Source organism: Aegilops tauschii, chromosome 3 (genome assembly GCF_002575655.3).
Source record: "Aegilops tauschii subsp. strangulata cultivar AL8/78 chromosome 3, Aet v6.0, whole genome shotgun sequence".
NCBI classification, from domain to species: Eukaryota; Viridiplantae; Streptophyta; class Magnoliopsida; order Poales; family Poaceae; genus Aegilops; species Aegilops tauschii.
The window spans coordinates 583,787,639-583,859,026 of NC_053037.3; the positions used below are offsets into that span (position 1 = coordinate 583,787,639).

The 71,388-nt window shown below is 44.7% G+C and overlaps 4 protein-coding genes and 2 long non-coding RNA genes across 6 annotated transcripts in view; 1 reads left to right on the forward strand and 5 right to left on the reverse strand.

Annotated features, from left to right (window-relative positions):
* LOC109741700 (uncharacterized) overlaps positions 1-3,870 on the reverse strand; it is a 9,556-nt gene extending 5,686 nt beyond the window's left edge. Inside the window, exon 1 of the mRNA XM_045233877.1 lies at positions 3,161-3,870. Coding sequence (XP_045089812.1) covers positions 3,161-3,466 — 306 coding nt within the window. The 5' untranslated portion in view covers positions 3,467-3,870. The remainder of the gene's footprint in view (positions 1-3,160) is intronic.
* Positions 3,871-10,212: 6,342 nt separating this feature from the next.
* On the forward strand, positions 10,213-14,504 carry LOC109741695 (uncharacterized). Its single transcript, XM_040402869.2, has 5 exons — positions 10,213-10,538; positions 10,776-10,847; positions 11,271-11,290; positions 12,973-13,782; positions 14,207-14,504. Exons 1-4 carry the CDS (start codon positions 10,213-10,215, stop codon positions 13,734-13,736), a joined length of 1,182 nt encoding a protein of 393 aa, XP_040258803.1. The 3' UTR covers positions 13,737-13,782; positions 14,207-14,504.
* A 12,872-nt stretch (positions 14,505-27,376) lies between these two features.
* On the reverse strand, positions 27,377-30,376 carry LOC120962023 (uncharacterized). Its single transcript, XR_005752756.2, has 4 exons — positions 30,130-30,376; positions 29,331-29,994; positions 29,022-29,172; positions 27,377-28,940 (listed from the first exon to the last, which is right to left on the reverse strand). It is a non-coding gene; the product is annotated as an uncharacterized lncRNA (long non-coding RNA).
* Positions 30,377-41,620: 11,244 nt separating this feature from the next.
* On the reverse strand, positions 41,621-54,218 carry LOC109741696 (putative disease resistance RPP13-like protein 1). The gene is made up of 3 exons (XM_040402871.2): positions 53,870-54,218; positions 49,416-50,582; positions 41,621-44,442 (listed from the first exon to the last, which is right to left on the reverse strand). Exons 1-3 carry the CDS (start codon positions 54,161-54,163, stop codon positions 42,556-42,558), a joined length of 3,348 nt encoding a protein of 1,115 aa, XP_040258805.2. The 5' UTR covers positions 54,164-54,218; the 3' UTR covers positions 41,621-42,555.
* A 3,972-nt stretch (positions 54,219-58,190) lies between these two features.
* LOC109741702 (uncharacterized) lies at positions 58,191-60,068 on the reverse strand. The gene is made up of 3 exons (XR_006671156.1): positions 59,989-60,068; positions 58,818-59,856; positions 58,191-58,729 (listed from the first exon to the last, which is right to left on the reverse strand). It is a non-coding gene; the product is annotated as an uncharacterized lncRNA (long non-coding RNA).
* Positions 60,069-60,172: 104 nt separating this feature from the next.
* The window catches only part of LOC109741697 (uncharacterized), an 11,371-nt gene continuing 155 nt past the window's right edge, over positions 60,173-71,388 (reverse strand). The window contains exons 1-5 of the mRNA XM_073511196.1: positions 71,206-71,388; positions 65,577-66,740; positions 62,533-63,279; positions 61,662-62,454; positions 60,173-61,580 (exon numbers count right to left, since the gene is read on the reverse strand). The exon at positions 71,206-71,388 is cut by the window's right edge and continues 155 nt beyond it. Coding sequence (XP_073367297.1) covers positions 60,310-61,580; positions 61,662-62,454; positions 62,533-63,279; positions 65,577-66,740; positions 71,206-71,388 — 4,158 coding nt within the window. The 3' untranslated portion in view covers positions 60,173-60,309. The remainder of the gene's footprint in view (positions 61,581-61,661; positions 62,455-62,532; positions 63,280-65,576; positions 66,741-71,205) is intronic.

Sequence of the window (71,388 nt, forward strand, 5' to 3'; positions counted from 1 at the left end):
TGAAGTGGTTCCAAAATTTCATCATGAAATGACATTCATTGAAGTCGTGGCAAAAAAAAAATCAGCACTTCAAAATGCTTAAGTAAATAACACTTTTGAAGCATCAATTTTATTTTCCTTCTGCCACAACTTCCATGAATGTCATTCTTTGAAGAAATTGTGTGACCACTAAAAACATTTGTCAATGTTTGCTCCAGGACAAGGTCGGAATCTTTTAATTTTTTCGAATTTTACTGTTCACTCGAGAGTTCAGAAACTCTGATCTAGGGGTGGGGGGAGGCAATAATTACGCGCACGCTCCCTTCCAACATCTTTTGAGTTCATTAACTTTTTAGAAAAATTCATTTACATTTTTAAAATTATGAATACTGTCAAAATTCATATTTTTTTCCCAAATTCATGACCATTTCTAAAATTCAATTTTATTTTCCAAATTCATGATTTTTATTGCAAATTCATTAATATTTTGAAAAATTATAAAATCGTTTCAGATTTGTGAAAACTGTAAAATTCTTGAACGTTTTAGTAAATTTTGGAATAAATTTTTTCTTTTTTAAAAATTAAAAACAGTCGGAAGCCAGCAATAGTATAAACATAAGTAAGCAGTATCAGAGGTGAGAAAGAAAAATAAGTGAGGCCTCGTCCGACCGAGTTCCAACATTGGGACTTGGACAACGTTGTTCCAACATTAAAGTCGTTGAATATGTCTCAAAAAAAATTTTGAAAGTCGTTGAATGGTAGCACCCGACGTCTATTGGTTCGGCCGCCCCTATGTCTCGTCTTCAGCGAGAGTGGTAAGAACCCTCGCTAAAGGGGAGACCAAGTTGGGCCGGGCCAGGAGCGCGGGAGGTGGCAACCTCCTGTTTTATGTTTTTTACGTTTTCTGTTTGGTTATGTTGCTTTATTATTTAATTTTTTTTATACTTTAAAATACTCTAAATATATCTTAGAAAAAAACACTATAATTTGAAAGAAAATAAAAAAGCATTTGAAAAATGTTAAATTTATATAAAAAGGTTTATCACACTTACAAAATTTGAATAAAAAATGTTTGTAAAATATTTATCTGTATTAAAAAATGTTAATCAAGCATTTGAATTTTTTTAACCAAGTACTTAAATTTTTTTGATAAAGAATTCGAAATATCTTAAATGTAGAAAAAAGGTTGACCATGTATTAAAAAAGTACTGAATTTATTTTATCATGTATATAAACAATTAATGAAGCCTTTAAAAAAATGTTGAATAACTAATTGAAAAACGGTGATCAAGCATTTGAAAAATGTTAAATTTGTATAGAAAAAATGGTGCCATGTATTAAACAATGATGAAAGTTTTTATCATGTATATAAACATGTTAATCAACCATTTGAAAAAATGTGGAATAAGTATTTGAAAAATGGTGACCAAGCATTTGAAAAATGCTAAATGTGTATAGAAAAAATGTTGACCATGTATTAAAAAAAGATGAGTTTTTCTATCATGTATATAAACATCTTAATCAAGCATTTGAAAAAAAATGAATAAGTGTTTGAAAAATTGTGTTTAGAAAATTAAAAAAATGTTAAATATGTATAGAAAAAATGTTTTGACCATGTCGTAAGAAAATGAATAGTTTTTTTATCATGTATTTAAAAATGTTAAACAAGCATTTAAAAAAAAGTTGAACAATTATTTGTAAAATGTTGATCAAGCATTTGAAAAATGTTAAATGTGTATAGAAAAAATGTGGACCGTGTGTTAAAAAATATTAATATTGCATTTAGAAAAATGTTAATCAAGCATTTGAAAAATGTTTAAAATATGTATAAAAATGTTGACATGTATTTAGAAAATGTTGAAATTTGTATTGGAAAAATGTTAAAATTATGTTAGAATTTTTTGGTTGACATATACAAAAAATGTAGAAACAAAAAACAAAAGAAACAAAGATAGCCAAAAAATGAAAAACGAACAAGAAAAAAGTAGACCAAAAGAAAAAATAAAGTGAAAAATAAAACCAAAGAAACACATGAAAAAAGATTGATAAAATGGCGAAGAAAATAAAAAACCAAGAAATAAAGCTAAGAAAAAGAACGCAATGAAGGAAATCATTGAAAACTTTTCAATTGGGACGCAATGAAGTAACATGAAACTAGCGATGGCTTACTGGCTAGAAGCGCAATGAAATAACAAGGAGATTGAGGGATCGAATCCCACACCCTCCCTTTCTTCCTTTGATCTATTTCGCATAACACGAGATATAGCGCTTGCGCCTTGGTTCAGCTAATGCAACTTTTTTGTTTTTGAATTGAGGAGGTCTAAACGAGTACATCTAGACGGGAAAATAAGAACGTATTTTATAAAAATTAAAAGAAGTTCAAGCTTTCAGTTTTGAAAATATAAAATATGTTTATGACATGTGCAAAAATCGCAAAGCTAACGAATTCCTCTTTTACAACAATTTACATGAAAAGCTCCTACACAATTTCTAATTGTAAAAAACATCGCAAAGCTAATGAATGAGTTGTGTTATAAAAGAGGAATTGAGGAGGTCTAAACGAGTACATCTAGACGGGAAAATAAGAACGTATTTTATAAAAATTAAAAGAAGTTCAAGCTTTCAGTTTTGAAAATATAAAATATGTTTATGACATGTGCAAAAATCGCAAAGCTAACGAATTCCTCTTTTACAAAAATTTACATGAAAAGCTCCTACACAATCTCTAATTGTAAAAAACATCGCAAAGCTAATGAATGAGTTGTGTTATAAAATCATTAGTTAGAATGAGTTACATTCCATCTAAGCCATCCCAAAGCTTCAATTGAATTTCATATTTCCTCATCAAGTAGAAGTGGTTCAGAGATTAAACTTTCTTAACCACTCATATACTTGTTGCCTCTTGTCTATATACATATTCAACAAGTTATTAGCTATGCACACTGTCAGAAATTTCGAAACAATGGTCCATATAGATTTGTAAATATATTCCGCTTGTAACTCCAGGTTTTTTATCTTATTATTCTTCTAGTATTTCAACAATATTATCAAATAAGAAAGTATATATATTTCTGAATGCCAAGATACACAAATGAAAGGCACAGAATCATCTCGAAATTGTAGAATGAGATATACTCCAAAGGCAACCTCGAGAAACAAAAAATACTAGTAGGTGGAGTACCTTTGACTGGGTTTTCTCGACGAGTGCGGTAGCGTCCAAGTCGTCCAGCACGTCCTCAACGTCGTAGGCGACGTCCTTGAACTTGGCCAACCACCGCCCAACGGCTTTTCCTTCTGTGTCTCCTCGGCGCATCTTCTCATCGGCATCAAGCAGCACGGCCTGGAGGTCCTCCATCTTCTCCCTCAGGCCGTCAACATCATCCTTGAACCCCCACAGCAGAGCGATCTCGTCTTTCACGAGCTCGCCCAGCTTGCTAGCAACTTGATTCCCCACCGCACTCGCAATCATCCCCGCGACCTCCACCATGGCGTCGCAGCAGCAACGAGCTCTCGCACGAGAAGGATGTGTTTGCGACAGCTAGTGAAGCTGAGAGGTAGAGAGCGCCTTATGACTCCCTGCGTATATGAAGAATCAAGTTATGCTAATGATAGTATTATCTTTCCTTTGTTTTAGACTAGCTCGAGTCTCCTTCATTTGTGGCAACATAATGTCAACTCTTTGGGAACCAACCAGCAGCTAGCCGGCACCACCGCTTCAGCCTTCCATAGGTGACAGATCTAGATGTGACACCAGTACGCCACAACAAGTACAGTAGTAAGCAACTACTCCAACTTGCCGATGATGATCGTTTTTATCACACTGGCAGCACCTATCTGACAAGCTCTCGAATCCAACTCAATTTCTTCATGTGCTTTTATTATCTTTGTAATCAAAAGGTTAATTTATTAAGAAAGAAAAAAACACTTACTCGTTGCTAGCTATTACCTTTAGATGGCATGGCTAGGAAGACGAAAGAGCCGAACGGCTAATTCTGCCTATGGCATGCCAGGCATACACTCTGTGGACGGTCAGTCATGTGCAGCCAAATTTCTTGTCAGTTTTCACACATGCAAGCCATGAGTTGCCAATCTGTCATCACGCATAGTCATGTGAGGCCCATGTTCCTCTCGTTAGTTGAATCTGATCTATTCACTGGAGTGAAAGCTACATAACGTCAACTCTTCGAACAAGCCCTGTCAGAAGAACTATTAATTTGAACAAGCAGCTGCTCACCTCACCTTCCTTCCATCGGTTCCCAATTTGTCCACCCCGCCAATCGATGGATGCATCATCATTTTCTATTACGTTTCCAGGATTAAATGGATATGAGTAATCACGCGACTCGTTCTGCTAGCTAAAGAAATTAGTCCCAGCTGTAGAGTACATTATTGGCCAATTGTGGAGCAAATTATCGTAACCAAAATTGCAACCAAGTTGCAGAATAAACGATGGATCATAGTCTCTACCATTATTTACAAAGTTTTGCCAAAATACCGAGCAAGGTGCAGAACGTGCAGCCTGGCACACAAACCATGCCTTCTGCCATAAAACCAGATGACCGGTTCAACATGACATCATCGAAAAGTCAACCAAACGCGTCAAGGTAATAGCTTACCTAATTAACATGTATGTTCGCAGGTAATTCAGTGTGACACATATCCGGGCATAAGACTTTGCCTCCATATGTACAATAATGCAGTTTTTAGAATCTCATTTCCAAATTACAGAAGACTACATTTAAAGTACTAACCGTCCAAGTCTCCAATTGAATGTAAGAAAATAAGACCTGCTTCCATGGGTTCTAGTATTTGAAATTCCTGCCAGTCCTTCTGGCTTACCACTGGGTGACTAGATGAGTGCTAATTAATCAGGGGCCAGTTCGGTATATGTCTACCAATTTTGCGTATTCAGGAAATAACACTGCGGATCTATAAAAACCTACAAACTATAATGTCACTACCTGTAATTGGATACTTTGACAAATGCATATATATGGTATGGCATTGGCATTTATCGAATTACACAGTGACATTTTCTTAGTTTGTTTCCTACAGTAAGATTTTCAATGACGCGAATAAGTTGGAGTGGCATATATAGTCTAGTTGAGAAGTTGCTTATATATGCTGGTTGTGTGTATCATAAGCATGCAAATTAAGGAGTAGCGGAGAAGAGAACTGACAAAGTTTTATCGGTTTCAACTTATTATTAAACCTGAACTAACCCACACACCAAGTTAACGGAGCTATGTTGCAATTTTCTCTTTTGTAAACTGTTTCGGAGTGCAAAATGAAGCCCCAACCCAGCCCAAATTCTGTTTCGGGGTGCAAAATGAAGCCCGAGCCCGGCCTGAGAGGCAAGCTCTACCCGGCCAGATCTGGTTTTTTTGGGGGCCGAGCTGCCCATGATCAGGTTTACGGCCAAGTCTCCAAGTTCAGTATATACAAGTTTAAGATTTCTCTCCATGTGGCCAATAATGGAGTTTAAAATCAATTCCACACTGTAGAACACTTCAATTAAAGTAATGCCCAGTCCAAATCTCCCAACTGGAAGTTTTGCTAACGCTCCGACTTGCTAGCTTCCATATTGCCAGTCTCTGAAATTCATGCCTGTCCTTTCTTACTTACCACTAGGTGACTAGGATGCGTGCTAATTGATATGATACAATGCTGACCAGTCAAGAAATCTGTTGGTAAAACATGGTTTCCAGCAGCAACAAAAAACTAAGGCATTGCCATCAATAATCACCATGCCATTATTTTTAAGAAGACAAATACATATAAAACTAACAAAGTAAAGACGCGGAAAAATTACTGAAAACAGGTTGGTATCTCTTAAATCTAGTGTGATTTGGGAGAAGTGGCCTAATTTAGCAGCTAATTAATCTAGTGGGAGAACTGGAGAGGCATGAGCAAGAAGCAGGCCTAGGGTTTACCTTGCACGGCGGATCTGGTGGAGGAGTTGGCCGGCGGCAGCGGCACACGGACTACACCTAGAGAACGGAGGGGGTGGAGCTAACGGAGCCGGCAGTTAACAAGATGGAGTGGGGCGTTTAAGCCGGCCGAGGAGCAAAGGAGGGGAGGCTGGCCGGCAGGGTCGAACGAGCGCGGCGGCCGGCGGTGATTGGCCCTGTAGATACAGGGGATGCATCGACCACCCAACACACAGTAAACCAAATTACCTTTTCTCCTTAAGGAAGACACAAACGACATTTCATTATATCTGAAAAACAGTATGTTTTTTTTGCCTGCTAATAATTGTCTTATTTATATCATAGGATCAGTACAAGCCACGTACATGCCAACCTGACAAAACTGAACAAATAGCAGAACGTCAGCCTTTGCACAAAGAAATAATAATCGGGAAATAAAATTACAATCAATAGCGAAGAAACCTCTGAGCATGACACCAACGCCTGTCACCTGCCTTTGGCGCCACCATAATAGCCACCAAAAGAAAAAATGACGGATCACCTTCACACCCCGAGCTCGGCGCGGCTCCATCGCTGATATGCAGCTTTGCAGACCTCCAAGGTGGTTTGCCGAACCCGAGTTCGACGCGGCTCCATCATTGATATGCAGCTTTGCGGACCTCAAGGCAAAACCAGTACCATTTGACGAATCAGACCGAGGCAACACCCCGGACACGCCATGGAACTCCAGATCTGGCACCCCATCGTATTAAGACGTCGGAGAAGGAAACCATACCTACCATCTACATACCACGAACCCAGCACACGATCCACCATCTTCGAGCTACCATCGGTGCAGACCACAATCTGCATCCGCTCCTGAACTACCTCCAATACTCCACGCCGGTGCTGGAGCAAATGTCGTCGCGACGACGGAGCCGGAGGACACAGGTCCACCATAAGGATGTCGCCGCCGCCACACCACCCTTGCTTGAATAGATTCCATCCCCAACTATAGGACCAGTCGCCTCACCGGAGTAGGATATGAAGAAAATTTATTGAGCGCCCCCGTGGCTGCCGCTAAAGCCAAGACGATGAACATCCTAAAAACTAAGCTACTTTAGCTAAAACTATCCACACGCGTGGATCCGGCGACCTCCCTCACCACCAACGACCGAGGTCATCGACGAAGGGGAGCCGCCGAAGGACAGCGGTGGAGGAACTCCCTAGCGGTGCAGGCAAGATTGACTCTTTCTTCGATATGGAAAAAAACAACATACACGCTGAGGATATCTGAAAAATAGTACGTTATTACAAACTCCTGGCATGAGCTGTATATACAAAGGAGTACACAGAGAAAATATATGAAGTAATACACAAAATAAATACTCTCTTTGTATCAAAATATAAGAGTATCAAATAAACGACTTATATTTTGATACGGAAGGAGTAAATCATAATCCCCAAATATAAAAATGGCCTAAGACCACAAAAATATTAAGGTGAACATGGTTCCATGCGCACTCACATGAATAGTAGTTTTGAAATAAATAGTCGGATAATTCAGAAAAATAAAATAAAAATGGTGTATCAAACTTGATCGACCATTCTACTCACGTGTGTAGTTTAGAGAAGTGTTAGCATCCATGGTACTCTTAGTGAATAAAATACAATTGGGACCTTACTATTCATGAAACAATGTATTTTAGTATTGGTACTATTATTCTAGGGGCAGTATCCATCCAACAACTAGGAGGAGAAATTTTAGGGGTCTTATCATACCTCGGGAAAAATAATCCTAAATTACTACCCCTCGCGAAACTTCACGGTGATTCCTTGTACTCCTAGTTTCCTTCGTACATTTATAATCGTCGCCTCGCCAGGCTTGCAGATAGGCCCAGGGCATATACTCACACGCAACATCTCGATTGCTTCACTCTGCCTATCAATCAACCTCCTGCCTAGCTGACACTCTGAATACAATACAGGACAGGAAACATCAAAACTCCAACTGGATCGGGCAGCCATCCATTTGTTGCATCCGGCAGATCGAGCCCGATCTTGGCCTTCACTTCTACTCTGTCACGACTCACGACTCGACGTGCTACTGCTGTCATGACTGACAAGATTGGCACTTGTACTCTGCTGCCTTCCCTTCCACCTGAGAACCAATCTCAGAGAAATGTACGACGGGACTGCACCAAAGCGTCGTGTGTGGGGGAGAGCAAGTTGGTTAATTCCCATCTCAAAGTGGGCAGAGTATGTTCCTTATTGCTGTTAGAATTGTGTTGAATATAGTGTACAAGGTAGGTTACAGTTGGACTTGTAGTTGTATTGTGTTTAGATAGGATATGGAGTCGTGTCCTACTAGGACACTTGTATCCTAGGCCTCTTATATATAGTGGGGGTAGACACACGATATAATCTATGACAACATAATAGCACATGCACGCAAGGGGGAGCCGGCGGCGTGTGCCGCCGCCCGGGTGGCCGGTGTGCGGTATTGTGACGGTGTCACGGGGAGGAGCGCACGTAGTCAGGCCTCGAGGATGTAGCCATATCGGTGAATCTCGTTAACAAATTTCGGTGTCGTGCCTCGTGTGATTGCTTGGTCCTCGGATGATCGACGGTATGCCTCGGAATTATTCTAACAGTTGCAACCTCATACTGCAGTCTCACATCAATGGCCTCGTTGGAGATTCAATTCATGTATCATCAGCACTTGATGCGAGTGTGTCACGGTTTCAGTTGCTCGATTTGCATTATGAACCAATGTTAGAGAAGGTGGTTTCTATACCGGCAGGTACATTTTTTTTAGCAGTTTAGCCCTGCAACAAACCTGCTGTTCCAAGGCACGCTGAAGCTCCTGCATCCAGCTCGGTCCGTTGTTCCGCATCAGCGCGCTGAGCTGCAAGGACATCGTCCTTTTTACAATAAAGGGCGTTTTTTATTTACTCATAATATAGCATCGAGTGATACAAACACAATGGGCACATACCCGGTCCCTGCATAACCAAGATACACACAGCCAACACTACGCACACACACAAGAATCACGTTGGTAAAGAGCAAAGTCATATAAGACCGAAGCCCTGCCTAGGTGAAGAATGAAAAAGAAAAATCCTGAAGTGATCAAAACAGCAATCGACGATATAGAACAACGACCATCGACACCATCCTTTTTTCTTTGACAACATAAGGACTACGAGAAGGGTTCTTCAAAAGCAACACCTTCAAAAAGGAAACGACACATAAGCGTCGTTGTCGCCGGATCCATCACCAAAGGCCAGATCATGGGTTTTCACCCTGAAAATCAAGTCCGAGCAAACTTCAGGAAATGCCTTCAATAAGGTAACGATGCAAAAACACCGTCATTGCCAGGTATAACCAACTAAGGTCAGACTTAGGATTTCAACCTGGAGCTTGAGACCGGGTGCTCGAGAAGCACCACCCAACTGAAGTCATCCTAAATTATCTCCTCCACATTCCACAATCCCAGCAGCACAACAAGAAGCATACTTAGACGAGGGAGGATGGTCACATGCACCGCCCAAATCCTGAGGTTGGGACGATCTGGCGCACCTGTCGTGTTAGTTTTATATAGTTGCAGGAGGAGACTAGACAATATTCAGGATACGGTTCGATATTACCCAGGACAACGCAAACAAAAAGTTATTTTAGTTAACACAGCTCAGCAAATAAGATGCTTCGCCTCTTGTTATCTTCTGTAGGTTCACCTGCGTCACAGTAATCCATTTATCTCATGGCCGCTTGTAAGTAATCTCTGATGAGTTCACTGCGAAAAATGACTCTCCCTCTGAACCAGACTATGTTCTACGTATGTTTCTTAAGCATGTTCTGGGCGGCTCCTAGCCCTGATCTTGTAACTCCAAACTATGTTTCTCTACCTTCCTACCCTCAAGGAGAATGCTTGGATCATCACCCTCGGACTTTGCTGCAAGAGGTGCACTTAGATGAGCTTGAGGACGATATTCTGTGGAAGCATATGAGTTCTGGGCTCTACTCCGCGGCTTCCGCTTACAGGGCGCAGTTCTTGGGTTTGGTCCTATCGCCCTTGGACGAATTGGTATGGAAGATTTGCCCCCCCCCCCCCCCCCCCCCCCCCGAAGGTCAAGTTCTTTGCTTGGCTTGCCCTCCAGGACAGGATCTGGACTGCCGACAGATTGCAGCAGTGTGGATGGCCAAACTGTGGCCCATGTCCCTTATGCAGAGGGATCCAGGAATGTGGCCCTCACCTCTTCTTTTGGTGCCGCTTCACTCTTCGTCTTTGGGCCATTTTTTTTAGAAAAGGACGCTTTGGGCCATGGTGATCCAGAAGCTTCACATTCATGACCTGGACACTTCCGGTTGGCACCTGTTTGACTCCGTCAAGGGGTGGTGGGCGAGCACATGCGTTGCGGGCTCTAGTGACTGCAAAGCGAAGGCATCTATTACCATGATTGTCTCGTGGGTCATCTGGAACGAGCGCAACGCAAGGGTGTTCCGGCACACGAGCGCACCTCCTCACATTCTACTCAACACCATCGTCGACGAGACTAATCTTTGGGTCAAGGCTAGGGTGTTCCGGCACAAGATCATCCGTCAAGGGGTGGTGGGCAATCTCCTTGTCATGCCGCTTTTTGGCGCGTTGTTATAACAAACTCTATCTCCTTATTTAATATATGAGGCAAAAAATTTGCCTTCGTTTCAGGAAAAAATATAGGCAGATCACTGCCAAATCCTAAAAAAAAAACTATCTTCTTGCTTCAGCAAGGCAAAAAACAGAGCATTTTAGTAAATAAAAAGAAATAAGATGTCTCTATTTTCAGAGTCCATGTTCTTTCTCAACCTTGTGATTTGTGAATGTGGATTCTTTTGCCATCTTAGGTCCGAGACTTTCTTCTGCAAGGCACTTTGGATCTACTACAGCCAGCTGAAAATTAACTTGACTCGTTTGAGGTACTGAACATTGTTGCCCAACATGGGAAAAACAAAATCCCTGCGATGCTTGTGTAGCTGTAGGCTGTAGTTCAATCAATCAGTTGTTACTAAACATTTCATCCTGCATTCATAACACATTGTTTTTACTTTCTGCAAATTTACATGTGAAAAATAACAAATACAATTGGACTCACCACCAGTATAGCGCCGTGGTTGCCTCCGACTCCGCCACCAATACATATATGCTTTTGCCAGAAGGTGAACCCAATAGGGAGTGCGCTTGCTTTATACTGAAACAGAAAAATGAGATATTGTTCAGGGAAAAGCTTTATGTATAAAGTTCTACATTTGCAGAATACACCAGCATCAGGCTTTTCTCACACTAGTGAAACCACTGACAGACTGAACACATTATATGTTTCTCCTTCTAACTTCTTGCAGGTTTTTTGCTTTAGCTCCCTGTATGGTATGGGATCACCTCCATCTAATTTAGTAATTTCCTCTCATTGCATCTCCAGAAGTCGACGCTCCAGCGTCTCCACTCTCCAGAAGTCGAACTCTAGGGTCTCCATAAATCGACCCCTGTTCTGTAAAAGAAAAATTGTTTCTTGTCACCCTTCCTGTCAATGGTCCACACTGCCAGAGGTTTGCGGTAAACTCGGCTCAGAAACTATACAATCAAGAAATCGCTGCCTTTGTGCAGAAAAAGTATTTGTAAACGACTAGTTTTAAACACATTGATGAAGGTACACTGATCCACATTATACAGAGAAGAGGTGCAATGATATATTTGAAACAAAGGGGAGTGAAAAGTGAAATACCAGCGAATCCTCTGGGTAGTACTGTGTAAGACTGCAAAAACATGTACAATTGAAGCCATAAGTAAATAGGAGGAACACATATTTACCGGGCTGAAGGGAGTTCCATTCTTTCGGTGAGGAGGATCAAGACCTCCAGTGTTGCGTAAGGTGAGTTTTGGGATGTGAGAAATCTTGTGGGAATCCTGCCCTTGGCACGCTTGTTCAACGTGGCAAGGTTCTGTATACATTGAGGCAGAGGTGTCAGGTTGGGGCAGAGGATGATGGACAATTCTTGTAGTGAATTGTGCTGTCCCAGCCATTCTGGGCTTCTGGCAATACATCTAGGCCTTGGCACTTGTTCAACCATATTATTCTGAGAGCCCTAAGGTTCTTCATGCTTTCAGAACAGATGTCAGGTTGGAGAAAACACTAATGTAAATTTTTTGTAGCCAAATGAGCTGTCCTATCCCCTCCGGCAATATCCCTTTCAGGCATAGGGTTGTCAGAGCAGTAAGGTTCAACCTGTGTACTTTCAGGCAAAGATGTTAGCTGGGACAATCTAAAACTGTAGGCTTAGTGACACTGATATTTCGTTGCTTCAACTTGTGTGCTCTGCTTTTCCCATATACTTGTGCTAGCTTCATACAATTAATTAGCTGTAGGCCTTCGCCCTTCGGCATCACGCCTTTGCCCTCTTTCTACAGCGTGCTAAAGCAGAGGTAAATAGGATTTTCCAAGTCACACTTGACGGTGTTAACAGGAAAAAGATGATGAAAGTGTCATGCATGGAAGGAAGGAAATGAAATTGTGGAGTCAAAAAAGGAAATGTGATAATCTTAGGGCCAAAAGGGGAATTAGATTTTAAGAAAGAGCGAGATAAGGAATTCTCTCTTCAAAGAACACTCGCAAATCCAACACATCACCCAACAGCAGATCCAATGAGTGAAATGATGAAGACGGCGACGCACCGACGAAAATTATCACTGCCGGCCACCACCCTGGCCTCCTCCAACTCCTCGTCGCCAAATCCCGCAGCAACAACCTCGTCACCCTTCTTCCTACCCGAGCTCATCTCCCAGATCGCGAGTCGCGTGACCACCCTCCAGGATTTCTTCGCCCTCCGCGCAACCTACCGGGATCTCCTCCCTCCGTTGCCGTCCAACCTCGCCTGCCAAACCCCACACCTTCTCCTTGTACCGGGATCTCTAGCCCTGTTCCACCTACCCCTCCGCCGTCGCCTGCGCTTCCGCCTCCCCCGCCCCATCCCTGATGTTGACCCTAGCCCTGCCGCCTTCTACTCTTTTGGCTATCGCATCGCCATGAATAGCCCCAACCACCGTGAGCTCACCTTCGTCCACCTCCTCACAGGAAAGCGATTTTGCCTCCCCCATCCACCAGCAGACTTCTGTCGCCTCCTCCTCTCCGGCGATCTCGTTCTTGCCTTCGTTCCGACGTCGGCCGTGCCGTCCAGTATTGCCGCCTCGGGGATGTTGAATGGCCCGTGGCGTCATGCACTGAACCCTACGTTCTTGAGGATTTGATCTTTCTCAAGGGCAACCTGCATGCGCTGGTCAGATCTGAAGATGCCAACAGCCTATGTTACCGTCTCGCCATGGCCAATCTGTCAGACAAGAATTCAGTGGAATTAAGGTTTCTTGGAGATCATTTGGATACACAGGCCGCACATGGGAGTTCATATTTCTGCCTCGCAGACTGTCTTGATGAGTTGTTGCTTATTAGCGCTGTTGGGGACTGCCCAGAGGAGTTTCATGTTTTCCGGTGGCAGTCAAGGGAGGGGAAGTGGACAAGGACTACTAGCCTTGGTGACTGCACATTGTTCTTGTCATACTTTTACTTTGTAGGCCGTGTTGTTCCGACGAAAGGAATGACATGCTTTTCAGGTTATTTCTTTGCAAGTTGCCTTGGTCCAGATCATCCAGGAGTTCGAAGGGACTGCATATACTTCACAGATGCCAAAAGAAAGTGGATCGAGTATTCCTTGGCCGATGGATCTTGTGAGGAATTTGTTGCTGAGAACTTAGAGGGAGCTGCATTGTCCGATTCTGATTTCAGGCCACCTCTTTGGGTCTTTCCGAGCATGTGTTGATGCACTCGTATGGATCACGGAACTATGTGAAAGTTACTGTCCAAAGGTACAATTGCTCCTTAGTGACTTGTAGTCCTTGTTTGGATTAGCCATGTTATTTTGGTGTATTACATATTTACTTGTCAGTCTCTTTAGCAGCATGTGTTACATATTGCGCATATCGTTTGAAGTTGCATATAAATGGACATGCTGCTAAGCTGATCCCTGAAATGTTAACGGTAATAATTTGCAAGTCTCGGGAATCAGTACTAGATCATATTTTTGCGTTTTCCTCTGCAGAGTTGCTCAGCAACTTGTAAGTAAGTGTACATGTATGCCCGCACCAGCTCGCAAGTCAGTGTATTCAAATCACTAAATCAGCTCGTAAGTCAGTGTGCAATCACTGGCATCGTCAGTTTTGATGCCGTTTTCTTTTCAATTATGGTATGAGAATTGTATGTTTCATCCCCAATTAATATGGCATCTTATAGGAAGTCATTTGTGAGTGACCCAGAAGCACAAAACGATGCTACGGACCACCAGGATGGGAGCATCTCCAACTCGGATGAGTAGACATCAGGGTAATCGTTCACGCTGAAACCTACTCTCCAATAAAAGACATAAATAGTCTACTGTACATTTATAATGTATGTATCCACTGCTATTTCACCATGAGCAGAGTACCATGGCCTATTAACATGGGTATGTAATGTCCGCGGCTTTGCAAATCTTTTGGACAAGCCTGTAAGACATAATGCTGATTCCAGGATGATTTGTAGTACTATTTCATATCGTTCCAGCTTAGAGAACTTCTTCAGTAGGTGAGAGATGCTTCCTTGTTTTAGGGTGAGAGTTGTGTCCTGTTGTACTACATCATCATCATGCAGGCGACCGACATTGCGACCTAATGAATTTAAGCCATAAAGTTGACAATGCAGAGTAAGGTATATGACGATCAAACTGCAGCCCAGTTGAAAAATCTGAGAAATACAGAACAAATAATATCAAGTGAAGAACATGTAGTCCACTGCATTTTGTCAGGAAGACAGATGATTAAACAAGGGAGCATCATGCATTAGATATCCAAACAAGCCAAGAAATTAGCTATCATTTGAGCACAAGTACAGAGATTCTGAATGCACCATGAAAACAAGCATGTACATCTCTAGCTGGTACTCAGAAATACAATAGCGAAAACAATGTGTGTCAAACTCTCATCACGACTATTCATTCTGTCATTCATTCTTCCATCTGACAGAGAGTTCTGACCTTTGCCGTCGACTCCCATCATGATTCAGCCTGACTGCTGTCTTATCCAACCTGAGATACAAAGAAAGCTCAGAAATTTAAACTGGAGTTGCACCAATACGTGAGCAAAAGAGAGAAAGGGGTTACCCACCTGAACAAGCGCAGAGAATGTTGTCGCGACGTGGATGAGTTATGCAGTCTCTGTCTCTGTTTTATCAGTTCTTCGACGGTTTCACTTGCTCTCTCCATAGAAACCAACATACAGAGAAGGGGGTGGTCAATCCTGCAAAATTGCACAAAGTTGTGGTAGTATCGATGGGTACTAAGTAAGTTCGTATATGTAGAACAATTAGTACTTTAGAAGGTGAGTCGTGCAACCAACCTGCTTTTCAGAGGCTGTGTGCCATTCCATCTCCCCATGCCAAAACTCGTTCATCCAGTTCTGCTCAGCATCAATGTTAGTTTCCCAAGTCTGAGGATACACTAAGAAATTAGCTAGAACAAACTTTTTGATGGTTGACAAAGCTCAGTAAATTAGAAGGTTCACGGCTTGAGGATGACACACCAGATTACTTGCCACACGCACACACACTATGTTTTTTCAGAGCATAACCAGTCAAGTTCGATTGGTACTTGTACTTTTCAGAGGATGCTGAGACCATCTTTTACCATCTCTGAAATTTTCACCTGCAAGGCTTGTTCCTCATCACCACTTTGGGCAGAAATCACATATTTGACCTGAGGGCGAAATCAAATCACAAACTGACCTGCTTTCGAAAAAATTTCACTCGGCTGATCCTTTCGTGTGGCGCCCGACAACTAGGCGCCGCACACTACTATGCAGCGCCTCTGCCTTAGGCGTCGCACCTCCTGCCAGCGTGGCAGCTCTGGTCCAGTTGCGGCCGCACAGACAGCACTGCAGCGCTTAAGGCTTAGGCGCCACACTGTGTAAAGTGTAGCGCCTATCGCTTGGGCGCTGCACATTGACTTAAGCCGCATCGGGCCAGCCCCTCCCAGCAGTTCTTCCCCCTCTGAGGAAGTTGCTCTGTTTACAGAGAGCGGCGGCGGCGGCGCCTCCTTCGGATCCCCCCACACCCCTCTCAGATCTGAAGTTTTGAGGCCCGGATTCGATCTCCAATCCCTCCTACTAGGTAAACTCCTCCGTTCCCTTTCTTTTCCTCCGTAAATGCGTTGCAATTTTAGGGATTTGCCCAAGATTAGGTGGAACCTTTGATTTGCTTGGTTTGGACCTTTGTTTGCCCAAGATTAGGTGGAACCTTTGATTTGCTTGGTTTGGACCTTTGTTTGCCCAAGATTAGGTGGAACCTTTGATCCCCCCCACACTATATGATTCTTGTTAGTGAAACCTAGATTGTAATTTTTTTAGATATATATGAGATGGCTAGTTTTGTAGATAATTATGAGATGTTGAGTTTTGTAGCTATATGTGAGATGTTGAGTTTTTTTAGATATATATGAAATGTTGAGTTTATTTGAAATATGAGATGTTGATTTACTTGAACACATATGACATACTAGATATATATGATAATTTACAATCATTTATTCATTGTGTGAGAAGGAGATGTTGAGATTCTTGTAGATGAATACATATGAGATGTTTAGATGAACACACATGAAATGTTGAGTGTTTACCGATATTTGAGATGAACTCATATATGTTTATTGTTTGAAATTTGTAAGGATGGTTTGGCTTCTCGACGATGTCTATGACACGAAACACCGGGCCTACATGATGCGCCAGAAGGAGATGGTAATAACGAGTAATCTAAATATTTTGCAAATTTGCCTTAAGTTGAAATTTACATGCCCTAAGATTTGTCACTACTTGTTTTTTGCAGAAGCTTGAACCTTTGAAGATTCGGTATCACGGGGTCTCTGGTCCTGCCATGCCTTACGATGAGCGGTACACGCCGTACATTAAGCAGGCAGGACTACTCCTGTGGATTCAGTTGGTCAGCCGGTCCACACGGAATCTGAACGCTCCACTGGTGTCCGCTCTTGCTGATCGGTGGAGGCCGGAGACGCATAGTTTCTATCTTCGGACTGGGGAGATGACCGTGACGCTCGAGGATGTCTCGTTGATCACCGGTCTTGCTATCGACGGGATGCCTCTCTGTATGAGCACCGATTCTGATGGGTGGCGCGAGCAGATGATTGCTCTTATCGATATGGCTCCTACTGAGGCTGAGGCTGATGTAGAGGAGGGAGAAGAGAAGAAGAAGAGGGAAAGGAAAGCAGCCGGAGCTGCTTTCACGTGGATTCAAACTCACTTTGCGACGTGCCCTCTGGATGCCACTGATGATGTGATCCAGACACATGCTCGTGTCTACATGTGGTATGTTGTGTCGAGGACTTTGTTTCCTGACTCCACTGGCAAGAACGCTCCATGGATGTGGCTGAAGGCGTTGACCGTCTTCGATAGCAAATGGAGCTGGGGTTCAGCGACTCTTGCCTACTTGTACCGACAGGTAGTTGGTCTGTTTTGTGATCAACTCATTTCTTCATTAGCAATGCAAGCTTCCTGTCAAGTTAACATTGTTTTTCTTTCATATACAGCTGGACGATGCGTGTTGCAGGATCACAGATAGTGCAGGCATTGGTGGTAATATGCTTCTACTTTCTGTATGGAGCTGGGAGCGTCTGCCTGTTGGACGCCCGAAGAGCGTCAGGTTTAATCCTTGGTATGAAGATGAAGATGACGAATTACGGCGCCCCACTTGGGCTTACAAGTGGGATGTGGTTTCCGAGATGATGAACGATGTCAATCTCATGTACCATAAGTACGTTGCCGAGTTGGACACGATTATGCCTGAGCAGGTAACGAGGTCATTACTTCAGTCATTTCTCATGTTTGCCTGAAAAAAGTCACCAATTTTGCATTGTTGCCCTATTTCATAGGTGGAATGGCAGCCATATGGCGCCGATGACAGACTTGGGTACACCCCGGAGTTTAGCATCAACCCACTGTGCTTGCGGGATAGGGATCTCTGGCTTATGCGGTGCCCACTAATATGCAACTGGGCTGTTGAGTTTCATTTGCCACATCGCGTGTTTCGTCAGTTTGGTCCGTTCCAGCCTCACCCGCCGGAATGGGTGGATACGGACAAAGCACTTCATAGGTAAGAGAGCGTATTGACTAAGCATCGTCAGTCCTTCTTGACTTTGCTAATGTTGGTATTGTACCATGCAGGTTGGACAGGAGAAGGCAGTGGAAGATAAAGGACTGGGACAAGCATCATGCTTCGTATGTTACCCGCTTCCAGCTTTGCGTGGAGCAAGCTCGTAGCAGTGCACGCGCCCAGCTTCGTGAGCATAACCCACTTGCTTTTGATAACTACATACGATGGCTTCTTGAAAATACTCGAGTTGAGATATGCCCGCCGGCATATAATGAGGATATTCTTGAAGAACCCGTGAACTTTGAGGATCTATCAAAGGGGAAGTACAACAGAGATGTCAGGGTAGGGCAAGGAGTCCCTGCTGTTCCGGTGATTAACTATGTGGTAAAGTGTTCCTTCTTTACTTTCCCATTGGCCGTATTACACATGTCTGAATGGCTAACGTGTTCATTCTTTCTCATCCGCAGCGCACCGAGATCAAGAAAGCAGCTGATGAGAGCCAGTCTATTCTGGAGAACACACCGGTTGGAAAAGGCAATGATGATGGTTCACTACGAGCATTCCTCAAGGTACATATCGCATTCACTATGAGAGCCAGTCTATGTTGCGGAGTTTGATATCTTCCACACTTGTTCATGTTACAGCGTCAGGCCATGAAGTTAAGGCGGTTATCAAATCTTCTCGGTTGCCGTGATCCCAAATTTGATGAACCATCTGCCTCCAGGTCTGGTACACCATCAGACCCCTCATCTCACCATCAGGGGGACGATGTGAGTTCCTCATATGCTTATCTAGATGATGAGGGTGCGGTCACCCAAGAGGTATGACTAATCCTTTAGATGTGATTCTCACTTGATTACGACGCCGGTCTTCACCATATTGTTTGATTGTGTGATAGGGCCATGACATTGATGATGACATGACTTTGGCGGACGCTCAACTTCGATCCCCATATGTGTTCAAGCCTAGGCAGCCCAGACGCCGGTACACGCCCAACGACTTTGACAACAGAGGCAACCCAAAGGTGGTCGTAGGGACCTCGCGGATGGCTAGCTTGGATCATGAGGCGGAGGTGGAGGCGGAGGAGGAAGTGCAGGAAGAGGAGGCTCGTCCACCCAGGAAGAAGAAGATTGCCTGCAGGCGTGGCACCAGGAACACGCGCGGAAAGCATTAGTGCTTGTGTTTGTTAGTGCTCTTGTAGCCGTTTCATTAGGTTGATGAACTCTTATTAGTGTGGTATTTGTGTTTGCGAAGTAGTAGTAATGTTGAATTGTCCTAAATGATGTGATGTTCAAGTTATTAGTTGTCTTTGTTCAGTATTTGTGTTTACAGTAATTTTAGTTATGTTGAACAAGTTATGTGAGTGCTGCATGAGCCCAAAATGGCATCTGTTTTTGTATATTGGCAGTTAACAGCACTGCAGCGCCCAACAGCCAGGCGCTGCACTGTACTGTGCAGCGCCCCACGCTTAGGCGCCGCACCATACAGTGCAGCGCCCATCTCATAGGCGCTGCTCAACTGGCCATGGCTATCCAAAGAGCCACAGAAGGCTTGCAGCACTGACCATCCACGAAAATTACCAAGTCAGAGTGCAGCGCCCGAGAGCCAGGCGCTGCACTGTACTGTGTGACGCCTATCCCTTGGGCGCTGCATGGTATAGTGCAGCGCCTGTGTTCTGGGCGCTGCACGGCTGTTTACTGAAAAAACAGAGTTTACAGCACATTCATTTCACCGGAACAACATAATACTTACAATGACTGCAGCATCACGGCAATTTGAACAAAGACAAATTTTATGCCGATGAGTTCATAACTTAAGACAATTCAAACGTTACTACGACATGGTTCACGACACATTCATTACAAATGACAAATGGCAGCTTGCCCTAGAAGATACTTCACCAGCATCTCACATGCCCTCACAAGTTCACGACACATTCAGTAGAAGATAGTTGACGACGAGTGCACCGAAACAAAGTCCCTACTGAGTAGAGCGAGGCCATTTCCCCTTCTTGTCACTGGCCGAGTCCTCCTCTTGCGCCTCGCGAGCCTTTGCAAGCTTTCTTGCCCTCTCCTCCTCACGAGCAAGTTTCGCTTGGCGTGCCCTATCCTCCTCTCGTTTCTTCCGCTCCATCCTCTCCTTCTGACGACGCTCTTCCTCAAATCCTGTTCGGAACGATTCTTCGAACCGCCATTGCCGCCTAAGACAAGCTTGGTATTGGTCCTTTTTGACATCTTCTGGCACTTCAAGATCTATCCACGTGAAGTACTTGCATAGAGGAGGCGGTGACTGCATACAAAATTTTTGTTAGTGTTGACACACATTTGATAGTAACATTTTACTTCTCGAGCTTACCGGTGGTTGGTCATAGGCGTTAGTTGGAAGTGCACGATCATAAGCATAGTTCGGGCATACAAAATATCTCCGCCCTTCCGTCCATGATTTATTTCGGTCGGTGGACACCTTCACCTTGAAAACATCTCCACACCAACATGGCGGGATGTCGACATCTTTCTCCTTCACCTTGTCCAAAGATGCGTCCCCCCACTTGTTCGGCATGTCTTCTTGGTTAGCACACGGTGGCCTTGTCATGGAACCGGATGAAGCCATGCCTACAAAACCGAGAATTCTTGGTTAACCCTAACCCCCACTTAACAATAACCACAATCCTAACCATAGCATAACCCTAACACCAACATCAAACACACATAACCCTAACCCTAGCATACTATGAAAGCCTAACCATACCAAATTAGCAAAGAAGCACAACATCATTCAACACAAATTTGCAAATCCAAGCCAAAACTAGGGTTTCCCCAAAGTAGCAAGATTTGAGCAAATGTGACAATTCCTATGGATGAAAACGAGGGGATCGGAGGAGATTACCTTAAGGGAGGGGTTGTCTTCGAAATCCACGGTCAAATACTCTGGATCTGAGGAGGATTTGAGAGGGGGACAGAGGAGGGCAGAGGGGAGGCACTGAGCTTCGGGTTTGTGTGGGGGTGGCGGTGTGTGGGGTGGGGATGGGTGGGAGGGGGGTGAGTGCAGCCTGATACATGTCCAGTTGTGCAGCGCCCAAGGGTAAGGCGCCACACACCACAGTGCAGCGCCTTGCCCTTAGGCGCTGCACGGCTTGACATCCTAGTCCAGAGAGCAACATAAGCGTTCTAGTAGGTTTTCGGTCCAAAAATTTGCTAAGTCAGTCTGCAGCGCCCAAGAGAGAGGCGCTGCACTGTACTTAGCAATTTTTTGGGTCGAAAAGCTACTGGAACGCTTCTGTTGCTCTCTAGACTGGCATGTCCAGACGTGCAGCGCCTAAGGGAGAGGCGCTGCACTGTGGTGTGTGGCACCTCTCCCATGGGCGCTGCACACCTAGACATGCCAGTCCAGAGAGCAACAGAAGCGTTCCAGTAGCTTTTGCGCCCAAAAATTTGCTAAGTCAGTATGCAGCGCCTAAGGAAGAGGCGCTGCACTGAGTAGTGTGGCGCCTTACCCTTAGGCGCTGCACTATCTGCTGTTTTCAAATACAAAGTGCTTTTTATGTTTTGTGATTCACATAGATGGCACATAATCATATCCAAATCACATGTAGTAGTCCAAAACACAGAAAGAAGACATAGCACATATAGTAGTCCAAATCACATACTCATACACACATAGCAATAGAGTAGTCCAATCACATAGTCATACACAAACATTGAGCCAAAAGACATAGTCATTTACGTCTCATAGCACATAGTAGCACACATTTTGGTTCATAAGAAGGTCACGGTCCTTGTCCCTTCTTCTTCCTCTCTTCTTCTTCTTCTCCCTCCTCCGACCACCAAGGGAGCTCACCTTCCCCCTCCGTGTCCTCCACCCCCTTCATTGTTTCCATACCTATGGAAATGGCAATATAATAGTTAGTCACACAATGCAAAATGACAACACAAGCATTGAGCCAAAAGAACAAGATCATAGTAAGTCACATACGGCAATGGTCCATTGAGCCAACTGAACATTCCTCCACCACAGCCGCCGCCAAGGCCAAGATCACCACCACGGCCTCTACCACCACCACGGCCTCTACCACCACCACGGCCTAGACCACCACCACGGCCTAGACCACTACCACGGCCAAGACCATCACCACGGCCTCTCCCACCACCACGGCCAAGACCCTCACCACGGCCAAGACCATCACCACGGCCTAGGCCATTACCACGGCCAAGACCATCCCCATGGCCTAGGCCATCACCACGGCCTAGGACATCACCACGGCCTCTACCACCACCACGGCCTCTACCACCACAACGGCCTCTTCTAAGACCTAGTTGACTCCCTCTTTGTTGCCTAGTTCCTCGTTGGCTTGTTTGACTTGGTTGGCTACTCCTTGGTTGACTTGGTTGGCTATCATTTGCTTGGCTTGTGCTTGCATCATTTTTCTTTGATCTTTTTCTTGGTTTGGGACAAGTTCTTGTGTTGTGTCCCCGATGACTGCAGTCCCCACAACGGGTTTGCTCACGAGGCTCTTGGAATTGGCCGGTGTCGTATTCTCCACCGCCACCACGGCCCCATCCGTCCATGTCACCTCTAAGACGCTTTGTCTTACGTCTTCCCCGTCTAACGACCTTCAATTCCGGGTCTGGCCATAGTTGAACTCCATGCTACTCCGGCCATTGTGATTGGTCCAAGTATGGCTAAAACCGGGGAGCCCATGTATTCTTTACCGTCATGATTGAGAACTCGGACTCCCTCACGGTAAGAGGGTGATTGACGTCCACATTCCTAACACGGGATGCATTTAACAAGTGCGAGCATGGGAGATGAAGCAACGATGGCCTCATGCAGCTGCAATCACACCGTGTTAGGGAGACCTTGAAAGCGCGGCCTCCGTGTTGGTGGCCATCGTCTGTGGTTCCTCCAGGCTCTTTCACTTCATACTTCCACTCGTTGTCGTCATATAGTACAGCTTCTTGGGAGTCTGCCTTTCGTGATTGAAAGTTCAACCATTCTTCAACCTTTGGTGGGAAATAGTACTTGTGCTTATCCTTGTTCTCACCAGCAATCTGCTTATCCGTCTCCATTGAGTACTTTAAAAAGTATCCATTCATCTTGTCAAATGTGTATTGAACTATTGCCGTCACGGGTAATGCACGTACACCCTTGAGCACCTTATTGAAGCATTCTGCCATATTGCTTGTCATTTGACCGTACCTCCGGCCATCTTCATCGAAAGCACGTGCCCACATATTCCTTTCGACAATGTTCTTATTGAGAAATTCAAGACCACCGGGGTCAAGTTTCTTGTGTCTGAGCAATGCATTGAACAATGTGGCAAACCGCTTGTTGGTGAAAGCGAGACAACAATCTTGAAGATCATCGGCCAACTCCTTGATACCACATGCCCTATAGAAGTTTGCACAAAAGTGCCTCATGCACCATCGATGGTGCAACTTTGTATGTCCGGGAATGTCAACCACCACCGCGTTTAGAATTCCTGGATGGCGATCCGATATGACACAAATTTCCCTTTCAGCCGGTAATACCCTTGTTCTCAATTGACGCAAGAACCACTCCCAGTTATCATTGTTCTCCACCTCAACCAAAGAGAAAGCCAAAGGCAACACCCGGTTATTGGCATCACTTGCTATTGCAACCAATAAAGTGCCCTTGTATTGTCCGGTCAAGAACGTGCCATCAATGTCGATGACGGGCCGACAATGCTCAAAAGCCCTCACGCATTCCTCAAAGGCCCAAAATGCACGGCCAAATACTCAGATGGTCCTCCCGTTATGAATCAATGTTTGGTGCCCATGAGGCTCAACCACGTAAACCATGCCTGGGTTTGTGGCGGCCATAGCTAACAACAACCTAGGAAGTCGGTTGTATGCTTCCTCCCAATTGCCATACAGCATCTTGAATGCGGCTTGCATCGCCTTCCATGCCTTGCCGTACTTCACCTTGTAATGAAAGATGGCTTTCACAAGGTCAATGACACTCTTGATGCTCATTATTGGAAGTGTGGATATTTGGTTGGATAACCTGTAAGCAATGAACTCGGACGTGAGTTGTCTGTGTTGTTGGTACACAAGCTCGCCATCCGCATTCTTGTGCCGGCACATGTGAGTTGGTAGACAACTCACTATGCGCCAAGTGGGACCTCCTTTCCATGGCCTCGCACGCACAATCCATGGACATCTTGGCACTTCACATTTGACCGTGTAACACACATTGACGTCCGAGTTGGCCACTTTATGTGGACGATAATGTGTAACCGAATAGTTGTCAAGCCACATCTTCAATTCCAAGAAGGATTCAAACTCACAACCGGGATATATCCCGTTCTTGCCGTCTTCCAAATCACGGTGAGAACTTGGCCTAGCTCCAAGAGATATGCATTTGCCACCATCCACAACGGCTTCATCCGCGAGACTAAGATCCTTGAACAATGGTGTCTTATGATCCTTCCCGAATACCTTCTTGAATGCTTGGGCCTCCTTCGGCGTGAACCCCTCCTCATCAACTTCTTCACCGGGACCATCGTCATCCGAGTCCGATGCATATGCACGGGAAAAAGTGATGGATTGGTCCATTGTCTCTTGCACATGATATTGGTCGAGATCACCCACATTGTTGTCATGGAGATCAACTTCGTTGTCATCCTCCTCGTACTCATCATTCTCCTCTTCAAAAGCTTCATTTTGGTTGTTTGGAGTCGGGCTCAATGTTGGCCAATCTTGTTGCATGAAATGAGGTTCACTCATTTGATCTTGCTTAATGGGTGGGGGAGTGCTAGCAACCAACGGGGAGGGGTTCCGATTCAAGTCCAAATTCAAAGTAGACTCAACCTTCTTGGAGGCAAATAACTCAAGAGCCTTGTCTAGAGATTCGGCAACCGTCTCCTTGTATGCAACCCAACGTTGCTCGGAGTTCACACGCATTGTCTTCCAACGGATGTGCATTCCAAAACCAACATTATGCATTCCCTCGAACTCAACAATGTCACTTGGGTCCATCCAATTCAAATCCTTCCTCACTTGGTCCAAGAGCTCCGCATAGCTAGGACTACTCTCAAACACCATGTCAAGCTCATCCGGGTCCGGCTCAACATTGCCTTTCAGAAAGGCCTCTTTATCCACATGATGAACATAAACACATGTTCTCCCCATCCCTACAATAATCAAAAACACACATATATCAAGTAAGTACTTAACAAAAATATTTGCACAAAATACATATGCCATAACATATATATGAATTAATAACCAAAACCCCCACTTAACAATAACCACAATCCTAACCATAGGATAACCCTAACACCAACATCAAACACACATAACCCTAACCCTAGCATACTATGAAAGCCTAACCATACCAAATTAGCAAAGAAACATAACATCATTCAACACAAATTTGCAAATCCAAGCCAAAGCTAGGGTTTCCCCAAAGTAGCAAGATTTGAGCAAATGTGACAATTCCTATGGATGAAAACGAGGGGATCGGAGGAGATTACCTTAAGGGAGGGGTTGTAAGATTTGCAAGATTTGAGAAGGATTTGAGAGGGGGGGAGAGGGGAAGAGAGGAGGGGCGCAAGTCTAAGGGTTGGGTGGGGTGGGGGTGGGAGGGGAGAGAGGGTGGGGCCAGCCTAAGTGGAACACAGACTATGCAGCGCCCAAGCGATAGGCACTGCACTTTACACAGTGTGGCGCCTAAGCCTTAGGCGCTGCAGTGCTGTCTGTGGGGCCGCAACTAGACCAGGGCTGCCACGCTGGCAGGAGGTGCGATGCCTAAGGCAGAGGCGCTGCATAGTAGTGTGCGGCGCCTAGCTGTCGGGCGCCACACGAAAGGGTCAGCCGAGTGAATTTTTTTCGAAAGCAGGTCAGTTTGTGATTTGATTTCGCCCTCAGGTCAAATATGTGATTTCTGCCACCACTTTGCAGGTGCTACTGCCAGTAGAAATTTAACTTTCCTCTCTATGCTCTGCTATTACTTTTTCGACAAAGGGTGAATTTTAAAGACTCAAAATGAAGCATCAAGAAGATACACACAATGAGCCCGCACCCGGCCTCTGCATAGCTAAGATGCACACAGTCAACACCAACACACACAAACACGCCGGCAGCTAGCAAAGTCATAAGACCAAAGCATGCATAGGCGAGGAAAAAAGAAAAAGTCCCAAAGCAATCCAGGGGCGGATCCAGACTTAAAATTATCCGGTGTCCACATAAAAGAGCACATGCCTACATATCAAACAATTCGATGACCTACATACTAAACCAACAAGTAAGTGCAAATTGCACCCGGTGCCAGTGACACCGGCTAGCTGTACATAGCTCCGTCCCTGAAGCAATCAGATCCATGATCGTCGAAACTACAACAATGACCATATCTGCACCGACCATATCATGACAGCACATGGACGACGAGGTCTTCAACAGCAACGCCTTCAGGAAAGGAGCAACGCTCAAGCATCGCCGTCGCCGGATGCAGCCACTAAGGCTAGAATCTACGTTTTCACCCTAAAGAATCGGTCCAAAGCATGTCCGAGCAATGCCTTCAACAAGGTAATGACGTAAAAATTAACATCGCCATTGCCAGGTATAATCAACTCCGGTCGAACCTAGGCTTTCACCCCGAAGCTCTAGACCGGGTGCTCGAGTAGCACTACCATCGAAGTAACTCATGTATTGTCGCCACCGCTTTTCCGTGATCCCAGCAGCTACATGCGATGCGTCGCCTCTGCACAACCATCCCTCTGCATCAAGACGTCGTCCGTAGTTTTGCATCTCACTGCAGAAGTCAGCCATCGGATCTCGAGAGATGAACCCTCCGTAAGACCTTCGGATGACCACCACCGTTGTGGAGCCGTAGGAGGTCACTGCATACTCACCACCAAACGGCCGACCGGATCTGGCTTCACTCTTCAACTGCATCCTACCCTCTCTTCAATAACGAATAAAACTTCCTCGCAATACAGCTGCAGTTCAAGTAACCATTTTCTATTAAACCTTCAATCCTATATTGTACTACTACATTTCTGCAGACTTACACATGGAAGTTAGCAAATATGACTGGATTTTCAGAAATACGTGGGCCTCCACTGTGCTTGTTGCCACTGGATCAGACCTACACTTCCGATCAACCTAGATAAAAACATTAGAAGGAAAACAATAGATAAGCCACCGATGAATAGAGTGGATTCCAAAACCTTGCAGTATACTCGGAATCCATGGTGGAAAACATACTTGAGAAATTTACTAAATTGGCAAGGGTGCAGTAGAGGAGCAAATTACTTACAGGTGAACTAGAGCTCGCGGCGGTGGTGGATCTCGACGCCCACTGGTGCTGCCCCATTAACGAAATCCTGTATATGGCAGAAGCCTCTGGCTCTGAATCCTATCAATCTTTCCCATGGCAACGAGAGCATTACAGTCTTCTCCAGATAAAAGAAAAATAATGCTTGGGACTCCAACTTCATAGACACAGAGTTCCAATTGCCTGGAATACAAGACCGTCAGAATTCACTCACACCAGGGAACTACTGATGAACTAAAACCAATCACCACGACAAAAGCATTACAGATTTCTCCTTCTAACCTCTGGCTGTTTGTTTTTTTAGCTCTGCATGTTGCAGGCTTGCCAACTCTCTGCATAAGACCAAGAATCCTTCCCGTGTTACCCTTCCAAATCAATAGTCCCCAACTGTCAAGAGCTTTGCGGCAAACTCAGCTTAGCAACAATACAATCGATTATTCAGAGTCCTTTGTGCACAAAATATTTTAATTGAAAAGGATTAACTAAAGAAAGTACAGAGAGACTGATCCAAACTGCAGAGTAAATCTACTTCCAGATGCCTGAAGTATAGACGCCCGGGCTCCTGGCAAATAACTGTTGGGTGTCTAGGACACAGAACATAGCGCGTTGCACACAAGTGAATGATGAAGAAAACAGGACCGACCCTGCAAAAAAAAAGGAAGCAAACAGGACCTGCATGCTCTGTCTCAGACTCAACTCATCACCACACTTTCAGCACATAAAAGAAATCTCCACTTGCGTTGCATGGTTGGATGAAAAAGATGGTAGGCTACTAGCCTCCTCTTATTTATGGAGAAATATATACAATATGTCATTTCAGCTTCAAAAGATGTTTTTGTTTCATCGTCTTATCTGGCGTATATTTTCATTTCCAGTACAACATCTATCTGTCGTATATTATGTATATTACCAAGACAAAAACAACAGACTCTGCGCCGCAAAGACTATCTAGTGACAACACTGCGACACATGAAGGCATCGAGACAACAACGAAAAGAGCCTATTACGAGCGCCAGTGATCTAGAAGCGCATGACGATGGCCCTCCATTCGGAAATAACTGACATGGTTTTAGGAAAGCATCTCCAACTTGGCAACTCGGATGAGTCCTTGGGTAGTGAGCTAATTGTTCACTCTGAAACCTTCTCTAATAAAACACATCTACCGTACGTTATATTTGTTATTACTAGCTTAATTAGTTGCTGCTACTTTGCTGTATTTTCAGTGATCTTCTAACGGAAGGAACATCAAGATCATTCGTTGTGCATTTACATCATCTCGCACTGTACCTAGCCCCAAGACATACACATTCAGAACAGTGCACTACTTCGCCCTGCCTATCAACGCGCAGCCAAGCTGAAACTCGGAATACAAGAAAAAACACCAGCGATCCCACATAGTCATTCCAGGTTCAGATCATTTTGTTGCATCTTCTGGATTCCATGTCCGCCCATGTCTGCCTTGGCTTTCCATCACGACTCAATTTGCTATTGCATACTGTCCGAACTGGCCAGATCTGCACTTGTGTTGTACTTACACCTGAAGTAAGAATAAAGCTCAGAAGATGAACTACATTGGAGCTCCATTAAAACGTGACTGAAAGAGAGAAGGGGTGACTACCATCTGGAGAAGGCAGTCAGAGAATATTGCAGCAACCTCCCACTTTGGTCTGGCACTAAACAGTCCAACTGAAGATGCTCGTGCATCCAGCTTGTTCTGTTGCCCGGGTTAGGCTTTGGAATCATCTTGTGAGAGGACTTATCCATGCTACCTTAGGAAGTTGAGGAAATAAGAAAAGCTTCAGGAGTCAGGAAACAGATCAAGATTAGCCAGAACAAATCAAAAACCAGGCAGAGAAATGCAAACAATCCATTTGGCTAACAAAGCTTGATTCACCAAAACATAAAAAAATGCATGACTTGCACACACCTAAGCTTTGTCTCCTCAATTAGGAGGACCTCCGATTGGCTCTGCAGCGGATTAGACACCTCAACTTGTTTGTTTGAAGGGCTCTTACCTCTTGAGAACCTCGTTTTCTGATTTCAAGTGCATTTCAACGTCTCCTCCACACAGTGCCTGAATGCACAGGAAGAAGATTGCTTAACATTTGGATTCATACATACAGAATTACATATACATACCCACGCACACTAGGGGAAGCGGGCAAATAGTCAACCTGCTACTGCCAACAGGGATGTTAACAAGGGCCAAAAACGTGTTTCGACAGACATAACTGCAAGCTCTACATTAGAGATAACTGCTCAGAGTTTCTTCCCTTAATCATAAATTCACATTCCTTTTGAAAATGAATATGAAAAAGTTGTGGCATTCTCTTCTTGAAATGAATAAAATAACCCACGTCATTCGATAGAAGAGAACCTAAACAGTCAAGTTTGATTGATACTTATGCTCTTCAGTTTTCAGAGTCCACGTATCTCTCCCTTTTGCTCTGAAACTTTCTCTGTTTAGGAAACAGAAGCTTTGTACTTACTCCTTGCACTCCGTTCTACAGAGTACAGACTCACAGGTAGAAATTAACAAATGTGGGCCTGTTCGTGCCTTCTCCACGGCTGCTGTTGCCACATGGTCGGACCTAAACTTTGATAAAAAAAATATATGAAAAAAACACGGATTTGCAGAGCAAGGTCCAAAACTCCATGGCAGGAAAATATAGCTGATCAAAACATTGAAGCGGAGCGGTTGGGTCAGAAGGCATCAGTAGACTTACATTACAGATGAACTGGATCTCCACGATCGCCTCATGGTAGGTTGCTGCAACAGCCTCCGACTCCCCATTGCTTTGGTTACAAGGTCACGCCCGATAGGAAAGCCCCAGATTCAAATTACAGGGAACTCTAGATTGCCTGGAATACACCACCGTCAGGCTTTACTTGCACCGCCAGACAAAAACACAACTCATCTCTCCGGAATCTGTTTATTTGCTTTAGCTCTCGCGCCTTCACAAGTCGACCCCAGCTCTGCATCAAACGTTAAGTTAAAAGTATCCACGTAAAAAAAAAGTAAAAAGAGAATCCATTGGTCCATATTAGAGAATATCGTGGTAATAAGATATCTACTCGGTGATAAAGCATAACTCATACAGTATAATGCGACAGAGCACACAAAGGAAGTATGAATAGACACCAACAGGTCATCACGAATATTGCAAAAGCATGTGCAAATAAAGACATAACTAAGAGGAACGAATATTTACTTTTGGGAGTTTCATACCTCTCATTCTTCTGGTTCATAATGTAACGTGACTTTTTGGATGTGAGAAACAAGGCCAGCATCTTCCCCATGGCACCTCTCGATCAGAATAGGACAGCCCCAAATGTAGAGTTCCTTTAAGGCTGTAAGGTGTTGTATGCTTTCAGGCAAAGACGTCAGGTTGGGGCAATCCATGATGATTAATTCTTCTAAGGAAATGAGTTCTTGTATCCATTCTGGCAGTACATGTAGGCGTTGGCACTCCTTCAAACATAGGACTCTGAGAGCGGTAAGCTTCTTCATGCTTTCAGGCAAAGAAGTCAGGTTGGGGCAATCGATGATGTGAAATTTTTGCAGGGAAACTATCTGTCCTAGGCTTTCTGGCAAAGTTGTCAGGTTGGGACAATCAATGATTTCAAAATCTTGTAGGGAAGTGAGCAGCCCTATCCATTCCGGCAATATTTCCCAGCCTTTGCACCCCCACAGCTGTAGCAGTTTCAGAGCAGTAAGGTTCTTCATGCTTTATGGTAAAGATGTTAGCTTGGGACAATCCTTGATGACAACACGTTGCAGGGAAATGAAGCACCCCAACCATTTCGGTAGTGACTCCAATTCCTTCAATGAATTCAAAGTTAGGCTTTTCAGAGAGGTGAAGCATCTAATGACATCTGGCAATGCCCTCAAGACGTTGCTGGACTCAACTTGAAATACTTCAAGGGTGGGGAAGTGATGAAGCCTATCCCAATTGTCTGGAGAAAAACTGCAGTTATTTATTACCATATCAAAAGGAAGTGCAGAAGATGAAAGCTTCCCAAATCCTCCTTCTGCAATAATCTCATCAGTGTTTTCCAAGTACCAAATCATACTTCTTGGCGGATATGGCAGAAACTTCAATTTTGGGCAGTTCGACACACACAAAGAGTGCAAATTAGGAATTAAGAACTCTTCATTTTCTTCACCAGACCTTGTTGTCCACAATTCAGTTAAATTCTCCATCAACTCCAACATTATCGATCTTAATTTTACACAGGGTCTGCCCTGCCCAAAGAATTCATTGCCTATTTTCCTGATGTTGGGCATTTTCTGCATACATATGCTTCTTAAATTTGGCAGCTGCCCAAATGGAGGAAGAGTATCACATGTTCCTAAATCACAAAGGCTGAGGTAGGTCAGAGAAGGGAGGTAGGAAGAGATGTCACATATCCATTTAGGGAAATCCTTGCTCATATACCCCTTTATACGAAAATAATCAAGAGGCCGGGGAGGTGCACTAGTAGAAAAAGAGGCTTCCATACGCCCCCATTAGTCCCCAAAATAATCGAACCGTGACAAAAGGGGTCTTTAGTCGCGGTTCGGGAGGAGACCCGCGACCAACTATCTGGGCCCAGCGCGCTGGGTCGACAGCTGGCGGACGGGAGGGGCTTTAGTCCCGGTTGGCCTGGCCAACCGGGACTAAAGGTCCCCAAGGCCTTTAGTCGCGGTTGGCTAGGCCAACCGGGACTAAAGGCCCATCCCTATATATAGGACTCAGCTCACTTCACTTCACTCAGCTCACTTCATAATATTCAGAAGGGGGTGGTGGGTTTGCTTTTGGTTCCTCCTATGCACACAAGGTGTTTGATGAAATGCCCGAGAGCCTGAAACAAACATGATATGAAGTGTCCGAGCCACACTTGAGCTTTCTCATTTATTTTTCCTCCGCGATCGCGGTTAGCAACTTGAACCTTTCATGTGTCATTGATAAAATATGCATGTGTGTAGTTCATTGTTTAATTTGTATTATTTCTAGCTAGTTAGTTTAACAAATGCATGATGGTTAATTATATACTTTATATAATAATAATGCAGATGAATCGGCAATGGATGTACGGTCCCCGACTCTCCGGCGAGTTCACTACGGGTTTGAAAGATTTCCTCGTAGTGGCAAATGCGAACAAGCAGCAAGGTTTTATTATCTGTCCATGTGCTGTCTGTAAGAATCAGAAGGGTTACTCCTCCTCAAGAGATGTTCACATGCACCTGCTTCGGCACGGTTTCATGCGAAGCTATAATTGTTGGACCAAGCATGGAGAAAGAGGGGTTAGAATGGAAGAAGATGAAGAAGGGGATGATATCGATGACAACTATCATGATCATTTCGGTGATACTTTCATGGAGGATGATGCTGAAGGTGGGGAAGGGTTAGGTGAAGGTGAAGAAGAGGCACATGATGAGCCCGCTGATGATCTTGGTCGGACCATTGCTGATGCACGGAGACGCTGCGAAACTGACAAGGATAGGGAGAATTTGGATCGCATGTTAGAGGATCACAAAAAGTCGTTGTATCCAGGATGCGATAATAGTCTGAAAAAGCTGGGCTGCACACTGGATTTGCTAAAATGGAAGGCACAGGAAGGTGTAGGTGACTCATCATTTGAAAATTTGCTGAAAATGTTGAAGAATATGTTTCCGAAGAATAACGAGTTGCCCGCCAGTACGTACGAAGCAAAGAAGGTTGTCTGCCCTCTAGGTTTAGAGGTTCTGAAGATACATGCATGCATTAACGACTGCATCCTCTACCGCGGTGTATACGAGAATTTGAATGAATGCCCTGTATGCACTGCATTGCGTTATAAGATCAGAGGCGATGACCCTGGTGACGATGTTGAGGGCGAGAAACCCAGGAAGAGGGTTCCCGCCAAGGTGATGTGGTATGCTCCTATAATACCACGGTTGAAACGTCTGTTCAGGAACAAAAAGCATGCCAAGTCGTTGCGATGGCACAAAGAGGACCGTAAGTCCGACAGGGAGTTGAGACACACCGCTGATGGAACGCAATGGAGAAAGATCGACAGAGTGTTCAAAGATTTTGCAGCTGACGCAAGGAACATAAGATTTGGTCTAAGTACTGATGGCATGAATCCTTTTGGCGAGCAGAGCTCCAGCCATAGCACCTGGCCCGTGGCTCTATGCATCTACAACCTTCCTCCTTGGTTGTGCATGAAGCGGAAGTTCATTATGATGCCAGTGCTCATCCAAGGTCCAAAGCAACCCGGGAACGACATCGATGTGTACCTAAGGCCATTAGTTGATGAACTTTTACAGTTGTGGGCCAGACCTGGTGTACGTGTCTGGGATGAGCACAAAGGAGAGGAATTTGACCTACGAGCGTTGCTTTTTGTAACCATCAATGATTGGCCTGCTCTCAGTAACCTTTCGGGACAGACAAATAAGTGATACAATGCATGCACGCACTGCTTACATGAGACTGAAAGTGTACGTTTGGTTAATTGTAAGAAGAACGTGTACCTGGGTCATCGTCGATTTCTTCCCCGAAATCATAACGTAAGAAAGAAAGGCAAGCATTTCAACGGCAAGGCAGATCACCGGCCGAAGCCTGCGGAACGTACTGGTGCTGAGATATTTGATATGGTCAAGGATTTGAAAGTCATCTTTGGAAAGGGTCCTGGCGGACAATCAGTTCCGCGGGGAGTTGACGGGCACGCACCCATGTGGAAGAAGAAATCTATATTTTGGGAGCTAGAATATTGAAAAGTCCTAGATGTCCGCTCTGCAATCGACGTGATGCATGTTACGAAGAATATTTGCGTGAACCTGCTAAGCTTCTTGGGCGTGTATGGGAAGACAAATGATACAAAGGAAGCACGGCAGGACCAGCAACTTTTGAAAGACCCAGATGACCGGCATCCGGAATGGTTTCAAGGTCGTGCCAGCTACGCACTTACCAAAGAAGAGAAGGTCATTTTTTTTGAATGCCTGAGCAGTATGAAGGTCCCGTCTGGCTTCTCGTCGAATATAAAGGGAATAATAAACATGGCGGAGAAAAAGTTCCAAAACCTGAAGTCTCACGACTGCCACGTGATTATGACACAATTGCTTCCGATTGCTTTGAGGGGGCTCCTACCGGAAAATGTTCGAGTAGCCATTGTGAAGCTATGTGCATTCCTCAATGCAATCTCTCAGAAGGTAATCAATCCAGAAGATCTACCACGGTTACAGAACGATGTGGTCCAATGCCTTGTCAGTTTCGAGTTGGTGTTCCCACCATCCTTCTTCGATATTATGACGCACCTCCTGCTCCACCTAGTCGAAGAGATTTCCATTCTCGATCCTGTATTTCTACACAATATGTTCCCCTTTGAGAGGTTCATGGGAGTATTAAAGAAATATGTTCGTAACCGTGCTAGGCCAGAAGGAAGCATCGTCAAGGGCTATGGAAATGAGGAGGTAATTGAGTTCTGTATTGACTATGTTCCTGACCTTAAGCCGATTGGTATTCCTCAATCGCGGCACGAGGGGAGACTAAGTGGAAAAGGCAAGATCGGAAGGAAATCCACGATATGTATGGACGGTCATTCTATGACTGAAGCACACCAGACAGTTCTGCAAAATTCCAGCTTGGTGGCTCTGTACTTCGAGCAACACAAGAATATTTTACGCTCGGACAACCCGGGGAAGCCTGAATCCTGGATTAGAAAGGCCCACATGGAGACTTTCGGCAGTTGGTTGCGAAAACATTTAATGAATGACAATGATGTTGGAGATCAGCTATACATGTTGGCCAAGAAACCATCTTCGACTATAACGATTTTCCAAGGGTACGAGATAAATGGGAATACATTTTACACCATCGCCCAAGATAAAAAGAGCACCAACCAAAACAGTGGTGTCCGCTTTGATGCAGCAACCGAGAATGGGCGAAAGGTCACATATTATGGTTACATAGAGGAGATATGGGAACTTGACTATGGACCCTCCTTTAAGGTCCCTTTGTTCCGGTGCAAATGGTTCAAGCTAACAGGAGGTGGGGTAAAGGTGGACAAGCAATACGGAATGACAATGGTGGATTTCAACAATCTTGGTTACCTTGACGAACCATTCGTCCTTGCCAAAGATGTCGCTCAGGTTTTTTATTTGAAGGACATGAGTAGCAAACCGAGGAAACGGAAAGATAAGAAAACGATCAGTACATCATGCGATGATCCAAAGCGCCACATTGTTCTTTCAGGGAAAAGAAACATCGTGGGAGTGGAGGACAAGACAGACATGTCAGAAGATTATAATATGTTTGGTGAAATTCCGCCCTTCAAAGTGAACACTGACCCAAGCATTAAGTTAAATGATGAGGATGCTCCATGGATACGGCACAATCGTAAGCAAGCAGGGACACAAGGGAAGAATTGATGTGTAATAATTTATTGTACCAAACTTTGTTGAATGGATCATGTGAATTAAAACGTACGATGGCGAATCCGGATGATTTGTATTTGATATATTATGTCTATTTTTAAGATTTTAAAATGAATTAGTTTTATTTTATTGAATTTTTTGATATATTATTTCTATTTTTAAGATTTTAAAATGAATTAGTTCTATTTTTCTGGATTTTCTGATATATTATTTCTATTTTTAAGATTTTAAAATGAATTAGTTTAATTTTATTGAATTTTTTGATATATTATTTCTATTTTTAAGAATTTAAAATGAATTAGTTTTATTTTTCTGATTTTTTGATATATTATTTCTATTTTTAAGATTTTAAACTGAATTAGTTTTATTTTTCTGATTTTTTATATATTATTTCTATTTTTAAGATTTTAAAATGAATTAGTTTTATTTTTCTGAATTTTTTGATATATTATTTCTATTTTTAAGAATTTAAAATGAATTAGTTTTATTTTTCTGGATTTTTTGATATATTATTTCTATTTTTAAGAATTTAAAATGAATTAGTTTTATTTTTCTGAATTTTTTGATATATTATTTCTATTTTTAAGATTTTAAAATGAATTAGTTTTATTTTTCTGGATTTTTTGATATATTATTTCTATTTTTAAGATTTTAAAATGAATTAGTTTTATTTTTCTGAATTTTTTGATCTATTATTTCTATTTTTAAGATTTTAAAATGAATTAGTTTTATTTTTCTGGATTTTTTGATATATTATTTCTATTTTCTGAAAAGTATATGAAAAATGACCTTTAGTAGCGGTTCGTGACACGAACCGCGACTAAAGGCTCTTTCCGCGCGGGAACGAAAGCGGCGCGAAAGAACCTTTAGTCCCGGTTGGGGAGACCAACCGCGACTAAAGGTACCCTTTAGTCGCGGTTGGTGTCCCCAACCGGGACTAAAGGTACCTTTAGTAGCGGTTGGCATCCCCAACCGGGACTAAAGGCCCTGTCTATATATACAGCACTTTGCGTTTTCCGCCACCTTCCATTCTCCTCTCGACGCCGAAGCCCTGCCCCGACGCCGATCGACGCCGACGCCGCCAAGCTGCTGCCCCGACGCCGATCGACGCCGACGCGCTGCCCCGACGCCGCCGCCCCTGCCCCAGTGAGCTCCGCCGCCCCCCACTTCCCCTGCCCTGCGCGCCGCCGCCCCTGCCCCAGTGAGCTCCGCCGCCGCCCCTGCCCTGCCCCTGCGCCTCGCTGCCGCCCCTGCCCTACCCTAGTGAGCTCCGCCGCCGCCCCCGCCCTGCCCCTGCGCCTCGCTGCCGCCCCTGCCGTGCCCCTGCCCGCCGCCCGCCGCCCCTGCCCCTGCCCTGCCCGCCACCCGCCGCCGCCTGCCTGCCGTCCTCCGCCTCCCGCCGCCGCCTACCGTCCTCCGCCTCCCGCCGCCGCCTGCCGTCCTCCGCCTCCCGCCGCCGCCGCCACAAACGAAGGAAAAAACAAAAGAAAAGAAAAACAAAGAAAACAAAGAAAAACAAAAGAAAAACAAAGAAAACAAAACAAAGAAAAACAAAGAAAACAAAACAAAAACAAAAGAAAAACAAAAGAAAACAAAGAAAAACAAAAGAAAAACAAAGAAAACAAAACAAAGAAAAACAAAGTAAAACAAAGAAAACAAAACAAAAGAAAACAAAACAAAAACAAAACAAAACAAAACAAAAACAAAGAAAACAAAACAAAAACAAACGAAAAACAGAAGAAAACAAAGAAAAACAAAAGAAAAACAAAGAAAACAAAACAAAGAAAAACAAAGAAAAACAAAAGAAAAACAAAGAAAACAAAACAAAAACAAAAGAAGACAAAGAAAAACAAAGAAAACAAAACAAAGAAAAACAAAGAAAACGAAACAAAACAAAACAAAAACAAAATAAAACAAAAGAAAAACAAAGAAAACAAAACAAAAACAAAAGAAAAACAAAAGAAAAACAAAGAAAACAAAACAAAGAAAAACAAAAGAAAAACAAAGAAAACAAAACAAAAACAAAAGAAAAACAAAAGAAAAACAAAAGAAAACAAAGAAAAACAAAAGAAAAACAAAGAAAACAAAAGAAAACAAAAGAAAAACAAAACAAAACAAAACAAAACAAAACAAAAAGAAAAACAAAGAAAACAAAACAAAACAAACCAATGCAAAGGAATGAAATCAAGAAAATCGAGAAAGAAACAAAGAAAACCAATGAAACCTAGAAAAACAAAATAAGAAAAGGAAGAAGAAAAGGAAGAAGAAAAGGAAAAACAAAATAAGAAAAGGAAAAAGAAAAGAGAAAAGAAAAGGAAAAACAAAATACTTGGCAGCGCTAAACAAAAACTTCTATGCAAATTAGTGCTAAATAATCTTATTTTTTAATTCCTCCTCCTCTATGTCCCCTTAATCTTATTTTTTAATTCCTTTATACTTAAAGAATTTTTACTACATGCAGGAGTGACATATGGCGGACGATAGAGCCGAGCCGCTTAGGGATCCGGAGGCTGAACATTATTTAATGGGCATCATCAACAACGAAATTCCTTATGTGCCGGGCTCAGAATATGAGCAAGAAGAGGATGTAGTCTCTTCTTTTCTGAACCTTGACGGTGGAACAGACATTGTCGATGATCAAGAAGGTGAAGGGACGGACATTGTCGACGGAGGTCAACCGTCAACAAACGACGATCTCGAATTGCAAGTAGCAACCACCTCCGGCGAGGTATATATATACATTGAGCCTCTCGTGATACAAACTTACTGAAATGTGAATACATATGTATTAACGCGCGCGACTCTCTTTCTTTTTTTAGCCCTCGGCCGGATCGAGTACGACAAAGCGTGGCAAATCCAAGGCGATGAAAACAGGAGAAACATATGCCATTGAGTTTTCAGTGAAACCGGCAAGCCCCTACAGCACACCTCAAAGTTTATCAACCAATGCGGAGTCGTTGTTAGAGACAACGTCCCGATCACCGTCCAGGAATGGAAGGAGCCAAAGAAGGCACGTCTTGGTTTCAGTTTTGTCGACAAGAGAACGAAAAAGGATTGCTGGAGAAAGCTTATGGAACATTTCATTCTACCTCCGGAATACAACAAAGTCGATGAATTCGGTAACGAGGTTCCGGGTGGACGTGAGAGGAGGAGGCTAGTTAAAGAGTTCGCTCTTCAGAAGATGGGCGAAGCATTCCGGAACTTCCAGAAAAATTTAACCCGTGACTATGTCAACAAGGGCAAGACTCCGGATTTCAATGGACAACATGAGAAACTGAAAGATGATTGGCCAAAATTTGTGAGGCAAAAGCAATCGGAGCATTTCAAGGAAATATCAAAAAAAAAATAAGGATAATGCGAGTAAGAAAAAGTTCCATCATATTATGGGGCCAGGAGGATACCGCCTTTCGGAGCCTAAGTGGCAGAAGATGGAGGAGGACCTGAGGGTGCGAGGAATCCCTCTAGGTACAGAGGGATGGGACCCAAGGGCCAAAAGCTGGTGGTACGGGCATGGGGGATCGCTAGACCCGGAGACAGGGGTGTGTGTTCACCGGAAGAAAAAGTTTGCTCCCACCCAAGCCCTTATTGACGCAATGACCCAAGCTCAAGGGGGCTTGATCAAGTTCAACAGAGAGAAAGACGCACTGACAACAGCCCTCGGGAATGATGAACACGGAGGACGTGTACGAGGCAAAGGCAAAGTTCCGTGGAAAGTAGGGTTTTCCCAGGACAATGACCCGTACTGTTACAGAACCCGTAAGAGAAAGACGGATCGGGATGCAGATCTTATGGCGAAGTTTGCATCAGAACTCCATGAGTTGAAGCAGACCGTGCATGAACTAGTACAAGAAAAATCGGCTGCAGGGCCGCATGAAGATCATGAAGCGGATCGCGGAAGCCAGCAGCGGAGAAGCAGCGTGGCTTCCACGGATGCCCCGCCTGGTGCTAGTGCACCGATGATCGAGATTCGTGCACCGGAGCCTCACTACCCCGTGGATGATGTAAAGGAGATGAAATAATGTGATCTGCATTATCCCGTGGGGAACGTTTCCACGAAGGTAGCTAGCGGCAGTGCTTTACCCTGTACACCTGGAGCACTCCACCACAACAACCCCATTGCATATGGCCATGCTCGTGTCACGGTGGAAGACATAGTCCAAGGGTTTGAGGACCTGGAGATTGACAAAGCTACACCCGAAGGGGAGAGAAGACTTGGAGATGTCAAGCGCCAGATCATTCTATGGAAAAAGAAGTACATAGTGTTTCCAGGCGAGGCGCCAAGGCTAACAAGTCCACCCCCCTCCGATGGTGGTGGTGGTGGTGGTGGCGGCGGTGGTGGTGGTTCACCTACACCTCCTTCACGCCATTCGACGCCGTCCCCCGATCCACAACCTCCGGCGGGTACGACGCCCCCCAATCCTCCTCCGGCGGGTACGACGCCCCCCAATCCACCTCCGGCGAAGAAGCAGAAGCAGGCGGACAGCAAGGAAACCCGCTCCTGGACTATTAACCCGGACCCTTATGTACCTAAGACCACAAGGGTACCGGAGCCATCACTGAAGCCTCTCCTCCCAAGGCCTTGGGAACTTAGTGAAGCTGAAACCAAATTGGCCGCGTCTGCTCATTATGAGAAATGGAAGGCGGATATGAAGGCGATAAAAGATCCAGAGCCCAAGCAAGTATTCACTGTGAAGCAAAAGAAGTGGGCTAAGGATTTTTTGACGACACCGTCCCAAGCCGAGCTGAATATGCCTGACGACTATGGACATGAACTTCGTAGGCAAGCAAAAATATTGAAGGAGGAGAAAGAAGAAAGTAAAAAAAGCGGGAAACAAGTTGACCAGCTCAGGATGCAGAATAAACAATCGACCCCCCCGCTCATAGTGAAAGCCGGTCCGGAAGAGGACCCCGAGATCATAGCAGCTGCGGCAGCATTTGGATTGACTGTAGCGAGTGCCATGAAACAAGCGTCCGAGATGGGTTTGACTCTTCGTGCCTTCTTAGGCCTTGAGGATGCGCCAGTATGTGAGATAGCATTACAATATGTGCGGAATGGGCCTCTCGTCGAGCCTGCGCGGGAAAAGAGTCTACCACCACAAATGCGAAATCTGCTACGTTGGTACAAGCAATTCATAACATGGGCCGACAAAGAATATGTTTATGCGGATGTTACAGAGGAGCATCACACCAAACGGTACTCTGTACACGTTCATATGAGTGAATTGTTCCAGCTGTTCAATCTGCGCGACCTCGACAAATCTATGCTGAGTTGGTACGTTCTGTAAGTGATTTATTTCTACCTCATCTCGTTCTTCATTGCCTGCACTATATATATATATATATATATATATATATATATATATATATATATATATATATATATATATATATATATATATATATATATATATATATATTGTCCTAACTATATTGTTGCGTACGCTATTATGCAGATTGAAGATTTGGGAATGCAAAATAAGAAACATCCATGATGTTGGGTTCATTGACCCACATATCGTTAATGGACATGTGTTACAAAATCACCCCGAAGACGTGGAGAAAGACTTGTACAAGTTTTTTAGAAAGCATCAACTCAAAAGTCATATTCTATTTCCTTACCATTTTGGGTGAGTGTTTCTCTCTTGTGCCCATTCTCTTTTGTTTACTCTATGCATGGTATGTCTAATCGATGAGTTATGCATGACTGTGCATGTAACGTGTCCGCAGGTTCCACTGGATTCTGCTAAATTTTGAACTTCACACCTCCAGAGTTCTAATCATGGACTCTATGGATTCGGATCCAAAGCGTTGGGCCGACATGAGAAAAATGCTGCAAAAGTAATTATTTTCAATCATTTGAGCTCTATATCGATCGGTCTCTTTCGTTCATTTCCTAATATCAAGTAACTAATAACTCCCTTGTTCATTTAATTTTCTTTGCCCTGTAGGGTTTGGAGACGGTTCTCAGAAGAAATTGTCGGTGAATTCAAACATAAGCTAGATTTTAGAAGGTTAGTTAATGTGGATAAGCAGCCACCGGGGACCAATCTATGTGGATACTATGTTTGTGAGAACATCCGGAGACACACCTCTGAGCGGAAGGCATCGGATAGCGTGCGGAAGGCGACGGATAACTTGCGGAGGAGGCTTAGTCCAGAAGCTCGCTTCCGACCAATTCAAGATGAATTAGCAGGATTTTTCATGAGGGAAGTCATCAATCCTAAAGGAGAACACTATACCGAGGACGAAGAAATTTATATGCATACCCGAGATTGAAACTTGTTCGAAGTTGTATATGGTCATCCATCCTAATTGTGTATGGAAACTTGTTCGAAGTTGTATATGGTCACCCGAGATTGAATATATATTATATATTCCTCTTGAATTCTTCTTGTTGGAAATTTCATATGCATGTATATAGTAGCGTAGAATATGTGTACTGAAACTTCATCAAAATTAAAATAAAACACAAAATAAAATATAAAAGAAATAAAACACTACAAATTAAAAAGAAACCAGGTTTAGGGGGGCTAAAACCCTAAACCTGCGGAGGAGGCCTTTAGTCCCGGTTAGCCACGAGAACCGGGACTAAAGGTCCTCCGCCCCGACGGACCCCTGGCGCCCACGTGGACGGGCCTTTAGTCCCGGTTAGCCACGAGAACCGGGACTAAAGCCTTTAGTCGCGGTTCGTAAGAGGCGCGACTAAGGGGGGGTCTTTAGTCGCGCATATTTAGTCCCGGTTGCACAGCCGGGACTAAAGGCTTTTGCGAACCGGGACTAAAGGCCCATTTTCTACCCGTGGTGTGAGCTTCTCCAACACAGATTTACCCTGGCCTCCGTTGGTTCCCCAGCGAAGAGTTAGTTGCCTCAGATCTGATTTATCACGCAACTTTGCTCTCTCCGCGTCTTCTGGATGCTTGACATTCTGAAGCTCTTGAACATCCAACGCATAACAAGTTAAATCTGCAAGTTCCACTATACTGCTGCATCCTTTATTTTCTCTCTGTTGTACAACATGTTCTATTTCTCCTGAAATAATAAGATGCTTTTTAATTTCCTCAACACGTGCGATCACATCAGGAGCTCCTTGCCTGGCCTCAAATCGAGTGAGACTTGTCATTTCATCAATGCTATCTGGCAAGGCATTGAGAGATTCTGTACAAGATATGTCCAATGATTGAAGCTTAAGGTCACCGAACGAGGGTAGGAGCTTATCAAGCCTCATACAATAAGACAAACTGAGGTACCGCAGCTTAGACAACTTGCAGAATGACTCGGGCAGTACTTGCAACTTGCAACAACTTGTTAGGTTCAAAGAGTCAAGCTCAACAAGGTGACTAAAACATTCAGGGAGTTCCATGAGCTCATGGCAGTCTGAAAGATCTAAGAATTTTAGATGATTAAGTTGGCAAAATGATTCTGGCAGCAATGAAACCTTGTAGCAATCAGAAAGGCTCAAGAACTCAAGCCTTTGAAGGTTGCCAAAATCTTTTGGCAGGTTCTCTAGCTCATGGCAATTTGATAGGTTCATATGCTCTAAAGACTGAAGTATAAGATTGTCAGGTAGTTTGGTTATCTTAGAACAACCTGACATGTTTAGGAATATGAGTGTTGGAAGGCTACCAAATTTATAAGGGAGATTTTGAATGGCACGACACTCTGACATATCTAGGTGTTGTAAACATGTCAGCTGGCAGATGGATTCCGGCAACTCTTGGAGCATGAAACACCCTGACAAGTTTAGGAATATGAGTTGTAGAAGGCTACCAAATTTATCAGGGAGTTTTCGAATGGCACGGCACTCCGACATATCTAGGTGTTGTAAACATGTCAGCTGCCAGATGGATTCAGGCAACTCTTGGAGCATGAAACACCCTGATAAGTCTAGGAATATGAGTTGTAGAAGGCTACCAAATTTATCAGGGAGATTTTGAATGACACAGCAATCTGATATATCTAGGTGTTCTAAACATGCCAGCTCACAGATGGATTTAGGCAAAACTTGGAGGACGGAACACCCAGAAAAGTTGAGGAAAGAGAGTTTAGAGAGCTTACCCAATGAGGTAGGTAGCTTATCAAGGCTTCTATTACCGGATAGGTCCAGATAACAAAGTTTGTGGAGGCTACAGATATTGTCAGGCAAGGTTTCAAGTGAGCAATTGGACATAATCAGAGTTTCCATATTCTGAAGTGTAGACGTAGACTTAGAAAGTGAAGTAATTTGCAATCCCGTGGCATCAAGGTACCTAAGTAGCTTCAGTTTTTCTATGGAATGTGGCAGCATGATTTTGCTTGACGCAGATTGCCCTTGAGAGAGTTTCCGTGCAGCACATGCTAGGTCCAAGACACGCATGTACTTGGAACCAGAAAATGCCTTTGGAGGAAGTTGCCATTCATGCAAATCTCTAATGTGGAGGGATCTAAGTTTTTTTGGCAGACAATCAAAAACCTTGGATTGATTCTGGTACTGTATCAACTCTGCATGTCGGCAATGAATTTCCTTTTTCCAACTCCTTGGCCCAGTACCACGAGCATCGAGAACAAGGAATTCATCAGCAGCAATTACTAAGGCAAGATCATGTACCAAATCATGCATGATAAGCTTCTGAGAAGCCTTGGCATGCACTGGACTTAGATTATCCTGCAGAAGTAACTACTATCAAACGTGCTGTACAATAAAGGAAAAACTCATTGGATAGATTAAGTATGACTCGTCGGATAGATTAAGTATGTATAGCTACCAAGTGATTAATCTGTATCCAACAATCACTCAGTCATATGTTCACACCAATATAGTACCTACAATCATGTGCAGACGACTATGTAAACATTTTGGATATTGGAGCGGTTTTTGAGACAACACTTTATCTATTTTTCCATGTAAAATGTATACCAAGATAAACTGGAGTAAAAACAGTCACAACTGGAGGGTAAAAAGATGAAGAAACTCATTTTTCAGATCATAACATAATGTATTTTTCATTTTAATTGTTAGGATGGATAGTAAATTTGGTTTAAATCTAACTTGACCAACAGTTGAAATTAAATATCCGTATGGCTCTTTCCTTAAGAATGTGTACAATTAACTCTTCCAAGAAAAGGAGTTCCTAAATATGGGAGTATATGATTTGATGATTTTCATATCATATTTAAAAAAACATATACTAGTTAATAGATAAGGCATCAATAACTGAACAGAAATGATCGAAGTAGTGTTGGATAAACTTGTTGGAAATAACCACGCTGTCTAAGTCCGGCTCGGACTAGAGTCAATCATCGTGTACGTGTAGGAGTCCTAATCCTAGTTAGCTATAGGCTGTTTGGTTTAGCTCCTATATATACTGTAGTATCCCCTGTAAATCTTGTACTGAACTCAGATCAAAGTAATACAAAACATAGGTGCGACACGCACCTATTAGCCATCAACTTGCGGCCTCGTATTGCCTCTTTACGATCCAGCGGCGACTTTGCATGTACGTGTACGTGCTTGTACAGCCGGCCGATAGCTAGCTTGATCTAGCTAGCTTCCAACGTGCGTGCGTCTCCTTGGCGAAACCACACGGCCGTCTAGTGCAACTAGCGGCTGCTGCGTACGTACGTGCACCGGCGGAAAGTACTCGTCCGGAGCGACGTCCGACGCGGGCCTGTGGCCAACAATTGGTATCTAGAGCTTTGGTATTGACGTGATTCTCGGGAAGCAATCGAAGGATCATGTCGACCACGGGCAAGGAGATTGTGACGGCGGCAGCGGGAGCACCGATGCCGATGGTGGGGGGATCACAATTCCCCCGTCTGGATCGAGAGGACTACGCACTATGGGCGATGAACATGGAGGTCGCGATGGAGGGAGCTGAGTTCTGGGAAGCCGTCGACCCGGGCGGCGCCGAGTACGCAAAGGGCGCGGCGAAGTACCGGAAAGATCGTCAGGCGTTAACAGCGATCTACTCCGCCATGCCGAAGGATGTGCTGCAACACCTCGTCGGAAAGAACTCGGCGAAGGAGGCATGGGAGACCATCAAGATCCTGCACCAGGGTCATGACCGTGTCAAGGAAGCACACCTTCAGTCCCTGATGAGAAGCTACGAGTGCCTGAAGATGGATGAAAGTGAGACGGTTGATCAGTTTGCCGCCCGTCTCAAGACCCTCGTCAATGGCATACACAACTATGGTTCAACCCTAGAAGAAGTTGCGATCGTCCGACGATTTTTGCGCGCCGCGCCGGCACGCTACATTCAGATTGTCACGTCGATCGAGCAATGTCTCGACCTGAAGACTCTCACGGTTGAGGATCTCGTCGGAAGGTTCAAGGCCCATGACGAGAGAACTCGTCTCAGTTTCGGCGACGCGGAGGCGAGTGAGCACCTCATGCTTACAAAGGCGCAATGGATCGCCCTGTCGAAAGAAAAGCAAGGCCGATCTACGAGCAGCGGCAAGAAGAAGGGGAAGGGGAAGCAGCGCTCGGCAAGAAAGAACTTCGCCGACTCGGACGACGAGGATGCGCCTGCACCACCGAGGAGGAAGTTTGACATCAGAGAAGTGAGGTGTCATAAGTGTGGCCTCCTCGGTCACTTCAAGGCTAACTGCGAGGAAGCACCGAAGCAACGGGCGCTCATGGCCGAGGAAGGAGACGATGGGGATATGATGCTAATGTGCGAGCTAGTGGACGAAGAGGATCCAGATGATCTTGGTCAGCTGGACACGGGTCCGGTGAGTGCATCTGCGTCAGTAAACCCAGGCGAAGTTATGGCGCCAGAAGACCATGACCCAGGGCGTGATAGTGTGATTACGTCAGTAAACCCAGGCAAAGTCGTGGCGCCAGAAGACCATGACGTAAGACGTGACGATGTGATCGCGCTCGAGAACGGCGAAGACGTGGCGCCAGAAGTCCATGACACAAGGCGTGACTGTGTGTTCACGCTAGATTCAGGCGATGACGTGGCGCCAGAAGTCCACGACACCATGTGTGACAGTGTGGTCACGCAAGAAAACAACAAATACGTGTTGCCAGAACAACCGGAAACTTCGGCAACACAGAGCGATGCTCCAGACGATGGCGCGCGGCGAGACGCGTCAGGGACCTCACCTGGATCAGCTGGCGTCCCAGGAACAGGAGTTGCAGCCTCTCCTCGAAGCACAAGGAGCAGCGCGAGGAGCGCGTCCAGTGCTGGCGCTACAAGCGACAAGCATGGCCTACGAGGCGTGCACGCTGTGCCATGCAGCTCAGCCAGCTGCACTGGAGGCAGTGGCCCCACGGACGGGCCGAAAGCTGGGCGTGACCCAGCACCAAGCTCCCAGCCGGGGAGCCCAGCAGGCAGGCCGGCTACTGGCAGGCCAGAACAGCCAGAAGTCCCAAGCCACGTGTCAGGAAGTCTAGAAGGGCATGCACGTGAAGGTGCTCCAGATTTCATGGCTGTTTCATCTGGTGAACGTCCAACCAGCTCGGGAGTGCCCCAATCGCCAGAAAATGAAACTTTGGCAAGTTCAGAAGCAATTGTGTCTTCTCCGATAGCACAGGAGCGACGCAGTCGCGCCTTGGACATCTCTTCAGAGGAAGCGCTTCAAATTAATTCGGTGAAGATGAAGAGTAAAGAGCAACGACGTTGGTATATCGAGGAACCGGAAAATTTTGAAGATGCAAAGACGGAAGAGTGTTGGCGTCGTGCTATGGATGACGAATTGGGTTCGATCCGAGACAACGATACATGGGAGCTCGCGGATCTTCCCAACGGACATAATGCCATAGAGCTCAAGTGGGAGTACGAAGTTAAGAAGGGTGCCGAAGGGAACTTGGTGAAGCACAAAGCAAGGCTCGTGGCTAAGTCAAACGTGCAAGACCAAGGTGTGGACTTCGAAGAAGTGTTCGCTCCACTTACAAGGATGGACACGGTGAGGCTACTTATAGCTCTCGCGGCTCAAGAATCTTGGACTCTACATCACATGGATGTGAACTCCACGTTGTTGACTGGGGAGTTAGAAGAAGAGTTGTATGTGAAGCAACCACCGGGGTACATCCAAGAAGGAGAGGAACACAAGGTATTGAAGCTACAGAAGGCGTTGTATGGGCTACGACAAGCTCCTAGGGCATGGAATACGAAGCTTGACAGTACATTGATTTCTCTTGGGTTTGAGAAAGCCCCACTAGAGCATGCATTGTACAAGCGAGGCGAAGGAAGTGATCGTCTACTAGTGGGCATCTATGTAGATGATCTATTGATTACTGGAGCAGACGATGAGGTGATTGCAAACTTCAAGCTACAAATGGAGGAGCTATTCAAGATGACTGATCTAGGGCTCTTGAGTTACTACCTCGGGATCGAGATACAGCAAAAGCCGGAGGGGATCATAATATGCCAGGAGGCATATGCAAAGAAGGTACTTGAAAGCTGTGGCATGAAAGATTGCAATCCAAGTCATGTTCCGATGAAGCCTCGTCTGAGACTAAGCAAGAAGAGTGAAGCACCCGCGGTTGATGCAACGGAGTATAGAAGTGTGGTCCGAAGGTTGAGGTATCTCACAAATACAAGACCAGACTTGGCCTATTCCGTTGGCATGGTGAGTCGCTTCATGGAAGCACCCACGACTGAACATTGGGCAGCTGTAGAAAATATACTCAGGTACATCAAAGGGACAACAAATTTCGGTTGTGTCTATTTGAGAGAGAAGAAGAAGGAGATGGTGGAGCTACTTGGCTACAGTGATAGCGATATGGCAGGAGATGTGGACGACCGTAAAAGTACCTCGGGCATGGCATATTTCTTGGGAGGAAGCATAATGAGTTGGCTATCACAAAAGCAGAAGGTGGTCGCATTATCATCTCATGAAGTAGAGTATGTTGCAGCTGCTACCGCGGTGTGTCAAGGCGTTTGCCTAGGAAGACTAGTCGGTGACCTCACAGGTAAGGAACCGGAACGAGTGATGCTGAACGTTGACGACAAGTCTACAATCTCTCTGTGGAAGAATCCGGTGCATCATGGTCGATGCAAGGACATCGATACAAGGTATCGATACCTAAGGGAGTGCGTGGAAGAAAGCAAAGTTGACGTCAACTACGTTTGCACCGATGACCAGCTTGCAGATATCCTAACTAGATCTTTGGGACGACAGAAGTTCGTGAAGATACGGCGAAGGATCGGTGTCCAAGCTGTGACGTGAGGACATCGTGTTTAGGGGGGTGATTGTTGGAAATAACCACGCTGTCTAAGTCCGGCTCGGACTAGAGTCAATCATCGTGTACGTGTAGGAGTCCTAATCCTAGTTAGCTATAGGCTGTTTGGTTTAGCTCCTATATATACTGTAGTATCCCCTGTAAATCTTGTACTGAACTCAGATCAAAGTAATACAAAACATAGGTGCGACACGCATCTATTAGCCATCAACTTGCGGCCTCGTATTGCCTCTTTACGATCCAACGGCGACTTTGCATGTACGTGTACGTGCTTGTACAGCCGGCCGATAGCTAGCTTGATCTAGCTAGCTTCCAACGTGCGTGCGTCTCCTTGGCGAAACCACACGGCCGTCTAGTGCAACTAGCGGCTGCTGCGTACGTACGTGCACCGGCGGAAAGTACTCGTCCGGAGCGACGTCCGACGCGGGCCTGTGGCCAACAAAACTAACCGTAGGATGTCCAGAAATCTGAAGAAAAGACATCCCAAGAAGGTAGTTGATGCAGCTTTCACCATCATATTCTGAATGGATGTATCCAAGAGCATTCCATTGCTGGATCAGACGGTTGGTGTCTATAAGGAAGCCCTTTGGAAATGCCGCCAAATATGCAAAACAAATTTTGAACTCCCGCTTCATATAGTAATAGCTCAACTTGAGGGACTCTAATGTGTCATTTTGACATTCGCTTCTCAAACCCAAATTAACCATCCTCACTTTTATGTCTTGCCATGCCTTGATGGACTTGTGCTCTGACATTACATGCCCAAAAGCATTTGCCACGAGCGGTAGACCTCCACATTTTCCTGCAATTTCATATCCAATTTGTTTCAAGGGAGTCGGGTCATCATCAGGCTCAAATGCTCTTATCTTTATTAGTTCCCAGCAGTCATTGGTTGACAGAAAATCCAGATTGATTTGGTCAGACTCGTGCACAGGGAGAATCAGCCTTTTATGTGCAAGAACACCAGTCTTCATTTTTTTCACTACAGTTTGGTTACGCGTAGTAACTATAATCCTGCTACCGCTGGAGCCATGTTGTAACATCAGCTTCAGCTTTTCCAGGTTATCTCCCCCTTCTTCCCAGAAATCATCCAAAACAATCAGGTACTTTTTATCAGCAAGTTTGTCTTGAAGACAATCCTGTAGATACTGCAAAGTAATGTTGTCAAGGTTGATATTGGCATCTACGCTTTTGATGATGGCGCTCATAATTTGGAGTAAATCAAACTTTTCAGATACATGAACCCAGGCTTGGATGTCGAAGATGTCTACCCTCTTGTCTGCAAATACTGATTGGGCCAATGTTGTCTTCCCTATACCACCAAGCCCCACAATTGGAATGATAGAGATATCCACATTAGCTTCACTTCTCAATATCAGGTTTACTAATTTATCCTTTTCTGCACTCCTCCCTTGCATTCCAGTTGACGTGCCTCTATCGCTGCTGGGTGCAAAAGTCTCATTTTTTCTGCTCCTTTCTACCTTCTCTTGAGGAACCAGTTTGAACGCCCTGCTGTCATTTTCTATTTCTTCTATTCTCTTCCTCACATCCAGCAAATTGTGGGGTCTGGTTATCCACCGGTAGGCTGGATTGTCCCGGGAAAAGAATGCCTTGAGCTGTAAATAAAAATCCCATTAGTTAAAAGTGAAGGTAAAACAGGGATATACAAGCTGTAATTACAGTTTACAACTGAAGAAAAAGAAGTGCAACAGCAGCAGCCAAATCCTCGAACAGATTACACTGAGGGAGAGTCTGACGCAAAGGAGAAGTGTGGCGACGCTACCACAGAAACAGATCATCAAGTAACATAGTACAGTATTTCAAAAAGAAAGTTACATAGTACCGTACCAAACAAGCTTAATCATTAGGTGGAGGAAACTCTCCCCCCTGGTGATTTTTTTTCTAAAACAAGCTTAATCAAGTACAACACTGAGTTGTACAAACAAAAAACAATTCTAATAAAATATTTAGACACATAAGGATGACTACCCCAAAGAGAAATCGAAGGGGAATCACGGGGCTCCAGCTGTGAGTTTTGGACGTCAGAAATCAGTCTTGTCCAAAATGACAAGACTAATTATTGAAGAAAGATTTTCCCTCGGATCACAGGATAGGGGTAAGATAGTGCGTACGCCAATGGCCGTAAACGCAAGAGTACCATCTTAAGACTACAGTCGGAGCATGGGACTCTGGTTTCCCAATCTGAAATCGTTAAGCACACGATTTCTTTGTCGAGCTGTTGGGAACAGCCGAAGAGAAAGGTTTAAGTCTTAGGGAAGACTTATGGGGCCCGGAGGAGAGGGTGTCTCAACAAGAAACGACGCACTCATGCTGTCCTTTACGCCACAAGAGATTGACCTAGCGCTAGCAGGCATGAAGAACGACACGGCTCTAGGCCCGGATGGCTGGCCGGTAGAGTTCTTCAAAAAGTTTTGGCCTTTCCTTAGAGACCTTTTCCAAGCTATTATTAAAGGCTTCGCCCTCGGTACGGTTGACCTCTCGAGACTTAACTATGGGGCGATCTGTTTGATCCCCAAGGTCAAGGGGCGGATACAATCAAGTTGTTCCGTCCGATCACGCTCCTAAATGTTCCCTTCAAGCTATGTGCCAAAGCCTTCGCCTCTAGGTTAGCGCCGGTTGCCCAATGAGTAATCCATAAGAGCCAGACCACTTTCCTAAAAGGTAGAAACATTCTTGAAGGGCCTATTGCGCTCATGGAGATAATCCACGAGTTAAAACGTACACGTGGACAGGGCGTTATCCTCAAGCTCGACTTTGAAAAAGCATACGACCGCGTAAACTGGGAGTTCGTGCGGGAAGTCCTCCTCAAAAAGGGATTTGAGGCGGGTTTCGTGCACCGGATCATGCATTTGATCTCGAGTGGCAACACCTCGGTTATTGTCAATGGCGAAATGGGGAAGTTTTTTCGTAATAGGAAAGGGTTAAGACAGGGTGATCCCATCTCCCCACTTGTCTTTAACTTTGTGGCAGACGCTTTGGCAGCTATGCTGTCCAAGGCCAGCGAGGCTGGTCATGTTAAGGGACTCGTTCCACACCTCATCCCGGGTGGTGTGACCCATTTACAATATGCAGACGATACCTTGCTTTTGTTTAAGCCCGACGACCATAGTATCGCCTCGATTAAGCTTTTGTTATTGGCCTTTGAGATCCTTTCCGGACTCAAAATAAATTTTCTTAAAAGCGAGGTCATCACCATGGGGATGGACGACCATCAAAGCTGGCGTGCCGCAAATCTACTTAATTGCAAGCTTGGGAGCTTTCCAATAAAGTATCTGGGGCTTCCTATATCCCATCGCAAACTATCGATTTTAGAGTGGGAGCCGTTGTATGGGAAGGTGGCCAATAGGGTAAGCCCGTGGCGAGGGCGGTTTATGTCTTCTGCGGCAAGGCTCATTTTAACTAACTCGAGCCTCTCTTCCCTGCCCCCATTCACTATGGGGATGTTCTTACTAGCTGATGGCGTGCACGCTAAGCTAGATACACCGCGATCCCGGTTCTTTTGGGAAGGAACTGGCATCAAGCGGAAATATCACCTGGTAAAGTGGGCGGCTGTTTGTAGGCCAAAAAAATTCGGAGGTTTGGGGATCCTAAACTCCAAATTAATGAACGTCGCCCTACTGTCCAAATGATGGTGGCGGCTTGCCCAAAACGAGACGAGTCTCTGGGCTCAGCTGCTAAAAGCCAAGTATTTCCCAACTGGGAATCCTTTCAGTGCCTCGGCCAACGGCTCCGTGTTTTGGAAAGGGATCCAAGTGGTCCGACCAGCTTTTTCTATGGGGGCCAAATTCCAGATTCAAAATGGACACTCCACTCGCTTTTGGCTGGACCATTGGCTGGGAGCCTCTCCCCTTTGGCAAAGTCACCCCAATCTATTTCGGATCGCCACTGACATCAACATCTTAGTGGGAGAGGCAGCCCGTACTGACCCTCCAGCGATCCACTTCATGCGGGCCCTTTCCAACGCCGAACGGGAGGAATGGGACGACCTAGTTCATCAAATTGGTGACAACCGTATAGGGCCGGGCGAAGATTTGGTAGAATGGAGCTTGACAACGTCCCAGAAATTCTCGGTTAAATCCTTATACAACAAGCTTACTGAAGGGACAGCGCTTGATATAGCTAGGGGGTTGTGGAAGGCAGGTCTGCCCTTGAAAATTAAAATCTTCATGTGGCAAATGCTCAGGAATAGGCTGCCCACGTCGGATAATGTGGCAAAACGTAACGGTCCAGCTGACGGTACTTGCACTGTGTGCGGTCTAGGTGAAAGATGCTAACCACGTCTTTTTTAGATGCCACCTAGCCAGGTTCGCGTGGAGTGCAGTTAGGGAAGCCTTCCACTCGAACTGGAACCCAGCCTCGGGGAACGACTTGATTTCCATCCTCAAAACCACGAGAGGGACCAGTAGTAGAATCGCTTGGCGTTGCGTAGGGGCGCTACTCTGGGCTATTTGGACGACGCGCAATAAAATTACGATTGAGAAAAAAATTCCTAACCACCCCGCGGATGTGATCTTCAAATGCCATCTTTTCTTACAGACGTGGACTCCGCTGGGGAAGGAGCGCGATGCTGAGCGCATGTCGGAGGCCATGGCGCGCATCAAGACTATCCAGGTGATGGCTAGACAAGACACGACGACTCGATGATGCTTTTGGAGCCTTCGGTGGATGTTTCATGTTAGATTGGTCTTATGCGTTGGATGATTTGGATGGTGTAATGTTGCCTTCGCGTGGAACCTTTGTTCTGTTTCGTCGTCGTCTTGGACTGAACTTGTTTTCTGCTTTTCTGGGTTATATCCTGTTGAACTTGGTGCCTGAGAGCTTTATTAATTTAAAGCCGGACGTGTCTAGCGTCTTCGTTCCAAAAAAAAGATAGTGATCGTACCTTTGCTTCGTTATTCTTAGTATCCAAGTCGTCCAGCAGGTCCTCAACGTCGTAGGCAACGGATTTTAACTTCAGGAGCCACCGCCCAACTTCTTTTCCAACATCTCCTCCTTGGCTCACCTTATTGTCAGCATCATGCATCACAGCCTCGAGATCTTTCATTTTCTCCACCATTTTATCCACATCGCCTTTAAACTTCCACTGCAGAGCGATCTCGTCCCCCGCGATTTTGATTAGCCTGCTAGTGACTTGCTTCACCACGGCACTCGCAATCATCTCTCCAACACCCACCATGGCTTCAAGCTCTTACTCTCGATCTACCACACAAGAATATGCTGTGTTTGTGAAAGCGGAGCAAGGTAACGAGCGTTATGCTTGTGGCTCTACAATATAAACAAGATAATCATTGTTAGACAAATAAACCGTGGCTCGGCCAGGGCGAGTCAGGCGCGCGCGCGTGCGGGTGCCAGACGAGCCGGGCATAGTCAGGGCCGTAGCTGCGTGTGCGTGTAGCAGCACGTGTACGTGCGCGTGTGTGAGCTTGTTGCCGATGGAGCCGGAGGAGAACGCGTCCAGGGCTGTTGGTGGCCGCGTCGTCCGCGTACGGGCGCGACGGGAGCGCAGGCCAGGTATGGCGTGGGACGCGGGATGTGGGCGACTGGGAGCGCCGTATGGAGCGGCGTGGCGTGCGTACGAGCGCACGTATAAAGGCTCGCTAGCCCCTGTGTATCGGCAGGTGGTTTTGCAGCTGAGTTCGTGCTCAGGAATGAAACTAAGTGGCCGTTCGTGCGGCCGGCGACGTTCGTGCGCCGGGCAAAATCCTGCTGTGTCCTTCTCGTTCTTCTTTCTTCTACATCCGTCCAGCTGTGAGAGAGAGCTAGCTAGGGCTGCGCCAACAATCATTACTACCTCTGTAAACAAATAAGAGAAAGCTGTTCGAGGCAATAATCCAACCAGATAAGGATGATACTCTGATTCAGCTAGTACATGTAATCTGGCACACCGGAAATTAATTAAATCAAAGTGGATTGGATTGTACTGATGCAACTCTTGTGTATCTAGCTTTGCAAACATCTCCTTTGAGAAACAAAACACATCTTCCATCACATGGAAGGATGCCACCAGACTCAAGTACCCAACAACTCACGATGCAGTTCACACTGTGAGCAATAGAAAACAAAATAAACCTGTATAAATATTGACATGTGGTGACTCAGTCTGCCGTCCATGAAGTTCAATCGATATAAGTTCAAAATTCGTATCCATGTGACGAATAATGCTGCTTTTCAAATTTTGATTCTCATACTGTACAATACATTAGTTAAAGTAAAGCCCTGTCCAAATCTCCGGATTTTAAAGTTGCTAGTCTCTGAAATTCATGTCTGCCCCTGTCTTTCTGACCACAAGGTGACTAGGATGTGTGCTAATTAATAAGATAGGATGCTGAGCAGTAAAGAAATCTCTAGTAATAAACTTGATTTGCACCAAAAAACTAAGGAACTGATGCACAAAAATGACTGCAAACAGGTTGGTGTCTCTTAAATATAATGTGATTCAAGGAATGTAGCCTAATTTAATTAGCAGCTAATGAATCTAGCAGGGAACTGGAGAGGCATGAGCAGGAGCAGATCTAGGGTTTACCTTGCACGGAGTACCTGGTATAGGAGTTGGACGGCGGTAGCGGCACACGTACGGATAAGGTGACCGCGGCGTACCACCTGCAGAGCGGAGGGGGTGAAGTTGACGGAGCCGAGAGCAAGCAAGATGGAGCCGGTGGAGCGAGGCGGATTAGATGAATGGGGGCTGGCGAGGATTAGGGGAAAGATGGATGAGCGTGACCAGGGTTACTGCTACTCACTTTTCTCCTTATAATACTGGTGCTAAGCCCACCGCGACGCCTGCTTTCTTGTTTAGTTTATGAGTATTAAAAAACGGGCTTGCTAAAAATCAGTCGACTGAGATTTAACCAAGTCTCAGTCGACCATGCAACATTTTTTCTCAACGCTTGCAACTTTTTTTTCTACCGGTTGCAGCATTCGTCTTGTTGGTTGTAGCATGTTGTCCCTCATCGATTGTAGCATATCGTCTCACCGGTTGTAACATCTGGCATTGACGGTTGTAGCATTTTAATCACACCAGCTGCAGCACCAATTTTCATTGCTTGTAAAACCGTTGCAACATTTTTCATCATCGGTTGTAGCATCTAGCCGTGCCGCTTGCAGCAAAAGAACTATGCTGACGTCACTCGACTGAGACTTGGTTAAGTCTCAGTCGACTGAGTTCTAGACAGACCCATTAAAAAATGTGCTGCTCGTCGAGATGTGTACATACGCACGTGCAACCACGAGGTTCGATGGGGAAGGAGCGGGCGTGCCAGAGCGCGAGTAGCGGTGGTGTCCAAATGTCTGATGTCCACACTGTACTTTTACAGCTCAAAGACAAAAGGTACCTAATGTGTCTGTTTTTCAGCGATTTTATTTTATTTTTTACTCCTGGAAATACACTAAAGCACTCGCACGATCATCTCTCTCTCTCTCTGACTCAAAATTATTCCCCACCAGCATGGGTCTTTTTTCTTTGTGAACCTCGAGTTGTATTTTAATCGAACCTCTAATGCGAGTGTAGTTCTTTTTTTTACAGTGAATCTCTAACGTATTTTTGAATCGTTGTAGCTCTCGAGACATGTCTTTTTTGTGTGTGTGTGTGTTCGAGACATGGTCTCGTGAGTATGCATATGACAGTACCATTGTATTGGATTGGGTCGAGTAGTCTGAGTTACCGGTATGTCTTATTGAAACTGCAAGCCGGCATGATGCTTGCGAGGTTATCTCCCACCGGGTAGACCTACTGAGACACAAAACCCAATAAAGACACACCGAGACCCAAGCCAGTATTATTTGCGGTCCAAGACAGTGCCAGTAACATGGGTGGTTTTGTAGTCGGCATGGCTACCCGCGGGAATAATTTCGTCACTCGGTTCACAGCATGAACGGGGCTGAACGTTACTCGGTTTACCCAGGAAGCCAACGGCCAGGCCCATCAACGGAGATGTCCAATAAGCAATAGAGTCAAGCGTTACTAGGTGTTATCATAGGCAATTAAGAGTGTATGTTACCTCAAGTAGTGGGCGTGCATTATTACATATTAAAGCACATGTAACGTAGCTATGTGGTAAGCCCGGGGGTATACCATACTCTACATAAGCCTACACCACGCCGGTTACAGGTTCAAAACCATTATATTCTCAAATCCATACCCAAGAACACCTCTATGTGTGATAGGATTAGGGCTTTTACCTCCATCGTACGTAGAGGGACTTGAACATGTATACTTCTTGTGTCACCCACTTGCGTCTCAAAATATCAAGCCTCGCTTCTCTTACCTCTTTTACAGTGAGATTTATCCCCACGACAACGCCCGCTTTTTAATTATAAAATGTTACTTGTCACGATGTGTATGCACTGTCTGAGATGCAACCTCAAGATTCGATGGGGTACCAGAGTGTGAATAGTAGTGGTGTCCAGATGTCCGATGTATATACTACTTTAGAGCATCTACATGTGCGGTCACCAATTCCGGACACTCAAACGTCTGCGGACACTGATCGGTCAGTCCTCAAATCATGTGGTCCACATCGATGTATCTCATATCCGATCCCCTACATCCATACTAAACCATGCAACATGGATAAAACTATGTAGATCATGAAATGGACGTATAAATACACAATCCGTTCACCAAAAGATCAACAACGGATCTCCAAAAGATTGCCAAAGTTCCCATAATGCTCATAAACGATGAATAAGTTTAAACTACATTACTAAGCACTTGAAATTAAAGTGGAGACGCCGGATCTTCACCACTTCCTCGCTGGCTCTTTGCCCTTTCGACGGCGTAGCTGTAGGCGTCGGCGGTTGGTGGTGGATTGTTTGAGCCGTCGGAGGAGGCGCCGTGGTCGTCGGACTAGGAGTTGGAGAGGACGATGATCCCTTTGAGCCGCTGGACGACCATGTCCTGCTGCCACTTGAGCTTCGCCAGCCTTCGCCGCCTTGTGCTCCGACTGCTTAATGGCAAGCCAGAGTGCCTTGGTGTTCTTCCGGCTGAGTCACCGAGCGTCCGCCTCTGCCCTCCGTGTCCACCTTGGACCTCTCGAGGGCAATGCGGAGGGCCAGCTCCTCGTCGTGAGCGGAGTCGGAGCAGCTGCCGGCGCGACATGGTGGACGAAGTGGGGTCGAGGTGGGCCGGGTTGACGTGGCGGACGCGCCTGGTCCGCCCCACATCCTTCCTACATTTGGGCTGGATATGAGGGACTTCGGACAGCCTGGACGTTTGAGGCCGTTTTAAGGCACCCAGGTGGGTCAGCGTTTTTTAACCGGTTAGTGACCAGGTCATTGACCCGGACGTTCGAGGTGGGTTTGGGTCCCAGTTGTAGATGCTTTTACAACTTGTAAACCAAAGATACTTGGTGCTTTCCATCGCTTTTAACATTTTTCAACTCCGGGCAATACAGTCAAGTACTCGTATGATCATCATCTCTCCCTGTCTCTTTCACTCGACAATACTCCGACCGGCATCTGCCATGTGCATTTCTTTTTTGTTTGTGAACCTCAAGTAGTATTTAACATCTAAAGTACTTCCTCCGTTTCAAAATATAGTGCTTCCTCTATTCCCGTGCTTCAACTTTGACCATAAATTTAACCAACGAGACCAACTGTGGCGGGAGCAAAAGTTATATTAGTGAATTCATGTTCAAAAGAAGTTTTTAATTATATAATCTTCGGCTTCACTTTCTGTCACGACTCGATGTGCTACCGCTGTCCTGACTGACAAGATTGGAACTTCTACTCCGCTGCCTTCCACCTGAAATGGATAAGAAGAAAGCTCATAAAATGTACACAAGATCTGCTCCAAGGCGTCGTGCGTGGGGGAGAGAAAGGTGGTTAATTACCATCTGGAGAAGGGCAGAGATATCTCCCACTAACAATCTCGTTGAGATGCATCGATCCCTGTATCAGCACTTGATATCAGGAGGTGTCAAGGTTTCAGTTGCTCTGCATATATGAACCAATATCAGGAGGTGGGTATCTATACGGGCAAGTGCGTACAATGGTTAGCAGCAGTTCAGTCCTGCGACCAACCTGCTGTCGCAACTCGCAAGGTTATTATTTTTTAGAATTGGAGGAGGACCCTGGACTCTGCATCTGGACGATGCATGCAACCACTTTATTAATTATTCACACAAGACCTTACAAAGTCATACAACAGTAAGACTGAAGCAACCGTCTAGGCAACAAAAATGTCGCTATTTCTATTCAATTGATGAAGGGATGCTGATAGTCTGGACTCGCAAGGTTATTTAGTTAACACACACAGCTCGGCAGATCAGATGCTTTACCTCTGGTACTCTGTAGGTAGGTACACGTGCACATGCATCACAGTAGTACTCCATTTTATTTCATGCAGGCTTTTGAATAAGCTTTGACGGCTTCAAGGTTGGCAGGAGAACTCTCTTGTTGCTTCAACAAGGCAAAAAACAGAGCATTTTACGGAAGGAAATAAGACTTCTCTAATGTGTAGGTGGAGAATCACACAGCAGAACTGAACCTAACTGGAAAGTAGTCAAGTTGTACTAAACCTTACAGGCTTTCATAGTCCATGTTCGGGTCAACCTTGTTAACGTCGATGCTTTCTCCCTGTTAGCACTGAGATTTTCTTCTGCAAGGCACTGCCAGCAGAAGTGAATTAACTTGACTCCTTTGAGGTACTGAACATCGTTGCCCAAATCCGAATAAAATCCTTGGCACTGCTAGTGTGTCTGAAGCTGCAGTACGAATAGTCAGGTGCTATCAAACGTCCTTTCATCCTAAATTAACTCCCACCCATTTTGTTTAACTTTCTGCAAAACTTACAAGTGAAAATTCACAAAAATGTACTGCCTGTCCGGTACCTCATCTCCATCCAAAATAAAGACCTGCACCCCTATCAATCTGAAGCAAAGGAAAAAAAAAGTACCAGAATAAGCGACATGTCAACAGAATACACAGCGGGAAAATATAGTTGACCAAAACGTTGAATCAAAGTGTAGGCGAGTAAACAGTTACACATGAACCGCAGCTTACAAGGATGGATCTCGCCGCTGTGAAATGTAATGAGGAATGTCCCCTTCATTTTTTTCCCTGTTTAAACTCGTGCATCCATCAGCTCAGTCGGTTGCTCGGTTTCATCAGTTATCCCAATGCCAAGCTGAGGAGATAGGATAAAATGCAGAACACAATTAGCCATTAGCCAGAACGACACAGACAACTTATATTTAGCTGACATATATAGCTCAGTAAATCAGATTGGTCCAGACCACCTGAAGACAACAAACTGCCTAAGAGGAAGAGTGCAAATGAAGTCCTATATATGTATAACTATGAGAACGAATGTGCTACATACTCCTACATTATGCAATAAGCAGTTTTCTGCCAGTGTGAAATACCTGTAGCCTTTATTCGCCTTCTTCTTCCGGCTGGCACATTCATCTCCGGTGATAGATAATACAACAATATCATAGAACAAAGAATGAATATGACTAAAATTTTGTTCCAGTTAGTTGCTAATGGCATATCCACTTCTTCTTCTTCTACTTCTTCTTCTTCTTCTTCTTCGTATTCTTCTTCTTCTTCGTATTCTTCTTCTTCCTCACATTCTTCTTCTTCTGATCCAAAAAGTTGTTCTGACCGTGTCATACCGAATGGAACATTAATCTTCGGATTGCCCTTCCCATTGCACCACTCAATCAGACTTGGACAGGTACTTGTAATGGCGAGTGATTTCAAGACAGCATGATTGCATATGCTTTCTGGCAAAGATGTCAGGTTGGGGGAATCACAGATTATAAGCAAGTGCAGAGAAATGAGCTGCCCTAGCCATCTCGGGAATGCTGTCATGTCGCTGCACTGCAGCCTTATTGTCTTCAAGGCCGTAAGCTTCTGCATGCTTGTAAGCGATGATGTCAAGTTGGGACGACTACTGAATGCAAGTTCTTCTAGGCAAATGAGCTGACCCAGCCATTCTGGCAATGCAAGGCGTTTGCAGTACACCAACCAGAGTGATTTGAGAGCGGGAAGGTTCTTGACACTTTCTGGCAAAAAAGTCAGTTTGTGACAGCCCTTGATGTCAAGTCTCTCGAGAGAAGTGCAGCACCCTATCCCATCTGGCAATTTTGCCAGGCTCCTGCACCTCCATAGCCTCAATTCTTTGAGAGCGGTGAGTTTCTGCACACTTTCAGGTAAAGATGTTAGTTTCCCAGGAGATGCGATCATAATTACTTCCAGAAAAGTGAGGTCCCCCAACCATTCTGGCAGTGTCTCGAGGCCCTTTATCGATATCAAGTATAGCTTCTTGAGGGAGGTGAAGGATTTGAAGACTTCTGGCAAGGCCCTCAAGCCACTGCAGGAGATAACATCAAATATCTCAAGGGTATTGAAGTGCCGAAGACTATGCCACTTGTCTCTTGAAAAATTGCAGTTTATTATTGACATCCTACAAAGAAGATTGTAAGACGAAACCTTCAAGGATACTCGTTCTGACACCATATCATCGCTGTTACTGTTATCCAAGCGCCAACACATACTTCTTGGGGGATATGGCAGGAACTTCAACTGTGGGCAGTCAACTATTTCTAGTTTATGCAAATTGGGGATAAGAATCTCTTCGTTTTCTGCACCTGATTGTGTTGTCAACCACTCCACCAAATTCTGCATCCCCTGTAAATTTATCACTCTTAACTTGATAAAAGTTGGGTGGCCTTCTCCATACAATTCCTTGCCGATTTCTTCAATATTGGGCATGTTCTCCATATACAGGCTTCTTAAATTTGGCAGCTGGCCTAACGGGGGCAGAGGATCACATATGTCCAGATCATAAAGTTTTAGGTAGGTGAGAGAGGGGAGGTGTGAGGCTATGTCGGTCATCCAGTTAGGGAAATCTTTGCTCAGATACCCTCGTATAGCAAGTTGTTCAAGAGTCCTAGGAGGTAAGAGCTGCTCCAGCACCAATTTACACTCCACTGCAGATGTCTCCTTCTCTCGATCCCACTGAAGACTTAGTCGCAGAAGATCCGATCTATCATGCAGTTTGGCTCTCTCGGCATCTTCTGGACTCATGACATTCTCAAGGCATTCAACTTGAAGATCAGGACAAGTCAACTGCGAAAGCTCCACTATACTGCTAAATCCTGTATTGTGTACCTCACGTACAGGGTGTATTAACCGTCCTTGCAAACCTAAATGCTCAATAGCGAGATCAGCCTCATGTGCTACACAATGATTAGCCGACGTGAATAGAAACTGGGTAAGAGTAGTCATTGTCTGGATGCCATTTGGAAAGGTAGTGAGAGATGTGTCATGCATGTCCAATGAACGAAGCTTAAGGTTATAAAACGAGGAAGGGAGCCTTTCGAGCATTATGGAATATGAAAGATCGAGATGCCTTAGCTTAAACAACTTACAGAATGAATCTGGCAGCAGTTTTAGCTTAGGACAACTGGCTAGGTTTAAAGATTCTAGCTTGTAAAGCAAGCCAAAACAATTGGGGAGTTCCTTAAGTTCATGGCAATCTGAAAGATCTAGCCCTTTCAGATTCCTTAGCCGGCAGAATGATTCTGGTAGCACTGAAACTTTGTGGCAGGAAGAGAGCTTCAAGAATACCAGATTTTGAAGGTCGCCAAAATTATTTGGCAGGTTTTCTAGCTCATGGCAATTTGATAGGTCCAAATGCTCTAAAGACTCAAGGGAAACATTGTCGCATAGTCGGGTTAGCATGGAGCAACCTGACAAGTTTAGGAATACGAGTTTTGCAAGGCCAACCAAAGATGTTGGTAGCTTATTAAGGTTGCTATTACCAGACAGGTCCAAATAGCGAAGTTTGTGGAGGCTACATATATTGTCAGGCATGGTTTCAAGTGAGCAATTGGACATAATCAGAGTTTGCATATTTTGAAGCGTATGGAGAGACCTAGGAAGTGATGCAATTGGCAAGCCCGACACATCAAAGTACCTAAGCAACTGCAGTTCATCTATGGAAAATGGTGGCATTACTAAACATCCACCTCTTTGTGAGGAACTTAGATCCAAGATACGCATGTACCTGAATCTAGAAAATGCATTTTTGGGGAGTTGCAGCTCTTGAGAATCCCTAAAATGGAGGGATCTAAGCTTGAGTGGCAGATGTTTGAAGGCATGGGACTGATTCTTGTATTTAATCAACTGTGCATGTCGGCAATGGATAGGTTTGTCCATTTTCTTTGGTTCAGTACCATCCATAACAAGGAATTCCTCAGCAGCAATTATTGTTACAAGTTCATGCACAAAATCATGCATGGTGATCTCCTGAGGAACTTTACTGTGCATGGAACTTGGACCAACCTGCAGAGGTAGAAAACAGAAATGCATTGGACATCTTACATATAGTTACAAGGTGATTAATCATTTCGCGACCAAATAATTGGAGATATTGTTGCGGAGACATATGTAATTGGAGATTTTGTTTAAATTATAATTGAGATCAATAACACATTTTTCTATTGATACCAATATGTTAACATCCACACACTAATATCAACATTAGGATTGTAATAATGTGGTACCATTGAACATAAGTTGTATGCACTCTCTCCATTTCAAAATATTATGCACATTTGCTTCTATTTTTTGTCGAACATTATAAAAATTGAAAACTTTAAAAGAAAAACATATCAACATCTACAATACCAATAATTTTTTTTGCACCAAAACCAATTTGCATATAATTTTCAAATGAAGGGAGTTGTATTTTTTAACAACATTTATTATCAGGAAATTCAAAGCCTCTTCATTGCTACCTCCATTTCGTAATATCTGTCCATTTGCATTTTTCACATCCTTTAAAAATGAAAATGGTAAATGGAGTACCTAGAAGTGTTGTTCTGAGAAATTTTCTCCTTAAAAGTGATTTGTGAAGAGAACTGTGGCAACAAAAGTAAAACAAAAGGGTTGTTTCCGAAAGTTTAAATGCAAACAATGTAAGGGGTTTAGACTTTCCATCTTTTTCCCTGGTCGATACAAGACCAATATAGGACGATAACGAACTACAACCATCGAGCGCTCTTGCACTTAGTCGGTTCCTAGCCGGCAATTTTACCATTAATGTAAGAGAGATTATATGTGTTCTTGAGAATAGCTTGTTGATCTTGGTGGGAGTTCATCCTAGTGACCTAGTGTTTTTCTTGTTGCCCTTGAAGAGTGTGCGCCTCCTAGGTGGTTAGGGTCACTTAGAAGCCTTCTAGTTGCGGAGGAGCTCAGAAATTTGTTCAAGGCCCGAGATTTCCTACTGTGTGTGAAGATCTACCATAAATGAGCTTGGAGTTTGTGTGCATGGATAAGGTGTGCTAGGTGAGCTTATAACTGGTGGTGTTAGGACTTCGTGTATGAACCTCCACCAACATGAACATAGAATTTCCCCAACAATTGGAACTATGGGATACATCTATGTGTTTGTGATCCCTTTATCTTGCTCATTTGCATTGCAACTTCCGCTCCCGTTTTGTACTTTTATTAAATTAGCATGTTTAGGATGTTCTAGGCAACTAGTCTAAAGAGGGTTAAATTGCCTAAAACTTCATAAGCACCTATGCACCCCCACTGGAAACACAACTTTTAATAGGCGTTGCATGAGTGTGTGTGTACGGTGATGGTGTAGTGTGTATGTGCGTCTATGTTATACTTGGTGCTTCTCAAAACAAAACACCACTCCCATATGTAATCCTAACAGGAATGTGCCACCGCCAACTTCCTCCACTCCACCTTTGAACTATCTGTCCTAGTTACCTATTGGTAACCAAAAAAACTGCTCGATGACCAAAACCGTGTTTTGAAGAATCGATAGAGCCCAAAGCTTAAAGCATCGGTGAGGGGAGTGAGTGGCGGTGGAAGATGAGTTTGGGACAAAAGAGGAGAAAACACGTCAATAGTGATTCGTGCGGTCTCTGGACCATCACTACATATGACCAATCATGCAAACATCTAAGGAGCAAATCCACAGTAAACATTCTATAGTTGACTAACAAGGGAACACCCCCTAGTAGTAAACTAGCAATAACTATAATTTTTACTACTATGGTTTTTGTAGTTTCTTTGGTTCCCTACTACTGCCAAGAAGGCACCAATCTTAGTCCAAAAGAGAAAGAGTATCCATCCAAGAAGACAATGGACATTGTCAAAACATGTAGTATACCTTGAGGGATAAAGTATATACACAACAAGTTTTTGCTAAAACAGAGTTATCAAATGTAGTAGATTAAAGAATATTCAAATATATAAAATTGCGATCCAGTTTTAAGGCGGAACATATGGACAAAACTGAAAAGTGATTTGGTGCTCTATTTTTGACATCGCTTTGTTCAACAAAGATTGGCTTTAAAAGAAAGAACCATTTATTAGGATAGAGAAACTCAAACAAAATTGGTGTGAATGCTGGTATATGAAAACGGTACTCCCTCTGTAAACTAATACAAGACCTTTTAGATCACTAAAATAGTGCTAAAAGATCATATATTAGTTTATAGAGGTAGTACTTTATTGCTTAATCAGAGGTCCACGTATTGGTTAGCACAAGGCAAGTATATAATAATACATATACCCTGTCAAAAGTAAGGAAGGAAACACGAGAAATGTTAGGCACTAACCGAAGAAGATTCTGAAATTTGAAGAAATGACATCCCCAAAAGGTACTTGAGGCATCTTTGACCATCATACCCTGGATAAGTATATCCAAGAGCATTCCATTGCTGGACCAGCCGGTTGGTGTCTATAATGAAGCCCTTGGGGAAAGCTGCCAAATAAGTGAAACATATTTTAAACTCTGACTTCATGTAGTGATAGCTCAACTTGAGGGATTGCAATGTTTCCTTTTGATGTATGCCTTTCAGACCCAAATCAACCATCCTCTCTTTTATATCTTGCCATGCTTCGATGGACTTGTCCTCCGACATTACTTGCCCAAAAGCATTTGCCACGAGCGGTAGGCCCCCACATTTTCCCGCAATAGCATATCCGATTTTTTCCAAGGTAGTTTGGTCATCACCAGGGCCAAATGCCCTTATCTTCATTAGGTCCCAACAATCATCTATTGACAAAATACCCAAATTGATTTGGTCATGCACAAGCGCGACACAAATTTTCCCTGCATTTGCAAGAACACCAGTGTGCAGGCCACTTTGCACTACGCGTTGGTTTCGCGTAGTTACTATAATCTTGCTACCATTCGAGCCATATTGTAACATCTGCTTCAATCCTTCAAGCTTACTAACATTTTCTTCCCAAAGATCATCCAAAACAATCAAATATTTTTTACCAGTAAGTTCATCTTTAAGACTCTGATGTAGAGACTGCAAAGTACAATTGTCAAGGTTGATACCAGTATTTATACTTTTGAGGATGGAACTCACAATTTTACGCAAATCAAAATTGGTAGACACATGAACCCAGGCTCGGATGTCGAAGATGTTGACCCTCTTGTCTCCATATACTGACTGGACCAATGTTGTCTTCCCTATACCACCAAGCCCCACAACTGGAATGATGGAGATATGCTCATTATATTCGGTTCCCAATAGCAAACTGATTAACTTGTCCTTTTCAGCACCCCTCCCCTGCATTCCACTTGTGATGCCTCCATCGCTGATGGCTGCAAATGTTTCTTTGCTTCTGCTCCCTTCAGTCGGTGTTTCACAAGCCAGCTTGAACACCCTGCCCTCGTTAACTAATTCTACTATTCTCTTCCCCACATCCTCCAAATTGTGGGGTCTGGTTATCCACTGGTATGCTTGATTGTTCCGGGAAAAGAACACCTTGAGCAATGAAAAATAATTGAATAGTGAAGTCACATAATTGTAAATTGAGTTTTGTACTTATCTAGGAAAGTTGGTAACAGAATTGCGTCAAATATAATTATACAAGGTAGGTTACAGTTGAAATTAAATTTAAACTGTGCGTAAACAGAGTAAGAGTCGTATTCTAATAGAACACTTGTATCCCTAGGCCTCGTATACAATGTGAAGGTAGACATACGATTGTAATTTATGTCAACATAATAGCATAGATACGCAGGGAAGCCGACGACGTGTGCCGACACCCGGATGGCTGCGTGCGATATTATAGTGGTGTCATGTGGAGGAACGCGCATAGTCAGGCCCCGTGAATGTAGTCATATTGGTGAACCTCATTAACAAGTATCGTTGTCATGCCTCGTATGATTGCTTGTTTCTCGGGTAATCGACTAGCGCCTCGGATTATTCCAACAAAGGGATATCGAGTAAGGTTTGAAGAGGCTGCGGAGTTGATCTAGAGGACGTCGTGTTCGATCGACGGAGCCGCTGCGGAGATCGGAGGGACCTATGATGAGATCTAAGTTGTTTGTGTTTGAGGTCAAAAGAAAGATCAAGAACTGTCAAAACGGTGAAAAGCAGTAGCAAGTATTGATCAAAGCGTGATCGGATTGAAGTCGGAGGGATCAACGCCTATCGGCGTGAGGTGAGTATTTAACGAAAAACTACCACAATTTGTCAAACCGTGCCCACAAACTGTCACTTTACAAATTTGTGCCGAAAACTACCACTTTCTTACCAATTTTTCCTTAAAAACTACCATGTCTGTAAATCGACCGATTCGTCCATTTTAAACGCGCTTATGACAAGCTTGGCCCGCATGTAAGTGCTAGCATGGCATCGTAAGGTCCACTTGCCAGGTTGACCGTTGACATGTTATGACAAGTGTGGGCCGAAATACTTTTTTGAAATGCAATCAGGTCCCTATAGATTTTTTTAGAAGCAACCGAGTCCCTGTAATATAAAATAAAAAGCAATCAGATCCCGCCGGCGAGCTCATCAACAACTCTGTGGGCGATGGCCGGTCTCTCTCCCGTAGCCCCGACGCCACAGCAGCCAGCGGCAAGTGGCGTGTAGGCATGCAGCAACTGCGAGAGTGGCAAGCGGCAGCAGAGGCTTGCAGCAGCGGCGGCGGCGGCAAGCGGGAGCAACGGCAAGCAGTGGCGGTGGCGGAAGCAAGCAGCAGCTGTGGACAACAAGTGGGAGCGACAGCAAGTAGCAGCAAGCGGCGGTCGCGCATGGCTAGCTAGCTCCGGCTGGCGCAGTGCGTGCATGAGCTAGCTAGCTAGCTAGCTCTGGCTACGTCCGTCGTGAACTAGCTAGCTTCGGCCGGCCGCGGTGAGCGCGTGAGCTAGGTAGCTAGCTCCGGCTGCGTCCGTCGTGAGCTAGCTAGCTCCGGCTGCGTCCGTCGTGAGCTAGCTAGCTCCGGCTGGCCGCGTGGTCCCGATCGAGGGTGAGCGGGCAGGGAGAAGTTACCACCACCTGGCGCTAATCAGGTTTAATTTTTGGCTAATCAGTCATTAAGTCGATGTGGTACTTTTTTAGTTAAAGATTAGAGAAAAAGTGATAGTTTTTGGCACAAATTTATAAAATGATAGCTTATAGGCACGGTTTGATGAATTGTGATAATTTTTTGTTAAATACTCCGTTCGGTGTGTGTACACGAGAAATATCAGGATTCTGCCTCCGTGAGATATTTGTCTTTGACATCAAAATGCTCTTTATTGCCAGGTACTATCTTTTACAAGAGTATCAACAATTTCTACGGCTAGATTTTCATCCACCCCGCACAAACCTTTCTTGGTGAGATTGATCGTCGCGGCGGTGGCGTACGTAACGCGTGTGAGCAGCAGCCCTAGCGACGCGTACGGCAAGATGCTTGCTTTTCTTTTTCTTTGAGGAAAGGCAAGAGGCTTGCTGGTGGCGTGCGCTTGTGCATCGTGGGGCATGAGGCCCAGGCCCGAGCATGCCTGGTGGGCGTGGCTTAATTAAGTTAGCATAGGCTGGCTGGAGGGGCAAAGCCGGGCGGGATCGGGTCGAGGCAGTGCGTGCGTACGAGCCAGAGGCAAAGGGCATGGGACACAGTGAGATTTGTTTTGCAAAAAATTGGAACAAGTCCCGGGAGGAACAGAGTTGCATACGGTGCACTAGGGCATTCGAAAAGAGATGCACGAGTGGTGCAAACCAGTACGTGTGTGGCGTGTTCTTGCTAAAGGAGAGCCAATGTGCAAGAGGGCTACACAAGTTTTTTTTTTGTTTTTTTAAGGATAGAGGGCTACACAAGTTGTACGTGCATTTTTTTGTGCATAGGCATCACTTTGAGGAATCTTTTTGGAGCGGAGATGCGCCGTGCCAAATCTCAACGTTGGCTGTGGACAGTTATGTACTCCCTCCGTCTCATAATGTAAGACGTTTTTTCAGTTGGCTAGTGTAAGACGTTTTTTTAACACGACACTAGTGTCAAAAAACGTCTTACATTATGGGACGGGGAAGTAGTTCAGGATTAATCATGGATATGTCAAGGTTGTTCGGACAAGTTTCAATGGAGGAGACGTGTGTTTAAGGCTCAGAGGAGTGTGGAGCATATCGTGGCAAGATCATGCATACACAGTGCATCAAGCAATGCACTGAGATGTGCAGGGGCGGACACAATGCGCGGTGCATCATGGTTGCTTTCGGAAATTTTCAGTTGGGTTGGACAAGGCAATCTGATGCCTCAACATGGATGTTTGTCAAAACAGAAGACGACGGAGATTTCAGTGACGATGACACAAGAGCGCGATGCTGATGGTGGCTGATTTCTGGGCCGTAGAAACACGTGGTGCAGTCCAGAGGACTTGTGCGGCTTCGACGGGACAATGGTGCAAGGTTGATTCAAGGCAATGTACACATTAGAGAGCTCGAAGTCGACGGGGCATGGGGTAGCATGTCGCAGCTCCATGGAGTCATGTTGAAGGTGGAGCTGGAGTTGATGGACGACTTCACTCTATGCAGATGGAGGGGCTACGTCGTAAGAGCTCAGAGAGTCGAAGCCTGTTTCAGCGGGAAAATGAGAGGCACCTGGCTCAATGATATGAAGGAGATGGGATACTCGGCATCGGTTAGTGATGATCGGTGATTCTCTGCAGTACGCGTTGAGTGGTGTGGGTTCGCGACCCTAAGGACTCGATGAGGATAACAGAGAGTCAGCGTAGTGATAGCGACTAGGCAAGTGGTAAGCACGGGACACAACGACGAGCCAATGCACTGGTGGTCAAACATGTGATCACACAAAGCGTGGAGAGGGTGCTAAAGCAGTGTTGACAAGTACCATATTCAAGTTGAAGACTTGTATATCGGTGCCGGTTGATGGATGAGAGTTGACATGAATAATTTGAGAGTGTAGATGACCGTATATTCTGTGGTGTTCAGTGCACATGGCAAAGTGCGGATGACAAAATACAGAAGGAGGCGAAGTGCTATAGCGACTGGAGATGTCAGAGGCTATCCGAAAAAGGGTGAGACTACAGCAAATTTTGACTTAGGGTGACACAGGACAACGATGAAATTCCTTCAAATTTGAGGTAGAAAGTAAAGAAAGAGTTATGATGTTGAGTTCAGATAACTCTTATATGTGGTGTCCAACATGTGATGAGTTGACTTTCACATAGATCAGTGATCAACCTGTAATGGTGTTGAATGGATATTCCGAAAGTTGGGAACACAAAGCTCGAGTACCAGCAGTGCTTATGGTATAATCTCAAATCCAATGTACATGGAGATTCGACACATGGATGAATCCAAGTGATAGAGAATATTCGTCAAGGTGGAGTTTGTTGGAATTGTGTTGAATACAATTTTACGAGATATGTTATAGGTGGACTTGGATTTAAACTTTGTGTAGACATGGTAGGAGTCGTGTCCTAATAGGGCACATGTGTCTCTATGCCTTTTATATAATGTGAAGGTAGACACACGATGTAATTTATGCCAACATAATAGGACAGACACGTAGGGGAGCGGACGGCGTCTGCCAGCAGTGGGCGGCATGCGGTATTGTAGCCGTGTCATGGAAATGAGCATCCATGGCCCTGGAATGCAGTCATATTGCCAAACCTCGTTAACAAATATCGGTATGACTGCTTGTTTCTCGGGCGATTGGTTAACGCCTCGGATTATTCTAACAGTTGCATCCTTTTACAGATCCGTTATCAATGCTCACATATAATTGAGTTGTACAAACAAGCAACAATTGCAGCAAAATATTTATACACATAAGGAAGGCTACATAAAAGAATATCCAAGAGAATAGAAGAGCCACAGTGGGGCTCCGACTATGAGATATTCGATGTCTGAAATCGATCCTGTCTCAACAGACAAGCTTAATCAATGATGAACTATTAATTTTTTGCTTCGATCACAGGGTAGGCGTGTAAGCAAGAAGCCGTACCTTTGCTTCGTTATTCTTGGTATCCAAGTCGTCCAGCAGGTCCTCAAGGTCGTAGGCGACTGATTTTAACTTCAGGAGCCACCGCCCAACTTCTTTCCCAACTTCTCCTCCTTGGCTCACCTTGTTGTCAGCATCATGCATCATAGCCGCCAGATCTTTCATTTTCTGCATCATTTTATCCAC

Excerpts from the sequence above, each read along its gene's own strand:
- LOC109741695 (XM_040402869.2), top strand. The coding sequence starts at position 10,213 with ATGGTGATCCAGAAGCTTCACATTCATGACCTGGACACTTCCGGTTGG. Across the intron at positions 10,848-11,270 it reads ATTAACTTGACTCGTTTGAG|GTTTTTTGCTTTAGCTCCCT; the intron begins GTACTGAACATT and ends AACTTCTTGCAG. Across the intron at positions 11,291-12,972 it reads GTTTTTTGCTTTAGCTCCCT|CTCACCTTCGTCCACCTCCT; the intron begins GTATGGTATGGG and ends AACCACCGTGAG.
- LOC109741696 (XM_040402871.2), bottom strand. The coding sequence starts at position 54,163 with ATGGTGGGTGTTGGAGAGATGATTGCGAGTGCCGTGGTGAAGCAAGTC. Across the intron at positions 50,583-53,869 it reads CTAAGAATAACGAAGCAAAG|CTCAAGGCATTCTTTTCCCG; the intron begins GTACGATCACTA and ends TTTTATTTACAG. Across the intron at positions 44,443-49,415 it reads AGATTTCTGGACATCCTACG|GATAATCTAAGTCCAGTGCA; the intron begins GTTAGTTTTGTT and ends TTACTTCTGCAG.